The sequence below is a fragment of the Hakea prostrata genome, chromosome 1 (genome assembly GCF_041222555.1).
Source record: "Hakea prostrata isolate BN-2017 chromosome 1, UWA_Hpros_2, whole genome shotgun sequence".
Classification (NCBI taxonomy): Eukaryota; Viridiplantae; Streptophyta; class Magnoliopsida; order Proteales; family Proteaceae; genus Hakea; species Hakea prostrata.
This window is the reverse complement of record NC_142600.1, coordinates 73521103-73590802: the sequence shown is the minus strand read 5'-3', so window position 1 is coordinate 73590802 and position 69700 is coordinate 73521103. Positions and strand designations below refer to the sequence as shown.

The 69700-nt window shown below is 38.5% G+C and overlaps 7 protein-coding genes and 1 pseudogene across 11 annotated transcripts in view; all 8 read right to left on the bottom strand.

Annotated features, from left to right (window-relative positions):
• LOC149029956 (uncharacterized) overlaps positions 1-3236 on the bottom strand; it is a 3855-nt gene extending 619 nt beyond the window's left edge. Inside the window, exons 1-7 of the mRNA XM_089152040.1 lie at positions 2991-3236; positions 2489-2824; positions 1784-2338; positions 1219-1368; positions 873-950; positions 721-768; positions 108-556 (exon numbers count right to left, since the gene is read on the bottom strand). Of these exons, the coding sequence (XP_089008166.1) occupies positions 108-556; positions 721-768; positions 873-950; positions 1219-1368; positions 1784-2338; positions 2489-2813 (1605 nt within the window). The 5' untranslated portion in view covers positions 2814-2824; positions 2991-3236. The remainder of the gene's footprint in view (positions 1-107; positions 557-720; positions 769-872; positions 951-1218; positions 1369-1783; positions 2339-2488; positions 2825-2990) is intronic.
• Positions 3237-4632: 1396 nt separating this feature from the next.
• On the bottom strand, positions 4633-5513 carry LOC149029955 (uncharacterized; annotated as a pseudogene).
• A 5641-nt stretch (positions 5514-11154) lies between these two features.
• Positions 11155-15562, bottom strand: LOC149029954 (uncharacterized). The gene is made up of 7 exons (XM_089144123.1): positions 15437-15562; positions 14902-15255; positions 13799-14335; positions 13058-13207; positions 12760-12837; positions 12327-12374; positions 11155-12232 (listed from the first exon to the last, which is right to left on the bottom strand). Exons 2-7 carry the CDS (start codon positions 15236-15238, stop codon positions 11184-11186), a joined length of 2199 nt encoding a protein of 732 aa, XP_089000249.1. The 5' UTR covers positions 15239-15255; positions 15437-15562; the 3' UTR covers positions 11155-11183.
• Positions 15563-21107: 5545 nt separating this feature from the next.
• Positions 21108-25342, bottom strand: LOC149029953 (uncharacterized). Its single transcript, XM_089144111.1, has 8 exons — positions 25230-25342; positions 23871-24208; positions 23258-23758; positions 22858-23007; positions 22573-22647; positions 22364-22411; positions 21843-22276; positions 21108-21750 (listed from the first exon to the last, which is right to left on the bottom strand). Exons 2-8 carry the CDS (start codon positions 24199-24201, stop codon positions 21133-21135), a joined length of 2157 nt encoding a protein of 718 aa, XP_089000237.1. The 5' UTR covers positions 24202-24208; positions 25230-25342; the 3' UTR covers positions 21108-21132.
• Positions 25343-27060: 1718 nt separating this feature from the next.
• On the bottom strand, positions 27061-44793 carry ORC5 (origin recognition complex protein 5). Of its 3 annotated transcripts, none has more exons than XM_089142280.1 (7): positions 44232-44793; positions 44038-44108; positions 29946-30814; positions 29371-29784; positions 28722-29037; positions 28508-28570; positions 27061-27902 (listed from the first exon to the last, which is right to left on the bottom strand). In XM_089142280.1, the coding sequence occupies exons 3-6, from the start codon at positions 30779-30781 to the stop codon at positions 28520-28522; spliced, it is 1617 nt and encodes a 538-aa protein (XP_088998406.1). In that variant the 5' UTR covers positions 30782-30814; positions 44038-44108; positions 44232-44793; the 3' UTR covers positions 27061-27902; positions 28508-28519. The 3 variants fall into 3 exon arrangements, with proteins under 3 accessions (XP_088998406.1, XP_088998408.1, XP_088998407.1); XM_089142282.1 differs by having other exon boundaries at positions 29946-30811; XM_089142281.1 differs by having other exon boundaries at positions 44038-44793.
• An 842-nt stretch (positions 44794-45635) lies between these two features.
• On the bottom strand, positions 45636-51960 carry LOC149029951 (uncharacterized). The gene is made up of 2 exons (XM_089142279.1): positions 51621-51960; positions 45636-47661 (listed from the first exon to the last, which is right to left on the bottom strand). Exons 1-2 carry the CDS (start codon positions 51711-51713, stop codon positions 46357-46359), a joined length of 1398 nt encoding a protein of 465 aa, XP_088998405.1. The 5' UTR covers positions 51714-51960; the 3' UTR covers positions 45636-46356.
• A 3566-nt stretch (positions 51961-55526) lies between these two features.
• On the bottom strand, positions 55527-61746 carry EMB1691 (Methyltransferase MT-A70 family protein). Of its 2 annotated transcripts, none has more exons than XM_089142275.1 (7): positions 61564-61746; positions 57873-60827; positions 57560-57643; positions 56806-56910; positions 56609-56717; positions 56287-56438; positions 55527-56191 (listed from the first exon to the last, which is right to left on the bottom strand). In XM_089142275.1, exons 2-7 carry the CDS (start codon positions 60690-60692, stop codon positions 55751-55753), a joined length of 3711 nt encoding a protein of 1236 aa, XP_088998401.1. In that variant the 5' UTR covers positions 60693-60827; positions 61564-61746; the 3' UTR covers positions 55527-55750. The 2 variants fall into 2 exon arrangements, with proteins under 2 accessions (XP_088998401.1, XP_088998402.1); XM_089142276.1 differs by having other exon boundaries at positions 61568-61746.
• Positions 61747-64242: 2496 nt separating this feature from the next.
• On the bottom strand, positions 64243-69311 carry ATI1 (mesoderm induction early response protein). 2 transcript variants are annotated; one of them, XM_089142277.1, is made up of 3 exons: positions 69184-69311; positions 67242-68112; positions 64243-64847 (listed from the first exon to the last, which is right to left on the bottom strand). In XM_089142277.1, exons 2-3 carry the CDS (start codon positions 68091-68093, stop codon positions 64749-64751), a joined length of 951 nt encoding a protein of 316 aa, XP_088998403.1. In that variant the 5' UTR covers positions 68094-68112; positions 69184-69311; the 3' UTR covers positions 64243-64748. The 2 variants fall into 2 exon arrangements, with proteins under 2 accessions (XP_088998403.1, XP_088998404.1); XM_089142278.1 differs by having other exon boundaries at positions 67242-68086.
• Between the last annotated feature and the right edge of the window lie 389 nt (positions 69312-69700).

The following is a 69700-nucleotide window of genomic DNA, read 5'->3' as shown; positions in this document are numbered from 1 at the left end:
GCATACATGATGGATGCATGCAAAAGTTGATTAAATATATCTATCAACTCAACCATGCATGGATGAGATGGATAGAAATTAGAAAGCATTAAAGCATGGAAGCTTACCCGAAACCATTGAAGTTCCCGTTGCATTTGCAGAGCAGCACCTGCTGGCATATTAGTCTTACGCTGTTCAGAAGAGGAAGAAGGAGATTTTCCAGCTTGATGTAGTATGTTATTGCCGTTATTATCCGCATCGCGTGAAAGTATAGTAAGTGTTCCACCTATGCCACAAATGAGATTGAAGATTTTTTCTTGCCGAAACAGAATTGCAGCTGAAAGTATATTTAACTTTTGATTATCCTGCTTGAATAGTAAGTGGGCATCTATCTTTATAAGTTCTTTGACGATCTCAACAATCCCTAAGGAAACTGCACGGTCGAGGCTGTCGCCTAGCCCAAGTGCTACAAGTTTTGGTATATCCAACCTCGACATTTCAGAACAAACGCATTTGAGTACTCCAAGGGCTTGCACATGAATTCTCTTTCTACTGTGAATGCTTTTGATACAGGGGACTGCAATTTATATATACATTAAGCATTAAAAGCAGAAATAAATTACCCAAATATCTAAATGGCAAGAAGAAAATACTCAAATGTCGAGGGACTTAATGCTCTCAAAGGATAAATACGTCTCTGGAAGGAGAACTGTTGGTGCACACAAAAAAAAATCCCATTACCTAGCAGGTTTAGGGCTTTCCAAACTACTCCAACCAACCAGCGGCTAGCTGCAACAGAAAATATGAGGAATTGAGCTTGACAACTAAAACTAGTGATAATAATGATTAACTGTTAATTAATCATTATAAAATGATGAGAGAGAGAGAGAGACCTTGAGTGGTAATGTGATCCTTCTTTATACCACCCACATCAGCACTAGGTACATCTCTTTCATTATAAATGGGGGTACCTGCAGGGAGTCAAACAGAAAATAAAAAAATATATATTAAATGTCAATAATTGTATTTAAGAAAATCAGCACAGCACAGATTCGCAACTGGAAGGGGAGAAGATTCCTATTTATACAAGGGGCCGGGTGGGATTATCCACCATGTCTTAAATTTGGTAAACAATTTCTGTTAATAAATTGCATGGGGGAGGGTGGTAAGAACTAAGAAGGACCTTAATTCTTGTATGTACCTACTTGTATGAATATAAAAAAAATAAAGGGTATTTACATGTGTAAATCCACCGTTGCCAAGTACTGTATCGTCTCCCACTTGGAAAAGCATTTGGTTGTATTGCCAACGCACAAATGGTCGTCCGGCCAAAGATATCCTGAGCAATGGCTAATTCTGAGCAATGACCAAGTAGATCGAGAGCAATATCTGTGAATGTTGTGTAAGTATTATCACCGATACCACAGTATAGTATAGATCATACTCAAGAATACATCATCTAACAAGGGGGAAAAAATAGACTATGTTCCTAAGTTTCCTTCTGTTATAAAGGAGGCCTTGGTTTTAGGAACCGTACATTGCACAATAAGGTACGTATTACTTGCAAAGCTGGCCTGTAAATTGCTAAAGGATCCGACATCTAAATGCATATACTATCCCAGTTGCTCATTCTTGGAGGCACGGTTAGGCAGGTCACCTTCATGGAGAGTAGCTAGTGCAGTATTAGATGTGGAAAATTCAGGATGGGAGGAGTGTGAATATATGCAAGGATGTGTAGTGGCCGCAGTTGAAGGAGGTGGGTATGGAGGAAGGGGGAATGAGGAAGTGCTGTATAGACACATACCATACATCTCATGAACAATTGCAGAAACAAGAAGTGAAGCACCACTGTTGCGGCCATCTCCCTCAATCAATGCTTCCTTGCTAGTAACAGAGTAAAGATAGCTTGTTATTTCCTTATGTCCACTTGTGCTAGCAACAGCAACTGGGATAAGGCCATCCGCGCCTTGTATTTGCAAGGAATCTCTATTCTTTCTCACCAACACCTCTGCGATCTTGGTGGATCCTGTACGGGCGGCATAGTGAAGTGGGGTGTGCAAAGGCGGTTTTGTAGTCCTGGTTATAGCTTCTTCTGGGCTCATCAATTCCAATAGTTTCTCTACCAGGTGCAAACTCCCAGTTGTAACTGCAAGATGAAGAACCGTTCCCCCACCTGGTGTAAGACAGGCAGTAAATAAGGTGGAGGAAGAGGCGGCTGCAGCAGTGGCGGTGGCAGCCTCGCTGTCGAGTTGGTGTTGTTCGGCTTCCAGGAGACTTTTTGCTTTGTCCCAGTCACCCCAAAACACAGCCTGACTTAAGGGACGGTAGATTGTAGGAAGGATTACAAGATCGGCCTCCTCTGTTGCCATAGGACCAAATTATTAACAGTTAAACTGGATTAATTAAAATTAAAGACAGTAGTGCATGTTCAAAACATGGTAAGGAACCAGCAGAGGGGCAACCCCAAATCGGTCATAATCTTCGGGAGAAAGCTTATATAGCTACATACCTTCTCCAAATTGGCCAGTTTTTCCTTCGGAGATAAGGGCCAACTGATCCCAAGCATCTTTGGCTGAGTCTTTCTTAAGAATGAAAGATAAAAACTCCTCTTCACATGAAATCAGAATCGCGTGTAGAGCTCTTCCATTTTTCTCTGTCCAAGCTTTGAACTCAGGTGAATTAGGTTGATCAGGTTCACATTCTTTTCCCTCCACAATGTCCCACAGGCCTTGACCCATCAAATAGCTCTTCATATGCATCTTCCAATTCTCAAAATTATGCCCTCTTAGACCTTCTGGAACAATCATACTTGAAGCAGTCTTTCTTGACTTCATTCTTGCTAACTCTATCATAGAAGAAGAAGAAGAAGAAGAAGAAGAAGAAGAAGAAGAAGAAGAAGAGATCAGTAAATGCTAGCTAAAGCCACTTGAAAGTTGCAGAAAATAATTTACAAGGTTTTATCAACAAAATAAAAGCATGAAAAATGTGACTGGTGCAAAGCATAGACTTACTCTCCAACACTCCAAGATCTGGAAAAGAAACGAAATGAAATTTGTGATAATGGTGGAATACTGGTGAATTTCTGAAACTTGTGATAATGGTGGAGTACTGGTGAATTTCTTACATAGTTACTTTGCAAGACTAGCTAGACTTTTCCCAGTGAGACTCAAACACAGAACGTCTGCAACAGCACCATCAGTCACTCTAAAGATTTTCCATAGGAGAAGTTAATGTGGCTGGACTCTGGAGAAGGTGCAAATGCCCGTTAGTCAACATGTAAAAATTAACATCAAGGGGTTGGTTCAGTGGCAAAAGATCATTGCTTCATACTATAAAGTCAAGACTTCCCATTTACGCAGCCTCAACAGCTCAGATATTGTATGTGTGTACAGCTACCCATCTAGCCGTTGGCTGCAGGTGCAGCCGCTGCACCCAAGCAAACCCCTCAAATTTATTAAGGCTAGGGGTAAAGAGCCCCCACAATATGATTAAATTATGTATGAAAAACTAACTGACGATATAGTTGAGGTGTACGTAAGCCGGTCTGATCCACCCAACTGTGAAAACTGTAATTATACATCTATAATATATAAATGCACTCATCATTGCATTGGTGCACAAGGTTTCTCATTTACCCGAGTATTCATGGAAGCTGTTATCAAAAACTTGAAGCTCTGATGGTCCTTCCAAGGAAATAATGACCGATGGAATTTTTTTTTTTTTTATTAAAAATAGAATTAGGACGAACAACAACTTGCAAAATCCTTGTCCAAAAGTAAGCCAATAATAAGTTCTGTTGATTCTTTGAGTCCTTGAGACTTGAGAGAGACTTGAAAGGAAAAAGTTAAAATAGTTTTGAAGAAAAAGCGAAAGAAAAATTTGACAGACTTAAAGAGATTCCTTACTGATAGCTTTGTGCCTTTGTCCATCATGTTTCACATGGGTGCCTGCCCATTAGATTACTTGTGGGGGTGGGCCAGGAATTTTCTTCGACGTAACTTTTGGTTTTGTAATCTTTAAAGTTAAAGAAAATTATACATATATCCCTTGGATTTGCAAACTGTGTTTGTAATTCTTGAAATTAATTTTATTACAAATGTTTCCATTGTTTAATACGGTAGTTTTTAAATAAAAAAAAGGCATTTGTATCTTTATTGAATCTCCTTATAAGTGTTATATATATATATATATATAGATATATATATATATATATATATATATGACATGTGTTTAATTTTAATGGTAAGGTCATCCATATCCCAAACTCTTTATAAGTTGTTTAGTTTTTTCTCTCCTCACCACCACCTGCGTTCTCATCTTCATCTTGTCTCCCTTCGGTTCTAAACCCTTCCCCTATCTAAATCAAATTTTAACTATTTAATTTTTCATTAAAAAAAGGGTAATTTTCATCTGGACCCCCTGAGGTTTGGTCCAGGTCACTTTTAGCTCAGTGTAAGTTTTTTTGGCATATGACTCCCCTGTGGTTTCAAGAAATGATTAAATAAGGACAAACGTAATGGAAAATGTTAGTTTAATAAATTTTGTGACGAAAATACCCTTATGCCCTTTGAATTTTTTATTTTTTTTATTTTAGAGATCAAAAACATAAATGTTGATACTTTTTTGCTTCCTCCCACGAAGGCTTCTTCTTCATCATTGCCACCATCTCCAGTACAGCCACCGGGCGCCGGCACCACCACCACCTCCACCTCCTTCACTGCTGATCAAACCCAAAACAAGACAGACATTCCATTCAGTAGAGTGTAAGGAAAATGTTGAAAACCCATAAGAAGTTGTGTCGGAGGAAACTCAAAATTCAAGAAAGACAGTTTTATGGGATGCAGTTCATCATGAATATCCCTAATATTTTAACATATTCTGAAACTCAGAAAAATGTCTAAGGTAGAAAGAAGAAAAAAAAAGCTTACCGCTTCATGTCAATGTTGTAAACAAGGAGTTTTCGTCGCTGACAGAGACTGATCTGGTAGGCGAAAACAGTGTGAGCGATGGCCAAAACCCAGGAACAAATGAACAACTCCAATTCCATCACTTTGTTATAACCTTTTCCTCCTTTGCTTTCACCTTCGCTGGCGCCGGCGCTTGATGATCCCGATCCGTCGAAGAGTATATATGAGGCCTTGAACAAAACAAATACCAGAGAAAGCAGCGAACACAGGCTTGTAACCCCCAAGTATGGCCCTCGAGACAGCATCGGTCCATCACACAAATAATAAGCACCTATAGCAACATCCAACAACAATCAAAATCCCCAACTTTTTAAAAAATGATACCCACACAAAGCAGAATATAAGTAGAAATTGAAGTTTCCGCTTTAGTTCTTACATATGATCAGGGCTGATCTAACTATGGAGATGAGAGGTATATCAATCAAAGAGTATCTGAAATCATAGTTAGATAGAAGAGAGAGTCCCAAATGAAAGAGGAAGTGAAGTGGAGAGAATTGCAGAAGGAAGAAACGCGTCTGCTATGACAAGAAGAAGAGGAACAGAGAAAACCAGCAAAGAAATCAACATAGTCACCAAGAAAAAATAGGGTTTATAAGTTACGTCAACAGATCTGGACTAAATTGCAGCCTTGGGGGACAGTGAGCGGTGAAGCAAAGAGTTTCTGTGAGTGGAGAGTGGGAATATTGACAAGGGTTTTTGGCCTCTACGCAACAATTTAGCAAGTGTAGAGTGGAGGTGGAACGAGAAATCCAGCCTTAATGCTCCTCCGACGCAAGATTTTGATCTTCAAATGTCCCTCACTCTCAGATCCTTCTTGTCGACCGCGAACGTATTCCGACAGACTGATAATTGTTGAAGGCGAATCCAACGACTATTTATTATTTATTTATTTTATAATATCTATTTTAATAAATTAAAACTAAAATAAATAAAAATTCAAATGACACAATGGTATTTTTGTCACAAAAATTATTAAACTAACAGTTTCTGTTAAGCTTGTCCTTATTTAATCATTTTTGAAACCATAGGGGAGCCATATGCAAAAAAAAACTTAAACTGAACTAAGAGTGACCTGGACCAAACCTCAGGGGTCCAAATGAAAATTACCCTTAAAAAAATCACCACCACTAGTTACAGCCTTACAGGTGAAGGAGAAAAATGAATCATTGTGTCTACATGTTGGTAGTTCGATAGTTTGAAGGTCGTTGAGGGACATGGAGATGATGACGACAACACAACTTAATTGGTCTTGGTTTGGAGTCCAATAAAGGAGATGCAAATGTAAGAAATGGACACACTGTCGTGGGTTTCTGAATCTATTGCTTGGAGAGAAGGATAGAAGGTAATGAGAAGATTTTGGAAGAGATGCCCGTGTGAGGCCCCGATCTCATTATTATTGATTTGGGGCTGTTGCAATAGAGAACCACGAGATGTTGAAAGAGGCTGTAGCAGTAGGGAAGGAAGGTTTCAGGCGGTGGAGATGCGGGAACAAAGGGTGGTTGAGAGCAGGTAAGAGGAGATGAGGGGCTGAGGCCATCGGTTCTCAGATTAAAAGGCGGGAATGGGAAAATTGAATGAACAACTGCAAATTCTAACATGATAAGACCAAGAAATTTGGTAATTTCAATAGCAGGATTCGTAGGTGTCAATGGGCACCAAACCATGGTCCAATGATCATAATAGATCTAATTACCTCAAAATTCAGAATTTTGGGTTAACGTAGAAAGTGGATGAAGAAGAAGATGGCACTTGCATGGAAAGTTGGTGGATAGGGTTTGACAAGACAGAGGAAGAGATGGGGGATGAGTAGAGAAGTGAGAGGGCAACTAGCATTCTAACTGACCTGCGGCTGGGAGGCCCGCATGACGGGCTATTAGCTCAGTGGTAGAGCGGGCCCTGATAATTGCATTAGAAGATTGTTTGTCGATTTTAGCAAGTCAATGCCTTAAGGCCCATTCCAGTAGCTCGGTGATGGAGAGAAGATCACTTCCTCTGAAGCAAAAGAAGCTTTTGCTCCAATTTGCCCCAAAATCGGCTATCAGTCTGTTTTTGAAGGAGATCCTCCTAGAAGAGGTAAGCAAGGAAGCCACACCGTCAACTGTTTGATGAAAGAGGAGATGAGAGGCTACAAAATCATTGTTCTGTTATAGAGAGCAGAGAATCAATTTTTCGATGGAGGAGATGAAAAGGCTTGGGAGAGTAGGTTAGGCCGTTTGGGGGAGGAGAGAGGATGAAGCTTGGTTAAAGTGGGGAAAATTTTAACTGTGGGATTAAGATACGCTTACATGGCCATTATCTAATTGAGAACATGACCAAGCCGGTTTTGAGGGTAAAAGAAGGCAGCTTGAGAAATTTGAAAATATAATATAGTAGATGGTGAGTCAGCACTTAACCTGATTAATTGTAGGGGTATGTCTGACATATAATTTGAAACATGAAGAGTGTAAATGTAATAGACTAACTTCCAAGAGATGTAAATGTAACAGCTTGCAAACTCAAGGGGCCTTATGTAAATTGCTCGGCCTGAATAATGTTCGGAAAAAAAAGCTAGGTTGGCTCCTCACCCTATCGGCGGATGAGCGGCTTTGTTAGAGTTACTGCCTCCGTTTATTGGGGCTTCCATTCAAAGCTTATAACACTTTTCGTTCCGACCTTCCAGCGACCGGCAGGTGTCAGACTCTATACATCGTGTTACCACTTGGCAGAGTCCAATTAATTCTAGGCATTGGCTGGCTCCTGTTTGAACAATAAATTGGTTTTTGAGTGGTAGGGTTGGGTGAACCCTAGTTTTTCGATTGCCACTTTGGCAAGCTCTTTTTGGGTCAAGTGAGAAACAGTTTTGGACTCCATTTTGAAGCCGGCAATGTAAAATTCAATTGGTTTTCATGATATAGGCAGCAAAAATGTGAAATCCAGCCCTAACCTTGACCCGGAAACCCTGTTGTTTGTAGGTCCAACAACCCGAAGTAAAGGAAGAAGTCAACTATGGGCCATCTTAATGAAAGATTTGGTGTCTGGCTTAGAATCCATGGAAGTTGATGACAGTGTTCCATTTATGGAAACTTGTTCAGGACTGAAAAGGAAACTGCACCCTGATGAAGATAGGATTAGTTGATGGACTAGGACTATTATCTGACTTGGTTCGAAGGCATTTCTACATACTAGGTAAGCCACTTAGTGTGTGTGCAAAACCCCTTCAAGATTTGATTTGATATAGGCCTTCAATTCCCTACTTTGGCCTTGTTGTCCTGATTGGTCAACTGCTTGGTCGACTGGGCCAGTCGACCAATTAATCGACTGGGCCAGTCTACCAATTAATCGACCAATGAGATCTGTTTCGCTAAATTATGTCTTGGCTGCTCTATTTAAGCCCAACTTCGAATCTAATTCGTCTTTTGTGTCTCCAAACTCCTTGAAAGAACCAGAAGCTCTCCCAAGTCATCTCTTTTGCATCCTTGGTGGTTTTCTTGTTGGATCTTCGTCAATTCTCTTGCATTTACATCACAAGGTATGTGATCATCCTCCTCTCTTCTCCATCTTTAGTTTTTTGTAGTTTTTCTTTCAATTTTTGACTGAGAACAGTGGGGTTGATGTTGCATCTCTGTTCCAACCATCACTCTACTCATCTCTCTACCTTTTCCTAAAGATTTAAGGCTTGATGGATGATCTTAATCAAGATCATCACCTGCTTTTGAAGGAATCTATGTCTTCATCTTCTTTCCCTTTTTAGATTCAAAGTTCTTCAATCTTAGATTTGTTTTTCTAGAAGTTCTATACATGTTTTCCATGATTTCTTTATCAGATTAGTAATATTTCATTCTTTAGTTTTCCCTCCATGAGTTTGCTATGATTTCTCCAAGAACCCTGACTGACCTATTTATAGTAAGTTTTATTTCCTATTCTGTGACTTTAGGACTTGATGTTGTTAAGGTTTTTGAGTTTCTCTTTAAACCAATACACTGTCATAGCATTCCCTTCTTGTTTGGTGGCGATTCGAATCACAAAATTTGGATTTCGGATCAGAAATCTCTGATTTTGTCTGTCACTGACTCTGTTAGTCGACTGAGTCAAGAGACCAATCAATCGACCAATGAAGACAGTAGCCTCTGTTTTGGTTGATTTTTGGTTGATTTGATTCCTATCTTCTAGAGATCTTTCCTAATAAGGTATGTACATTGTCTAGGATCCCCTTCCAAGTTTAGAAAAGATCTTCCTTGATTCTCGGGATTCTTTACGAATTATTTAAGGTAAAGATAGTTATTTCTTTTACATAGATTGCATGATTGGGTTTCCATATTTGAATCTTTCTGATTTATTTCCATAAATAAATCTTATATCGATGTACTACTGATGAAACTACTCTGATTACAGTAGCATACTTGTTTATATTATTTAGTTTAAGTATGACTTTACTTGCCAATTATATATGAGTTGGATCATGTTCTTGATTACTTTCCATATGGGGAGTCACTATACTTGTGATGTGATTGATTGATGATTGAGATTGATTAGGTATGGTTTGGAAAGGGGAGGTGTCCTTTTGACACCTATCCTTGGACATCAAAGGGAATATTATGGGATGTTTCCGGAGATGCCTTTTGACACCTTCCTGAACTATTGGTTATCATACTTAGGACTGTCTAGCAGTGTTTGGCTAGGATGTCCCTGTTAGATCAGACCCTAGTCGGAGGGGTATTAAGACCGAACAACCCATGGTAGCAATGGGGATTCATGGGCGCTCAAGACCGGTAACCAACCCATGAGAGGACAGGAATCACATTGTGGGGGCCATTCATTGGTAGGGTTGCATATGGATAGACTTGGGCTCATGGGCGCTCAAGACAGGTAACCAACCCGTGAGAGGACATGAGAGCTTCCCGTTTATCATATGTGGATAACCAATAGGGTTGATGAGTCCGTAGTCAGGGACTATGAGGACTCTAGTGTGAAGGATAACGGAAAGGATCGCCAGGGGCGAGGAATGGACGTATCTGGATCTAAGTTGATGTAACTAAATAGAAGACTTGCATTTGGCTAGGCTTTAACCCTGACATGCGTCAGTACTTAGACCAATGGTGATGTGAGAAAGTGCTGACCTATACCACCAACTATGGATTGTCCCGAGGGATGAAGGACCCATTACCAACTGGCGTTGTGAGATGAGACCCTCCTAAAGAAGTATGGTGCTATGACTTAAAGCATGTTTGCCAATAGAGACCAGCATACATAGAGTTAGATTCATACATTCATTGTTTGTCTCATACCATATTGCATTCATGTTTTGCTTTGGAATCCTGCCATTTATGTTATTATGGATTTAACTACCTTATTGGGTTTCTTTTGAAAGTCACTCCTTTTGTGCTATGTCTTGTTAGATTTCTCTACAGGCTCAAAATATTATGACTGCTCGTATGAAGAAGCGTAGGGAGAGGAGACATATTTCCAAGAAGGTGATTGCGGTTACAACGATTACCTTGAAGATTCCTCGGGTGGTCATGCTGCGTACAATGCTTAGTCCATCGATTGAATGAAAGCGTCCATGTGCTATTTTTGAGATTTACACTTATAGAGATGTTTTCTATAAGATTGATAACGATTTAGTTACTCATTGCACTTGTTATTGGGATTAGTTTTAACCTCTTTTCTTTTTTCTTTCTGAACTACTATTCCGCTGCGATTGGTAGAGTGTGATTCCGCCTCAGTTTACTTTATGATTTTGACATTATTGTTACCTTTCGTACTCTGATGATATATGACTTTATTCCTTCCTTATTTTGATCTATCATTTATACTTTGCACATTGATTATTTATGTTCATGATTATGTTATTATTTATGTGAGAGGATGATTTCCTCAATACTTGATCTTCGGGGCTGTGGATTACACATTCGGGTATGCCAGGTAGGGTACCGGCTAGGTGGATGTGACAGAAAATGTCAACCACAGAAATGGATTGCACATACACATGGATGTGCTTCTAGCACAAAAGTAGCAACCTCCTATGTAGAGGTACTAAAATCAAGGAGGTCTTACATTTGAACCTCCATCCCTCTACACCCCCACTTTCCCCCTTCCCCATCACATGGGCCAACTTGCCCCCAGTCACTGTGACTAGTTTGACAAAATAACACATACATAAGGTGTGTGTGAAACTTAATTATATAGAAATTTTTAGGGTACATGTCTTGGTTACATGATAAACAATTAACAGAGGTGCAAAATGGTATGCCAAGAGTATTATTTTGAAGGGCTAGTAATTAAACCAGGAACATATGTGGAACAAACCATGTCAAGAAAGAGGGGAAATTGCAACAAAACAAACAACGAAACCGGCACACCAGCAAGGAAAGCGATGGGAATGGAAATCCAGTTGTGATGTTCACTGAGGATAAGAAACATGGTTGCACAAAAAGCCACCATCATTGTTGCAATGGAGAAGAAGAGGGTGGAGAGACCAATGATCAATCTCTTGGGCAATGACTTGAGAAAATCTTCTTCTTCATAACGCGATGTGTAGATGGACAAAAACATCAACAGTGAAGTAGAAGATGAGAAGAGTGATAGAGCATCAGATATTATAAAAACGAAGAATAACCTTTTCCTTAAGAAAATGGGAAAGCCTGACTCTTGGTCAAATCCTCCTGGAGCAGTGAAAGCTGCTGCAAATGTGAAGGTTGCAATCAGTGTTGCGACTACCATACATGATTTTGCAGTATCCTTCATCCATTTCTCCCCTTTTGATATTAAATCTTTGTGTTCTTCTTTAAACACCTCGTGAGGACTCAGGCCCTTTGAGTTGGGAACTTCTCTGCTTAAGGGTGCAATTTTCTCCACCTCTTGAAACCATTGCAGCTCACGTTGCATTTGCAAAGCAGCACCTGGCATAATCTTATTACCTTGTTCACGAGAGGAAGGAAGAGATCTTCCGGCTTGATGTAATATGGTGTTCCCATAAATATCCCTTGATTGTGCAAGCGCGGGCATTAATAGTCCTCTAATTCCACATATGAACTTGAAGATTTTTTCTTGTCGATACAGGATTGCAAGTGAAAAGATATTTTCACCTTCCTTATCATGCACCTGTAATAAGTTGGGATTTATATATAAAAGCTCCTGGACAATCTCAACAATCCCCAATGTGGTGGCAGTGAAGAGGCTTTGAAATAGTTCAACAGCTTGAAGTTGTGGCCTATCCAAACTTGAAATTTGTAAACAAACGCATTTCAGTACTCGAAGGGTTTGAACATGAATTCTCTTTTTATGGTGAACCCTTTTGACACCTGGGACTGCAATTCAAGTAATGCATAGAAGATCAAAATAAACAATAGAAAAAGAACTTCTAGAAAGAGAAAAACATTGATATTAGGCTCTTCCCCTTACCAAATAGGTTTAGAGCACTCCAAACTACTCCATACAACCAGTGGCTAGCTGCAAACATAAAAAGATGAAGGATTAAGGTTTATAAGAAAGCCCTAGATTGTCTTCTCTCACACATTGTGAGGTACTTGACATACGTATTAGATGATATATATTCTCACTCTAGGTCACTAAGCAGTAGGTAGATCTCTCCTAGGTAGTCTTTTTTGGAATTCAAACCTTTGACATGGTGCCAACTCTAATACTAAATGTTAGGTACTTGACGAGTCCGGCCACCAAAAACTCTATAGCTAATAGAACAAATTGAGTCAATCCCTTTAACTTATCACATACTAATCTGGCCAATCTAGTGCTCATACACCAGAGTCGGCTCATTAGACACATAACACGTGCTGAAAAAAAAAATTATACAAAGAAAAGAGGGATAAAAAGAGACCTTCAACCATAATGTGGTTCTTGCTTGTGTCCCCTACCTTAAGATTGGATTTCTTTCTTTCATTATGGATTGGAGCACCTGTAAGTCAAACAATGCTGGCTGTTACCTACTAGTTAACCACACAATGGATAAATTCCATCCATTAAATAGGAGGAGAAGATTTGAAACAGTAAGACTACCCCCATCATACTAAGGGGTGGTTATTATTTTATTCTGTCAATATGAAAATTAAGTACGCACGTTCATTATCCTTTTAATCATTAATCCAAAAAAAAAAAAAAAAAGACCGATACTTAACATGTATAGATCCACTGTTGCCATATGCTGGATAATCCTCCGCTTGGAAATGCATATGGTAGTGATGCCAAAACTCGAATAGTTGTCCACCCACAGACATCATCAACAATAGCTAACATTGGATCGTAGCCAAGTAAATCAAGAGCAATATCTGTTGATGTGATGCAAGAAATATCATCACTACTATATATATTGTATATAAAAAAAGTAACCAGAATTATAGCTTTGGAACTTTGTAGTGTATTCGTTTTTTTGATGCTTGTAGTTTCTAGTTTATATAAAGGCTGTCCTATGACATGGCAGATACCTCGGTTTAGGAGGGTTCAGTCCGTGATAGAAAAGATTGTTTGATCTAATTCCAATCCCAATTTCACAGTGAGATATTGAGATGTATTGATGAACATAGAAACTATATATCCATCTTTCTCAATAAATATCTGATGTACCAAAAGAAAACTTCACACTTCTGACACCAATTTATGATTAACCAATCTACTTTGTTAAATTTTTTATTTTGTTTATTGAAACCAAAGGTAAAAATGTTTAGCTTAGTCTATTTCTGATTTTCTTAAATATTTCTTGGATGATGTTCCAGAATGAAAGCATAGCTTAGACTAACATATCTCTGTATTCGTATCTCTCTTCCGGTTCATTTCATTGCATTCTTTCCTTTCATCAGTTGTGAAAAATTTTCTTTTTGGTTCATAAAAATTATATTTGGGAATCAAGGCAAGGCACATACCATACATCTCATAGGCAATTGAACTATTAAGAAGCGTGGCGCCACCACACTTGCGGCCTGCATCACTAAGTGCTTCCTTGCTTGTCAGTTTGTAAAGGTATCGTGTGGTGTCTTCGTTTCCTACTCGGCAAGCCTCAACAACTGGGATGATGCCGTTGCTGTCTAGCATTTGCAGCAACTTTGGATTCTTTTTCACTAGAACCTCTGCAATCTTGGTGTACCCACAATGTGCAGCATGGTGGAGGGGAGAACGAGCGCATTCCCCTGTAGTGGATAAGCTTTCTGGGTTTATCATCCCCACCATCTCCTCTACCAGCTTCAAATGCCCAGCTGCAACTGCAACATTAAGGGCCGTTCCAAAAATTGGTGAAATAATTGCAGTCAATAAGGGGGAAGAAGAGGAGGAGGAGGAGGAGGAGGAGGAGCTGTCCAGGATTCTCTTGGTTTTTTCCCATTCACCCCAGAAAACAGCCTGAAATAAGTCCTGGTACGTTCCTGCATTAGCTTCTGATCTGGCCATCTCTGCTGCCAAATTGCCTAATTTCATGAATGAAAAGCTTAGCTGTATATAAACATATATTAGAGAGATGAAAATGCTAAAAAATGTATCGGCATTCCATGTTTTTATTGGGATGAAGGCTAACTTTGAAGTGGAGATGAAAGCGGTAATTAGAGGCTTGGAAATGGGAAAGGATATGGCCACAAGGAAAATTTGGATGGACAGAGTCAGTGGAAGTAACTCCCGTGGTCTCAAAGAGAAAACCTCCATGGTTTATGCGGCAATGATGATGGGCATTACAACCATATCCTGCATTTGTGGACTGGAAGATTATAAACTGCTGTAGAGAAACAATTAGTGTTGCTGATTTTCTAGCAAAATCTGCAGAGAAGGAGCAAGTGTCTACTCCTGTACAAGCATAGCTGGGAGGGAAATATTGTTGAAGAACTAGAAATGGATGCAATGTGTCGACCCCGTTTCAGGTTTGTTCATTAAGGAGTCAATCAAACTCGGTGGTTAATGTGATCGAAGAAATGTAACATATGTATACCATTTTTTTCTTTCATTAATTAAAAAGAAAAACATATGAGTGAGAGAGAGAGACCTTCTCCAATTCCTTCTGCAACTGTGCTAACACTGCCTCCGAACACAACGGCTAACCGATCCCAAGCATCTTTGGCTGAATCTATCTGGCGAATGAAAGATAAGATGTTATCTTCACACGAAATTTGTATGGAATGAAGAGCCCTTCCATTTCTCTCTCTCCAACTCTTGTACTCGGGTGAGGTTTCTTCAGGTTGACCTTCAATTCCCTTCACAATGTCCCAAAGCCCTTCACCTATCGAGTACCTCTTCATAAAAATGCTCCACACATTATAATTGAATCCTCTGAGATCTTCTGGAACAATCATATTTGCAGTACTAGATTTTGTTGATTTCATCGCTGCTCGCTCTGTCACTACAAGAAAAGAAGAGTAAAAGAACACAACGAGACAGAGAATATAGCTAGCTGCGTAAAAGCCTATGTATCTGGCATGAGCAGCATCAGGTTTTATCTAGTTTGTAACAGAATCTACTAGTTATCCATTAAAATGAAAAAGAAATTTATGATGGTAATGAATTCAGTAATAAATTCTCACAAGATTGCTTGGCGAGGTTCTTAGATTTTCCCCTGAAACCAAACTAGCTGCAACGGCACCATTGATCACTCTGAAAATTGCCTAAGAGGGCTCTCACGATTCTCTGGATTTTATTTTGCTTCACTTTGATTTTTTGTTGTTATCTCCTTCATTTAACTTTTGGGCCATGAGATACTGGTTGTTTTTCTTCAACTGTTGATGTAATTATTTACATTCATTGCTAGCAGTAGCAAACAATAACAAACCCCGCCCGCTTTCAATATAAGAGACTGGGTTAAAGAAAAATGCAGACGATTGACAAACATGACTTTGACTTGTTTGCAATTCTGTCGGTCTTTATCTTTTGCTTTCTGACGTGTCTGGTGGTTGTCTTCATTCTCGCGTTTGGACGTCAGTACCGCCCTTGCATACCTACGGTACAGGGGTTTAAATCCTCTGCGGCGCTCATCCGAGCGGCCACCCAGCGGCTGCTCTGGATGAGCGCCACGTGTCATATAAAAAGATCTGAACCGTTTAGTGTTTTCTATTTGTTTTCCCTTTAAACCGTTCAATAAACCCGGTTTAAGACCAAACCGGGTTATCTATCAACTTTAACTTGCTTTAGACAATCGAAGAATCCTATGGGCTATCATCTCTACCCTCTCCCCACACTGATCAGACTTCCCAGCAGGACTCGATGAAGACAGGGAATATCAGAAAGTATCATCTTTGAAGCATCTGCAATTCTTCTAACTTTACCTTCCCAAAAAGCAAGTTTCTCATGAAATTTCTAAAACTTTAGATATAGCGAGAGTATTTCCACATAGTAATTTGCTTGGGTTTTCAATCGAGAAAAGCCATATCCCCAGATTTTGCAACATTCACAAACCTTTCTACAGCTACTTCAACCCCCTCTTTGGAGTAGTTATCCAAACTTGACATATTGAAACTAAATAAAATTTATCTTTACTACCATTTGAAGAACAATTCATAACCTTTTCGTCGGAAGCCATCAAATGTGAGCTTAAGGTTAATTTTCTCTTTACAATCACCTAAAGCCCCAACACCACTTGAATAGTTGTAACTCGATTTTGCTTCGGAGAATGATAAAGAATTTATTTTTCGATTATCTTCTTCTTTTCCAACGCCATGTGGATACTTTTTGACGTCTTTACCTGAATCCACCTTCCTCTCACATAGCCCTAGTGAATCTTCAACACTACAGTTGCCTGAACACATTCATCGTTTTTTTTTTAATTCAAGTATCCATCTATTGTCCTTCTTTCTTTGTTGAAACAGGGAACAACAATAAAATATTGATCAGAGATAAGAACACAGAACAGAGTAGATATCTCCTTCTGTCAAAAAGCAATGTCAAGCATACCCAACACCTCAAGATCGATTTAGGATGCCCTATCCTTTTACTACATTCTATTTAGAAGATGCATCCGTCGAGACAGATTTGGGAGAACACTACTGACCGATTTAAAAAGCCCTGTCATTTTCTCCACCGTCGTCATTAAATTGTCACCGTCGATCTTCACATTCATTCTTTGGAGTTTTTGGCTACTTCGGCCAGTGTGGGGAGAGGGTAGAGAGGAGAGCCCATAGGATTTGATTTGCCAAAAGTCACCTTCTTTCCCATATAAACACTTTCTTCATGTGCCCGCCATTCGAAAACCACCACAACTTCCAACTCCCAACAATTCAATTCTTTCTAGGGCTTCTTCTTGTTTCCCTTAAAACCGAAAGATTGCTTCGCTTCTCTTCGCTTCGCTTCAATTCTGTTCGTTAATGGAGAACAAAGAAGTTGAAATCGTCTCTTCTCGTCAGCCTTGTCTCTGGGTGATTGAGTTTCATCGGAGAATGTTCATTTAGAGCTGTTAGCCTTTCTTCCATGTCTCCGATGGAAGCATTTTGCAGTGTTCTAAACCGAGTTAAAGTTGATAGATAACCCGGTTTGGTCTTAAACTGGATTTATTGAACGGTTTAAAGGGAAAACAAATAGAAAATACTAAATGGTTCAGATCTTTTTATCTGACATGTGGCGCTCATCCAGAGCAGCCGCTGGGTGGCCGCTCAGATGAGCGCCGCCGAGGATTTAAACCCACGGTACAGACGTAAAGTCGTGGTCGAGGTTTGATCTCCACTGTTCCTTTTTTTTTTCTTTTTTCTCTTTTCTTTTGAGTTTTGGGTTTGAGGGGTGTAATTCAAAAAATTAAAATAAATAAATAAAACGAGTGGTCAAGATTTAATCTTGACCACTGGAAGTGATCCGGACCATAGGCAGCACAGTGCTGCACAATTACGTTGAAGCTCAATCCGTCTTTGTTGGTGCAATTATTTGCTTCTTAAACTCTCGATGAATCCCATAGACGTACTTTGTTCGGTGTAGAATGAAAGCCAATTGACTAGTATACCAAAAACTCCAAAAATAATGAAATTGGTTGAATCAAGCATTTTAATCTGTTCTATATTAAGTTGGCTCAATCTAACATGCATACACCAGAGTGGGCCCCTTAAGGATATAATATACCATGATGTTTATGTTGTTGGTTGTATTATATGGTTCTTACTCTAAGTAGCTCACACTTTAAGGGTGGGTAGTTCTTTTTTAGTGGCTGTGACATTTTTGGCGGCTTTCACTCTACTCCAAGTAGCCCTTCTTGAAATCAAATATCCTTCTCTCTCGTGAATCAAACATAATAAGATGCAAGGAAGGACCACCAGATATAAAGTCTCATTAGTATAATTGTATTGTGAATTTCACGATTACAATGATGTAGAACAAGATGCATGAACTTACCATGCTAACATAACCTGGGAATGCATTTTATTTTTTATTTTTTTTTGGTAGAAAACCTCGGAATGCAACTGTACAGGTGGAAGTGGGGACATACTTGAACCATTGAACCATTCATAGATATGATAAAAATTTAATAAAGAGAGTAAACCCAAGACCTCTAAAGGGCATGTGTTAGTTTTGCAAGCAAGAGGTTGGGTAATGCCTAATATTTTCCTTGGCTGATCTCCACCAATTTTTCGACTAATCAAAATCGAGTTATATTTTGATTCTTGATTTCTAAATATTTTGTGCAAATTACATATACATCCACAAATCTATCCTCAATTCTGCCACTTTGCAGATCCTCTTTATTATGACAATTTTTAGTCTTTCTCTTTTTGGGTTTTTCCAGGTCTCAGGCAAAAATCATATCTTCCTAAAATTGGAAGGCTTCAGCCTTGAGTTTCTTTTGAAGTAACTTTATGAATCTAAATAGGAAAAGAACCCAATTTATACGTTTGCGTTGTAGAAGACAAGACCCAATCCACGGAACCGGATGATTAAACAAATCACCCAAATAAACAAAATAAACCAAGAATCTTGTGCAATTGAAAAACAATCACAAAGCAAGTAAACAACAAACCACCACAAGAATGAGAAGGAAATGTAAACAACACACAAGAATTTTACGTGGTTCACTAACCCGAAATAATCGAGATTAGCTACATCCACGGGGAGGGATTTCACTATTTTAATCTTCAAAATAGTACAAGATTTGAGTGTGATACAATGTTACCTCAACCGGTCACATAACCTCTCAAACCTCCTTGAAAATACCCTTCCACCTTAAGCTCTCGAAGAAACCCTTCAATCCAAGCTCAAGCTTCAATGGAATTGCAATGGAGAAAATACAAGAGAGAAGAAAACCCTTTTCTTGCAAAACCACAAGAAGAAGAAAACTCCAAAAGTTCAATCCCGTTTTTGGACAAAAACCCCTTTAGAAGTCACTAGAAACTCACTTTTTCTCTCTCCATTTACCTCTCCCAATGCCATCTTAATGATACCAAACACCTACACATGTTTAACACTAAGTGGGACCCACCAAATTCAAATTTGAATTCAAACAAAAGATAAAGTGATTTTCATCACTAAACCCAACATGCTTATGTAAAATCCCTAGCTGGGAAACCTGAAACATGTCCACACGCAGTTACAATGAGGACTATAACAGTATAACCATCTCCTTTTTCTTCTCCTTCTCCATCAATGGTAAATACGGGAGGTTGAAGTTTTAAATTTACACTTTGTGGTTTGGCTTGGGTTAATCCGAGATTGGTTGGGTTTTTAACTGAGTTAATCGAATTTGGATTTCCTCTACCCATCTCTCAACTCCACCCAACTTTATGTTTTTACTATGATATGTGATCAATCTGACATTTTGATCTCTTTCGTGGTGGCATTAATATAGGAGATTGTTGTTCCATTGGCCTAAAATGAAGGTGTTGTCATTGTTGGCAACTTAAGTGGGCTTTGATATGGTACAGCAACACACAAAAAGGTTCCGAGAGAAATAATCCAATTCAAATAAAGAAAACTCAAGAATCCCATTTTTTAAGGTCTCTATCCAGTTTTGATCAACCTCTTCATTGGATGGTCATCCAGTGTTCGATTGAGCCGATTTTTGCAGGAGAGCTTCACGACTTCTTGATCTTCAAATCCAACGGTGGGATTGTTCATTGGATATCTCTGAGTTAGTCCGATTTGTACGTCAAAACACTCCTTGTTTAAGTCAGATAGGAACTCTAAATTTAATTAATCTATAAAAGGAGAGCAAACTTCAGCAGAAGAGGAAGGACGTTTTGAGGAGCTTGGGAAGAGCGTGGAGGTCGAACCAAAAGACGTTGGTTGGCTTTGGAGATCTGAAGCTTGGGAATAAGTTTTTCTTCATCTTCTTGAACTTCTCTCGTACACTTGCGTTGTACTTTTTCATAACATTGCGTTTTTGAACAATAAGAAGTTGCTGTTGAAGGAAGTCTTTTGTTTTGCTAAAGAAGAAAGAAAGTGAAAGAGAAGGAAGAAGAAACAGCAGAAGAAAAGAAGGGAACATGGTTGTATGGTTTTTTTAAAGAGAGAAAACTGAAAAAGATTGAAAAGAGAGAAAAAGAGTTGGAGAAAAAGAGAAACAAGTATTGTTACCATGCATCTTACACAAGTTGAGGTAACCCGTATTCACAAGTTATTGTCTATTATTTTCTAAGTTATGTTTAATGATGAAGAACCTAGATCATGAATGTAATTTGGGGAACTTGAATTATTGGTTTACATTGTGACCTAGCAAGTTGGAGCTTATCTAGGAGGTTGGGATTGGTGCCCTTGTCTGAATTGCATTTTAGACTATAGCAGGGATTGGTGTTCCTGGACTGTTGTAGCAATCAAAATATCTAGAAGTGTATTGAGTAATATACAAAACCCTAAGTAGGGTATTACTCCGTGGATGTAGGCAATTTGGCCGAACCACGTAAACTCTGGTGCATTGCGTTTTTTGTTTATTTTTCTTTGTTGCACATATTGGAGTGCCTTGATTGCAGAGTAGTGGTACATTGTCTGGTAGACCCAGCCACATAGTGGTGTGTGGTGGACGTGTCCTTGTGCGGTTGATAGCTACGAGAATGTTCTAATTAATCTTGTTTCGAGATTAAAGAAGCTTCACATTGAAGTGAATTTTTGAAAACACTGATTCACCCCCCCCCCTCTCAGTGACAATCTGGGAATAACAGAGGTAACTCAATAGGTGGTACTCATAATTTCCCTTAACAGAATCTCACATAATAGAATGCAAGGAAGAAAGGACCGCTAGATATATAGCCTCAATAATGTAATTGTATTGTGAATTTCAGGATTATTACAATGATATAACCAAGATCGCATGAACTCACCATGCCAAGGTCTTAGTTTTTGGCCTACTGAATATTCCACAACCATATGTGGAACAAACCATATCAAGAAAGAGAGGAAATTGCAACAAAAGGTACAACGTAACTGGAACACTAGCAAGGAAAGTGATGGGGATGGAAACCCAGTTATGTTGATTATTGAGGATCAGAAATAGAGTTGCACAGAAGGCCACCATCATTGTTACTATTGAGAAGAAGAGGGTCGAAAGACCGATGATCAATCGTTTCGGCAGCAGCTCAAGAAAATCTTCTTCTGCATAACGTGAAGTGTAGATGGACAGAAACATCAACACTGAAGTGGAAGATGAGAAGAGTGTTAAAGCATCTGATATTATGAAAAGATAGAATAACTTGTGTCTTAGTAAAATGGGAAAGCCTGAATCTTGATTAAATCCTCCTGGAGCAGTAAAAGCTGCTGCAAATGTGATAGTTGCAATTAGTGTCGCAACAACCATACATGAACCTGCAGTGTCCTTCATCCATTTCTCCCCTTCTTTCACTATTTTTGTGTGCTCTTCTGTAAACAGCTCTCGAGGTGTTAATCCCTTTGAGTTGGGAAATTCTCTAGCAAATGTGGGTACTATTTTCTCTACCTCCTGTGATGGATTAATCCAAAGATTAAAAACAGAGAAGAAGAAGAAGGAAAAAAGAAAAAAAAACTCAATGTTGTTGAAATGAATTCAATTACCTGAAACCATTGTAGCTCTCGTTGCATTTGCAAAGCAGCACCTGGCACCTTACCTTGTTCAGGAGGTGATTTCCCAGCTAGATGTAATATGTTGTTCTGTAAATTATTATCCATTGAAGGTGAAAGCCTTGTCAAGATTCCACTTATTCCACAGATGAGATTGAAGATTCTTTCTTGTCGATACTGAATTGCAACCGAAAATATGTCTTGATTTTGTTTATCCGGAATGAATAATAAGTTGGGATTTATCTTTATAAGCTCATTAACAATCTCAACAATCCCAAACTTTGTAGCAATGAAAAGGCTATCATAAACTCCAATTGCTTGAAGTTCTTGTTTATCCAGAGTTGAAATTTGGGAACAAATGCATTTCAGTACTTTAAGAGCTTGTACATGAATTTTCCTCTTACTGTGAATGCTTTTGATACCTGGGACTTCAAGATAGAACCATGAAAAAGAGAATTAAGACCTACAGAATTAAAGTCAGAAGCTAGAAAACAAATGAGATAGGATCCTCTTACTTAATATGTTGAGTGCACTCCAGAATGCTTCATTCAACCAGCGATTAGCTACAAAATAGATGGGAGGTGTTAAAGAAAACCCTGATAATATGATTGCATTAAAAAGATTTTATTCTGATTTGAGTCTATGTTGTATCATCTTATATGAACTTGTAAAGAAAGTTACAAACACCACTCTAGCTAAATAAAAATCTACATGAGAGAGAGACCTTCAATGCTAATGTGATCCTTGTTTGTGTCACCGATGTCAAGACTTGATATACCTCTTTCGCAGATTGGGGCACCTGTGACTCAAACATGGATTATGCATAAGATTCCAAACTCTTTCTCTTAAGATTGATCGAACTTATAGAATGAGGTGTCTTTTAATTGAAGATCATTTTCTCTGACTTCCAATTAGGAAAAATTTTGGTGACAAGATAAACTTTTTTTTTCTTTTTTCCCTATCATTAAAATTAGTTTTATTTGAGAATAGAAAAAGAGATGATACTAACACGAGTAGATTAATCGTTGCCAAGTACTGTATAGTCCTCCACTTGGAAATGCATTTGGCATCGATGCCAAGACTCGAATAGTCGTCCAACCACCATAATCATAAGCAATAGCTAACTTTGGGAAATGACGAAGAAGATCAAGAACAATATCTGTCGATGCATGGGATATACAAGATATAGTCAATATATCAATTAACATTGTGTAAAGCTTTCAAAATCTGGCCGACCCCATTTAGTTGGGATTAGATTTCTTGTTGTAAAGCTTTGGAAATCAACACTACTAATTTACTAAGTTTAAGCCTAATAATTCAAAATTGCTGAAGTAAAGAGAAAAAAAATTATTGAACATCTAAGACTCTGGAAAAAAAGAGATGCAAGAACATGTAAGATAGTCACATACCATACATCTCATAAGCAATTGCATTGTTAAGAAGTGTAGCACCACACTTGCCGTCTCCCTGAATCAATGTTTCCTTGATGGTCATTGCATAAAGGTAGCGTGTGGTGTCTCTATGTCCACTCCGGCAAGCCGTAGCAACTGGGATGAGCCCATACTTGACATCCGCGACTTCCAAGGAATATATATTGTTTCTCACCAGCAACTCTGCAATCTTGGTGAATCCACCGCGTGCGGCGACATTAAGGGCACTTATAGGACAAATCTTTGTAATTGTAGAGATGATATCTGGGGTCATCAAATCCACCAACTTCTCTACAAGGTTCAAATGCCCAGCTGAAACTGCAACATGAAGAACCGTTCCCCAGTCTGGTAATAAAATTGCAGTCATCAACGAGACATCGTCGTCTAGGAGATTCTTGGTTGTTTTCCAGTCACCCCAAAATGCCGCCTGATATAAAGCCCGGTACCTTGTATCTGGGATCACATCTTCAGCCATCTTTGCTGCAAAATTGGCAAGTTAAGAAGCCATTAAGGAAAGGATGATAGATAGCTCCACTACTACTACTACTACTACTGCAACAATTATTGCTTTTAGTACTACATATATGTATACCTTCCCCCATAGGGCTGTCTCTTCCTTGGGACATAAGGGCCAAATGATCCCAAGCATCTTTGGCTAAGTCTATCTTCTGAATGGAAGACAACATTTCCTCTTCACATGAAATCAAAATTGCATGAAAAGCCTTTGCATTTTTCACCCTCCAAATCTTTAACTCAGGTGAGGTAGGATCTATGGGTTTACTTTCAACTCCTTTCACAATGTCCCAAAGCCCTTCACCTAACAAATAGCTCTTCATATAAATCTTCCACTCTCCATAATTGTATTTTGTAAGAACTTCAGGAACGATCACATTTGAAGTACTAGACCTTGTGGATGAATTCATTGTTGCACTGTCACAGGAAAATAAGAGTAATGTTAGAAAACACAAAGAGAGATATATGTGGATTCTTCCCCCCGCTCTTCCCTTGTAGTTTGTCCAAAAGGCATCTACTAACTTTTGTGTTTCTTTACGTAGAGAAACTGATAATCACCACCCTCTTTTAACTGTCACTTACAACTCTAAGCCATAAATCCTTGAACATCTTCTCTCTCGTCCACGCCATACACTTTGTATTATCTCTTTTCATTATCATCCAGTGATTTTTCTTTTCAAAGATGCTAAAGTTGAAAGAGACTACATTACATTCATCCAATAATCTTTTTCCTACTTTCTGTTGTATGCGGTCGTGTCATTACTTGGTTCCATGGCGACTGTTATTTTTATTCGGGAAGGAGGGCGTGTTACAGAGAATATGTGAACTAAAAAAAAAAATTTGTTATGAAATTCCAAAACAAACGTCTTATATTGACAAACAGTGCTACCTAGTCATCAGGCTGACATGGCTTCTGTACTTAGACATTGAAACACGGAAGAACAACATAGACACATTACCAATATACAAAGAAAAAAGAAAAATTTTCCATCCAAAACAATGCTTGTATATGCATTCTCATTCATCAGTATGAGCTTATACGTTCACAGTGCTTTCTCTCCCTATACATAAACTTATAATATTTACTAAATAACTGTTAATAAACAAGAAAAACCCTCTTTCAATGAAACAATTTTTTTATCCTGACAAAGTAAAAGTGAGAAAAATTCGTTTATGACTTAACAAGGGTGGTGCCAAACACAACCTTGTTCTACAAGATATTGAAGAGATTTGAAGTCTGAGATATCAAAAATTGAACTAGATTTGAGTTTATAAATGCATAAAATAGCGTGCATTGTATCATTCTATCCAAAAGAATACAGCATTAATTATATCTTGCATTGGCTCTATAGTTTTCTATCATTTCTACCTGAGAAACAACGTATTAAAGAAAAACCATAGGATACTAGAAGAAGTAAATTTTTACATGGTTACGCACCTCGGCACCAACAGTATAGGTTTGATAGAAAGGGGTGAAGCTGAGAGACAAGTAGGCTACAGCGGCACCTTCAATCACAGCCAAGAAATGGTTGAAATGTGGTGACAAATGTGGATGGTGGATAGAGTGCACATTTGAATTTATCAACTTGAAAATATATAGAGAGACTGGTGAGAGATGAGGGCTACAAAGATGAAAAAATATCCCTAGTCTTCCTCCACAAGTTTTTAGAACAAATACCAACTGATGCTTTTTTTAAGTGCATGAGAAAATATTAATTTGAAAAATCTCAAACACTATGAATCAAGTGGCTTATTCTGATTACCCAAAAAAAGAAGAAAAAAAAAGTGGGTTAAGCTTAGTTTAAGCTTTTAAGATTATTTTGATCAATCTAGATTGGTATCGAATTGGTATCAAACCAAACCAATCCTGAGATTAGGAATTTGACAAGGGCAACAATGACTGGCTATCTATGAGGTCTCATCATTCAAACCTTCCTCTCTAACCATCTTACCAGAATGGTAACAAGTAATGATTCTTCAAATTTCAGTCATTTTTTAAAGGCAAATTCTGAGGTTGGAGCCTTTGTGTTTTGTCACTTCTTGAAAAATTCTGAGAATTAGATCCAGTCCCCAGAATTAAGTGGGTAAACCTTGACCTCTCTTTATGTCTCTACATGAACATTCTCATAAAGTGTGGTGCATATTGTCTCATACATGTTGGAAAGTTCAGAGTATAGGTTCCAAGTCAAGTGGGTTTTTTCATTTATTAGAGATCATCATCGTTAAGGCTTTGAATATCAAAACATTTTCTAGACGAAAAGAAAATGGGTTATTTTACTGTAACCTTCTTTGTGCTTTTTAGATGAAAACTGCTTTTTAGAAGAAAACTACTTCTTTTATCCTTCATTGTAGTTTTCTTTGTTCCTTTCAAAGTGTGACATGAAAGAATAATTGTTTCTTATTAAAAACTGTTATCCACCCCCAAGGAAAATATACTCTCTTGCACGCCACTGACTGCGGGCAATGCACATTGGATGGCTGGAACCATCCTTAGGGCTGTGTCTCTAGCCATCCAATGCGTGCTGCATTTGCTAGCATATTAGAGAGGATCTGAACTCCTTATCTATTTCATATTCTCTTAGGGAAAGCATGACATGACAAGAAAGAAACATTCAATTTAGTGGTCAAGGTAGGCATTTTTTGGACTAAAGTTTTATGTTGGCAGTTGAAGGCCAATAGAAATTTACTATCAAGAATCAATTTTGAAGATTTGGTTAGGTGGCAAATGCCTTCTATGCCAGCATCTCCTTTTGGTTATGTTTTTCAATTTTCACCCAAAGATTGCACCCTTTTCCTAATGAGTAGCACTGGTAAGATCCCAGTTACAAAGGTGTACTGTTCTTCTTGAAATAATGAAGAACAAATCCACTGTCTGGCAAACTTCTAAACATGGTTTTTGGCATCAATATCGACATGCCTACAGTAAAGCTCATCCATCCATTGGGTAGGACATGGTTCCAATTTACATTTCCATACCATAAGGCTAGGAAACAGTTCCCTATATAGATATTCTTATATTACTGCATCAGTGTTTTCCCCTTTGCCAAGAAAAGCAAAACTTCCTTATATAGATATCCTTATTATTACAGCATCAGTGTGCTTCCCCTCTGCCAAGAAAAGCAAAACAAATGGAATGTAAAAGAATGCTATTTTGAGATCAGAGCCCCCAAAAAAATGAAGGACAAATCAGAGACACTTGGCCTTTTCTTTTTCTTTTTTTTTTTTTCTTTTTTGGGGGTGGGGGGGGGGGGGGGAGCTGCCCGGTTTTGAGTTTGGCTCTAGAATGGGGATTCTGGGGTTGGGTAGAGAGCACCCCACTTTGCATGTGTAGTTCATCTTCTGGGACCTCTAAATACAACTGCCCTATTAATTTAGTAATACAATTAGAAGTGTAAACAAAAAGACAAATATGTGAAACAACATCAGACAATTGGCTGTAAGGAAGATAGGACTGATACAGTGCCTCAGTAATAGAACAAGGTGCACAAACTAGTTCGTAAATGCCTTTACATTTTTGGCCTTCCTAACATCCAGGGAGGGCAATATATGGAATGAACCATGTCACAAATATGGGAAACTGCAACAAAATGAACAATGTAACTGGTAGACCAGCAAGGGAAGCATGGGAATGAACAACCCAATCATAATGTCTGCCGAGGATAAGAAATACAGTTACACAAAAGTCAAACATCAATGTTGCCATACAGAAGAAGGGGGTTGACAGACCTATGACCAATCGCTTCAGCAACAACTCAAGAAATTCTTCTGCTGTGTAATGCAATGGGTAGATAGACAGAAACATCAAGAGTGAAGTGGAAGATGAGAGAGTGCCAAAGCATCTGATATAATAAAATGGATGAAAAACTTCTTTTAAGGAAACCGGGATAGCCTGAGTCTGGATGAAATCCTCTCGGAGCAGTAAAAGCTGCTGCAAATGTAAAACTAGCTATTAGTGCGGCAACAACCATACATGAGCCTCTGCAGTTTCTTTCATCCATTTCTCACAATCTTCTACTAATTTCTTGTTCTCTTCTGTAGACACCTCTCTAGGATTCAAGCCCTTCAAGTTGGGAAATCCTCTAACAAACAATGGCACTATTTTCTCCACCTCCTGTGATGGCTCAAAGGATTGAAACATAAAATTTGAGGTCAAAATCAACCTTAATCTAGTAAAGGAAGAATGGAGAATTTTACAAGTTCAGATTATCCATCCACATGGGTTGGGGTGGGAGCATTTTGATTTCAATGCAAGGACCACTTAACTTATCAACTGGCTTCAGTCTAAGCCAACATGTACATTAGCCTGATTGAAACTGACAGTGACCGACCAATTGACACCCTATGACTACTAGGCGTTGGACTAGGAATGGACAAGAAAATGTCTTGGTTGGTCAGATTTGACCAGCTACCTGTGACTTCCCCGTATATCAGAATAAAAAATGACTATTAATTTGGTCAAGTATCCAGGGGAAGATTACTCACAAAACCAAACCACCACCCAGTTCCATATCATTTTCATGCAGATCACATCCCAATTGACTGGGATAATCAGTCAATGGTCCTATTTGCTCTTAATCAATCTATGAGTTTCACGGTTCAATGCACCACCAAAGGTGGTGGATATTTGACAGCAACCATTGATGCAAAATGTGGTCAATTGTTTATAGCTCGCCAAGAGTAGGTCTGGAAACAATAAATTGTTTAGAAGTGTCATACCTGCCTCATAAGTTATCTTCTATATAAATACTTGGATAGGGGGAATTTCAAGCTCCTTGCAACCTATCAAGAATTTCAAGAAAGGACATTAAAGCAGGCTTTTCTGAAGGTGATAAATAAGGAAAATCAATGAAAATCATTATTTCAATGAACTAATAGGCCATTTCTGACAAGGGTGTTCATAAATGGCAAATGTAAGAGTGTTGGAAGATACCTTTAAAGCCATTTCTTCAGCAATATTGCATCGATACCTAGTGGATCCTTCCAAAGGGCAGCTTCCTCCTCTGGTGATAAAATTCGCATTGCAGAGTGTGGAGAGCTGCAATAGAACATCAGACATGAGCCCCCTCTCACCATCATCTGACTCCAAGTGACCAGCATCTTGCTGCTCTTCCTCAAGAGAACTTTCTGCAACTGATATAAGACACTGAAATATTGCTAACAACCTTTCCAGTGGGAAAGATCCTGGTCCTTTCATTAGCAACTCCTTCTCTTTGGTTTCTTTATGTTCCATTGCAGTTCCAGAACTCCTTCAAAGAAAAATCAAATTGCAGATGATATTGGTTAGGCTATAACCATATATATCATATATAAGACATTGAGTCATCCCTACACCCAGAAGAAAGAAGGTTTCTCAGACAAGAGATATGAGAAAGAATCCAAGGACAAGCACCACCAATTATGCAAGATTGGCCATTCCCCAGACATCGAACAGTCATTATTGTCTACCTATTGGATCCTTTCCACACTGCCCCTCTCTAAGAACCTTGTTCCCCAAAAATTTTTGGTGAGGCCAGTCCCCAAACAATGCAATGCTTTATTACACGTAAACTGTAAACTACATCCGGTGACACAATACTTACTTTCTCCTGCGCTTTCTACCATCCAAACCCCCTGTTGAATCAAATAGGGCAGCATCAAGGGTAGCAGGGTTTCTTGAAGCAAGAAAAGCAGAAATAAGTAGATACTTGGCTGAGGTAGACAAATGGAGATCTAAATCATCAGAAGCTTCTCCACTTCCAAACTTCATGATACTGCCTTTTTTCCGGGCTTTATCTTTGCTGGCTTCAACTCTAACAGAAGAAACTTTAAAATCCTCATTAAGAGCAGAAGCTAAGTGTGGTCGAAGATGACTGAACAGCCTTCTCTTCATTTCTTCATTTGGAACAATCCCCACATCACTTAAAGGTTCACAATATTTTTCAAACAATGGCTGAAGAGCAGTAGATAACTCATCGACCCGTTTTGTAATTCTACAGAAAGGCCTTAGAACCACACTGCTTTACACAAAACATAAACAGATAGACTAATTAAATCAAATAAAAGAAAAAAAGACCTTAGAACCACACTGCTTTACACAAAACATAAACAGATAGACTAATTAAATCAAATAAAAGAAACTCATGCACACAGAATAAAGGAAACAAATTTTGCTTACTCAAGAAAAGCAGCATAGAGCTTTTGATTCTTCTGGTTTCTTACAAAGATCTCAGAAAGATCCTCCTCTTTGAAATCTGGAAAATGGACAGGAATAGGCTCCACGTAGCCAGTAACTGAATGATAGGTGTCTAGTGATGCATTGCTGATGAAAATCAAACCCACATCAGGCAACTTCAGGATATCATGGAGCTTGAACAGCAATGAAATTACACCAGAATTCTTGTCCCACTCCCGAATAAGCTCCACGTTGTCAAATATCAAGTAAACCATCCTTCCACATCCTTGATCTACTGGCCCTTTCGAACTTGATTTTCTCACACAACCCTTACGATCATTTATGAAATCAGTCAAGGCTTCACGGAGACAATTAACAAAATCAGCAAGCCTTTCGCAGCGTTTCGCACTCGAATAACTATTTTCCATATTTCTCCTATGAAGCAATAACTGATTTAGTATGGATTCAAATAGGATACGTGGACTGTAGCAAGTACGACAGCTTGTATAAACAAATGGGCGCCTCAGATGTCTGAAAATCTGAACAATGATACTTGTTTTCCCAGTAGAAGCACCACCATAAAGAAAAAGAGGAAGCATGGGGCAGTTCAGAGGACCAATCAAGTGCAGAAGCTCTCGAATCTGAAGTTCTCTACCAGGAAAACAAGACAGCAGAGTATCCAAGTCTATGGGTTTTTCACCAATTACTGGATAACCGCTGCTTGATAGTGGGTGGGGATTGCTCTTTTTTGTGGTTCCAGTGGTACTATTTGAATGTGCAGCAGAAGAGGAGTATCTGGTTGTCCTTTTGGTAATTTGTGGGGTTTCTTTGTCACCCATCTCTTTGGAAAAAGTATTGGCCAATACAACCTTCTGGATAAAAAAAACTAAACATAAGCTCAAAGCAAACACAATGAAATACTCCAAAATCTGGAATCAGTAACATAAAAGAGAAATATGCAAGTAGGAAAAAATGTAATTACACCATTTAGTTAATCAACTTAAATTGTATGTCAGTACATGTTAGAATACATGCATCATGGATTGACAGGTCCATTTAAAATCAGACAGCACTTATGCTTACTTATGGGTTTTCTTTTGTACTATGTTGCTTGGTTTGATTGTATTCTTTGTAATTCTACATCTTAAAGAGGTTCTGTGATGTGTAGACCTAAAATTTCAGGTTTCGTTTGAGTGAAATTTTGAAACAAAACTCATGAAAAGTTTGTTTCCGGATCAGCTCTTGTGTTCACCATTTCGTTCCTGTTGCATCACCAGTTTACTTAGCTAGTCCCACTAAATACATGTGTGGAAACTTCTTTAGGCCTGTCCATGCAATGTTCAATGCCAAAGTTCACTAGAGGAATGTATGAATATATATATATGGTGGAGAGCTTCTGAGTAAAGACCATGAACGCAGAAACATCATTTAAGCATAAGGTGGACAAAGTACAGGATCAAATCAAACGAAAATGTGGGCTTTGTCTCCTTAAGACCGTGATCAAATTCTGGTTTCTTTGTCTCTTTAATTTGCTGTAACTAACCAAACATTGAAAAGCCCTCCCCTGGGTTCTCACCCGTTGATTTCATAGTGTGCGCTCATCTGAAATCATTCAAAATGACAACTTTCAAGGCTCAATTTCAGTGTCTTAAGTCTTAACAACCTGTTTGTCCTTTGAACATGTTAAGTGATGATAGGCAATTAAGGAGTGGGACATGGGTAAGTCCTGGTGAAAGGACATGGGTAAGTCCTGGTGAAAGGACAAGAGAAGAAAAGGATCCTCATCCAAACATGACCTTAAGAAATTTAGAGAAGTGACAATATCCACAACCTACCTTCATGTGCACCATAGTCTTAGATATCCTAATCTAAAGGAACCCACTATTACCTGAAGTTTAAGAGTTTTATGTAGTGTTCAAGTACAGATAAATATCAGTTGTAGTTGCCTAAAATATTCTAAATTAGGTTCCCACACTGTTGGACAATCTTTCTGTGGACCCCACTCACCACTTCATGTATCCTTATCGTATGTATCTATCTACTTGATTGCCCTAGGAAATGGAGGCTACCAACCTACAATAGCAACATCTGGGGCAGACCAGTTTGATGAAGAGGACAAGAAGGACAGGCACTCCAACATAATACTTCTGTCACTGAAAAAGTGTAAAGATTGTCAGCTTGGATAAACAGTGCTGATGCGTTTGGTTTACATTCTTTAATTCATGGAGTACCCAATAAATACCTTTGTTCAGTTGAATTCTTGAAGTACTACCCATAGAATAGTCTCCTAAAACAAGATGGGTTTCAGTGTGTAATTTGAACGAGAATTGGTCAAAGCTAGCTTAAGGAGATCTAATAGATGGAAGCATGGGTAATGCTGTGATGACCTTCCACATAAGTGTTTCAAACCGGTAAATAAATAAATAAAGAAAACAAAACAAAACAAAACAAAAGGAAACCGAGTTGATGAAAAATTATCATGGTCACGTAATCCTTCTAGTGTAGATACACAAAATGACAGATGATGCACTATGTGAAGGAAGTACCCATCAAGATGACTAATGTGGTTCATAAATTATACAACATCCACAAAATAGTTCAGTGAACTGGGAAACTTCTATTCAAGTGGTTCAGTTGCAACCAGTGAAACAGGTATGCCAACACACGTACACAAAGTTGATTTCTTAATTATTTTGCCTTCAGAAATATAGTGACATTCCCAATACAAGGATACATTTCTGATGATCAGAAAAAAAAAAATTAAGTAAACTTATATAACACCGATAATATAGGTTCTATTCCTCCCATTAAAACACCCAGGGGTTATGTTAGAGAGAAGTTAGTTGTAATCCTTTTGTTGGCTTCAAAATTGGAGACCTGATGTATGCAAATTCTGTCTAGCAGTAGTAAGGTCACCCAGAATCCTGTGGCTCCTTTGATTATGATTTATGCAGTTCACTATCATCTACAACTTACTGCTTTCATTTTTCGCTATTAAAGCTTTCAATTTTTCAGAGAAAATATTCAAAGTTTTCTTGAAACCCCATTTGAATGTTAACACCCACGAGGGGAAAAAATGATTAAGGCGTTTCTGTTCTCTTTCCTATTATAATCACTAGGGAATTCTTATTTCTTTTTCAATTGTTGAGAAGACCCTGATTTTTTTAAGCCCAGATCCTATTTTGATTTTCATTTATTCTGGTGGTTGAAATTGCTATTTCATGTGTAGTTTCTGCTCACATGAACTTCTCACTCAGCATCCCATAAATGTGATGTAGAACTTTTTTTGGATGAATAAAAAATTCATTACCAAAAGGAAAGAAGGGGAGGGGAGAGAATTACAAAGACAAAGGGCAAGGCCCAAACAAAGCTAACAACGATCTAAACAAAGCAAACAAGCCAAAGGCCCAAAGCATAGAGAGAAAAATTGGACATAATTGAGACTAGAAAGCCAAACAAATTATTTTTTCTTATTTTTTCTCTTGTGCTTCCTAGAGGTGTTGAACTCAAAGACAAAAGCGTCTTCGAGGTGATGTCGGCCTCTTGTGGAGTGATTGCTCCACCTACTTGCCCTAAGCTAAGGGGAGGCATTTGGTGTCGGAGGAACCCCGAGCCTGCCTACAATCCCAGACAACAGCCAGCAGCGAAGGAGGGTAGTGAGGCAAGGGGTGCAAGGAGGGGGAAGGGGGGAAGGGGAGGGGGAGCCCAAGATGGAAGAGGGAGCATAGGAAATGGGGAGAAAGAGGAGGAAAGCTGGGGGTGAAGTAGGAAAGGGAGAGGGAATTAGGCTCAGGGAGGGAGGGTTGAGAGAGAAACGAGGGGCTGGCCCAAAGGGAGGCCCACGTGAATTTGAAGACGGGCCAGGAGCGGAAATGGAAGTGGGGTGGGCGCTAGGAATGAAGGGGCGAGAGAAGGGAAGGGGAAGGCCCGATGGACCGAGCCAAAAAGGGCAGAATAGGAGGGGGGGCCAAGAGATGGGGGGAGAGAGAACAAGAAGCCCTCAAAAGGGGAGATCGAGACGAAGGGGCTCGGGTTGCAACGAGACAAGCTAAAGGGGATACCAAAATGGGGAAGGATTATGGGGAAGGGGCAAAGAGTAGGAAGCAGAAACTAAAAGAGAGGGGGCGGCAGGAGGATTAGAGAAGATAGAGGGAACTGCTAGGGCCAAGACCTTAACAACAGGGCCAAAAGTTGTTGAGTCAGTGGTGGTGCCAGCAATGTCATTAGAGGCAAGGGGTCAGTAGAGGCCGAGATCGCAAACTGATTCTTGCTAGCGGAGGAGGATGTTGGAACAGCTGGTCGAAGGGAGAAATGTCGGCGGTAGGTTCGCAAAGACCTAGAGGTGGCGACGGTAGCGTGAGGGATGACAGCTGCGGGAAAGGGGGCTACTAGAACAGCGGCAGTAGAAGAGGAAGCTAGAAGCATAGCAAACGGGGGAGGAGGGTCTAAAGTGGCTTGGAAGACACACAAAGGGGATACCTAAAAGCGCCACAGGCCAAATAGTGAGGAGGCAACCAGTCAAATTTCACCTCCTGCTTGAAGGAGTGCCCATTCTCCTCCATAAGAACAATTGAGGAAGGAAGTAGTGAACTAGAAGAGACTTCAACACATAGACGCGCAACTGAAAGACAGTCCTTCAACTTAGTTCTAGCGTCAAAGAAGAGACAGATCCCAAAGTGGATCCAACAATGCTCAATGCTTCTTCACACCAGTGGTGAAGGGATAACCTTAAAAAGAAACCCAGAGAGAGAGGGTACGGTGATTCTTATGGTTAGGTTGGAGCAGAAGGCACTTGCCAACCATATAAGGTCCTTCTTCCATCACCTTGCACGTCTTCTTCAACATAGAACTTAAAAAGGCAAAAACCTCAATCAATTAGAACATTTCCAAGGTTCCAGAAATCTTCCATTGCTTATTCGAGGAGGAGTAGACAATGTGGAAAGGGGGCGAGAGCCGAGGAAGTGTCCTACAAGACACATGCTCTAGCTGGAGACTTGCTCATCAAGCACCCCATCAGGGCAATAGGCAGTGATTTGGCCTTCAACCATAGAAGGCGGGAAAAGGCACACATAGAAGCCATGATTAGAAGACTAAGCAGAAGAGCAGAAAGAGAGGATGTTGAAAAATGATTAAAATTTATGTATATTATTTTCATATACATATATGTTTTATTTATTTCATTTTATCTTATAAATTTTGTGACGAGAACTTTAGTCCCACATCGGACAGTAAGGAGTTGGTTATTTGGTTTATATATAGTAAGGATCTATGTTATATATCTTTGGGATTAAGGATCGCACTCACGTAGTACAATGCGAACCGTGTGCAACGCAAACCAAGCATGAACCCTAGTATGACCCAACCATGGTTATATAGCTATATATTAATTAATATTAATATTTCTATATGACTTTGGGGCTTAGGGACTTAAGATTTGGTCATGGGTCATAGGCCTTGATCCGAAAAGCCCATTTTGTCATGGCCTCATGGGTATTTATTCGGAAAGCCAACTGCTAGGTAGAAATGTGGAGATGCCATTAGAAAGGTACCTTTAGCTGAATAGGTGTCTTCCTTTAGGAAAGTGAGCTGAATAGGTACCATCACAAAGAGAGGAGACCTTACCCTTTCACCCATAACCTCTGGGGGCTCTATATAAACCCATTTCCAAGCTCATTTTTGAATAAGAATTTCGTCCTCCTCTCTCCCTATTGTCTTTCTGTCAAGCAATGAATACAACTAGAAGTAACCTTTCTGGGGTACAACCTTAAAGGTTTGGGCTGACTGATCTTAGGGATGAAGACACATGGTACCCATGTTGCACTAATCCGGGGTGTCTAAATACCTTAAAGAGAGTACTTCTTGTACGTTTCAGCTCTGTCAAAGTTCGTGATTATAGCAGTCTTATGAGTGTTCATGCAGATTCCTCAACAAGTTCTCAATAGAGGAAGAGGATGGGGGGGGAGAATGGGTGGTTCGAGGGGGAGGAGGTGGAGAAGAAGGGGTCAATCATGGCATCGCTCCCTCTCATTGTGGCACCTTGCAAAGACTCATGTTGTTGGTAATGATTCTAGTTTCCATCAGTTGATGTAGAACTTAGCTCAGAAGAGAAAGAAAAACAAAGAACAAATTGATTGCAGTTACCTCATTAAAGCAATTGCATATATTCAACTACGAAAATATCATTTAAGCATAAAGCAACAAAGAACACAATCAAATAAAATGAGAATGATAGTTCAACAACACATTCTTAATCAAAATCACAATTATCTTAGTCCACGACTGTTGGGATTAGGGTTTAAGCACAAGGTTGCTTAAAGCATTACACCCTAGTATCTAGATTGGAATACCCAGACCGTTGCTTCCAACAGTATTTATAGACCAACACGAGGTTCTACGGTTAGTTGGACTCTCCCATAAATGCCTATTACACCATTGGATTGTAACTGATCCAATGGCCTATATTATAACATACATTGGGTATAACTCAAATACCTCAACCATATTTGAGTATGACTCAGATACCTCAACAATCTCCTCCTATGTTCTACATATGGCTCTAGCGTTAGTCCCAGAAATGTAATGTTTAAACTCAATACAGAATCATTCATAACTTTCCAAAAGAGAATAGTATTCAATAAAATCCAAAAAGAACACTTTGAATCAAAACATGAGTTTTAGAACAAATCTAAACCCAATCTATTTAGAAGTTCTTCTTGGGATTGAATTACTTATTCTCACAAAGAACAATACAATTGTTCCTTGCATCCTTGAACAATTAACTCATAAAGTGAATCATCCTTGTCGAGATCCATCCCGACAACTTTGAGTGATTTTACTTGTCAAGCAAATCTTTCCATCAAGCCAGAGGATTGGATTCGCTCCTCCATTTTCGCCATCCAAATTTACCGAAGTATGAATTTCATAATATATGAATTCAATCATTTGCATAAGTATCCAGTTCAATCAAAAGAACTTAGTACAACCCACATGATGACTGAAAATCATTTGCATTCTCATCAAGTTTCTATACAAGAACAAGATCTAAATGGTTTCTTTTACAAAGAACCATTCCATGTTTCTATTTGGAATGTTAGAGTTATCATGTCCAACATAGTTTGCATTCTCATCAAGTTTCTATACAAGAACAAGATCTAAATGATTTCTTTTACAAAGAACCATTCCATGTTTCTATTTGGAATGTTAGAGTTATCATGTCCAACATAGTTATTAGTTATATCATCAAATTTGGAATGATAAACCTTTCTGTGGAAGACATATCATCAGATGTGGAATGATATAAAGATAACAATAACATCATTGAAACATATCAACAATTTTCATATTCCTTGTTTGGAATAATAAAGTAATCAAGCTTCATACAAAGGTTGATATATCATCAATGTGGAATGATTTCACAAACCTCTATACTCCACAATCCTGCCAAATTATCTGAAATATGTAAATTGTCATGAATGCTAACTATGACTAGATGAAATTCGAACAATTCAAAATAACATAGAGTTGGATTAAGACATATCTATCTATATGGTCTTTAATCCCATCTCCCCCACAATTTTAAATATTTGATTTGTATTTCAATCCATTTGTAAGGGCATCTACTATGTTCTATCTTGAACACACATCAACTAAAGTGATCACTTCTTATTCTATTAGATAATTCAACACAACCTGCATTAGCCTAATTTGTCTCCTCTTACCATTAAAGAGTGAGGTATTAGCTATCATTGTTGTTGCTTGATTATCACAAAAACAAACTTTAAGTTAATCATAGGAATATCCAGGATCAGATCTTTTATCCACTCTCTACCTTATCTCCTCCTAAGGCTAGAGAATATAATTCTGATTCCATGAAAAATAGAACTCAAAACAATACAAGTTCATCTCTTGGATTTCCTTTCAACAACAACTTCACTTAGTGTAAAAATAATCACTAGTTGATTTGTTGTTCTTATTTCTGAGCAATAAGATGCATAAGAATTATCCTTCCAAAATTTGAGGATGTCTAATTTAGAGAAGAGCATAGTTTAAAGCATAGTTGTCACGCGCCTTGCGTCCTAGTTTCTAGGCCCAGGCAATGGTAGCCTCAGCCATTCATAGCCGCCTCGAATGCATCTCGAGTCGTCGCCTCAACGCTCGGACACCGTATTGCGGCGATCGCCTTTTGGGTTTTAAATCGTAATTTTTGATTCCAAATCAAAGGTGAAATTTATTTGAACGTGATTTGATCGGAGATCTTGGGTAGTTGTTATATGTGTTTATTTTCTATTATCATTTGTAACATTAAATTAATTTATTTATTTTTTAAAAAAAAAGGAAAAACGAGATTATTGAAATCGATCGAAACTCAACGTCTCAAGACTCTCAACCCTAACCTCTCGCTCTCTGCTACTCTCCCTCTGCAACTCTCTTCATCTCCGACTCCGACAGCGACCACTGGCAACACCAATGACACCAACAACTAGCGTCATCACCGGCGACAACCGCGTCACCGGCGACCTTTGAAGGATTTGGACTCTTGGACTCGTGCAACTCTGTTTCTTCTTCTTTCTTCCAACTCCACCGTATCTCGGCCTTCTTCTTTCTTCTGCAACTCCTCCAGTGTTGCGGGCTTGCACTCGCTCACTCGTCTCCATCTCGAAACGGTAAGTCGCCAATACTTTTTTTTCTTACTTCGGTCACTCTACTCTTACTCTCTTCTTTCCCCCCCCCCTCATAGGCTCATACAAAGGCCACTGTAGTTGCAACGATCAAATTGCAGCGGCGTCGGTCACCATCTCAGGCGACGGCATGTCGCCGGATTTTTATTTTTTTTCCTACGATTGTAAGATTGTTACAACTTGCTTTTTCTTCTTTTTTTGGTTTGGTTGTTGCATATTGCTTGGTGTATAACTGATTGATCGTATTATCACCGTATGATGCTTCTTTTTTCCCGCGATTTGCTCCCAAGCATGAATTTTTCGAAGCTTGGTTGATGCACCATGTGCAAACCATTTGTTTTCAGCATCAAACAGTTGAGAATTTAAGATTGATGCTTTGTTTCCATCAACTTTGCTTCGATCAAGAAACCTTCTTCTTTACGGCTCCTGGTTCACCCTTGCATGATTGCTTCGCTTTACCGAAACCCAAAACAAAAACACAAATTAACTTCCGATTAATTCATACCAACATTTCTAAACATTTATAATTTGATGATCACAATAGAAACTAACCTCTCAACGGCTCCCTGGTTCACTCAATATCCTGTTCTGTTTCTGAATTTCGATTTGCTTGTGATGGATCCTCTATTAACAACTGCATCGGCTGATCAGCTTCATCACCATGTCGGTATTTTTTAGTCATCATCTTCATCTTATATTTTCTACTTTTTCGGAATAGAAGCTTGGTATCATTATCAATTTCATTATTGTTTTAATTTTGGCTAATTATATGTGTATCATGTTTATTTGTTGTAGATTTTACTAGTTATTTAAAATGACCTCAAGGCCCTCAAGTGATAATCAAGCGGCTGCTCCTAGTCAACCTATTCCTAGTGGGGGTGAAGCCTATGATCCCTCGAAAGACCCAAAGAGAAAGGCCAAGTCAAATGACCCGGGGTGGAAATATGGGTATTGGCCGATGTTGCCGACAGGAATACAATCAGATGTAGTTTGTGCAACAAAAACTTTAAAGGAGGAATTAAAAGATTGAAGCAACATCTAGTGAGTGGATATGGGGATGTTGTGAAGTGCACCAAGACCACTGCAGCAATTGCCCAAGAGATGAATGCTGTTGGTGAAAAATAAAGAGGGCTGTTTTCTGATTTGGATAATGAGGAGTATGATGACATTCAATTGGAGAAGAACATCCTATTCCCCCTTTAGGCCCTCTAGTGGAGGAACTACATTACCTAGTGTGGGGTCCGAGGTTGAGGTGTGCTCCAGATACCAAGCTCGGGACTGCATCAAAGAGACCGAAAGTGCCCTTAATAAAACACCAAAGGGGTCCCTGGATATGCATGTTACACACTCAAGAACTTGTTGAAGGAGGGCTAAAGGTCTACTCAAACAACCACCTTGAATAGATGAGATCTCCTCGAAAGAGCAGTGGATACCACATTCTGATTGGATGTATCATGTGGCATTCCATTCATGCTTAGCTAAAGCTTTGAGGTGTGGTTGAGTCTATTGCCTATGGTTCCGGTATAGCCCCGTTCCATTAAGTCGGTGCCTTTGTTAAGAGTGCAAAAGAAGAACAATGGAGATAAGGAAAAGTATGAGTATTGGAGGAAGTATGGATGCACCTCTGTCCGATGGGTGGCCCAGGGTAGGCATCTCATCAATTTTCTTGTCAATTGTCCGAGAACATTCTTCCTTGGTTCGTGGATGCATCAGCCGTGCAAGATGCAAACATGCTCTTTTAGTTATTGGATAGCAGTTAGATTGGGGAAGACCATGTACTTCAGTGGTGACCGATAATGCCTCAAATTACAAAGCAGGGCTTATTAATGGAGAAGAGGACTAGATTATATTGGACTCCTTGTGCGCCCATTGTCTTGATTTGATGCTGAGGACATTATTTGAAACAATATAAGTGATAATTCGGGGAAGAGAATTACCACTTTCATTTATAGCACACAGATTGCTAGGCCTAACATGGCAGATCTTTAGCTCTTCGTTTCCACTTCATTCTTGCATTGCAAGCTTGTTAAACATAAGGATGATTTAAGGCACTTATTCATTTCAGAGTGGACAAATTCCAATTTGTCCAAGACAGCAGGAAGCAGTGCTAACAACTTTTCTACCTTTTGGCTGGTGTGGAGGATTGTATTAAACATCACAACCTCTTATGATCGTTTGAGGTTGTGATGCTAATGAAAGACCCCATTGCCCAGTGTTTGTAGCCATGCAAGAGGCCAAGAAAAAATAGGATAATTTTGGAGGCAAAACACTGGAAGAAAGTCATACAAATCATTGATAGCGATGGGAGTGCCATGGAGAGACCTCATATGTGCAACCTATTTCTTAATCTGAAGTTCTACAACTTGATGTGTAAATGATTATGAGTTGATCACTTCATCCCGTGCACATCAATAAGATAAGATATTGTCCCGGTAAATGACCACAAGGAGCTAGGTCCTTTCTCCATGCTTGCTATCCGCACTTGTCCTCGTGTTTTTACTTGTATATTTTATTTTTAGTTATACTTATTTGGTTTGTAACTCACTTATTATGTTAATCTTTTTTTTTTTATACTATAGTTCTGTGGGATACACTGGAGGATTGTTTTTGAGCTTACATTGCACAGATACTGCCTTTGTTGTTCTTCCTCCGTTGTGACATTGGAGCACATTTGGTTTGTGTATTAGTGATTCAGTATTTAAAACACTTTTAAATTTAAATTTGAGAATGACTTAGGATTCTTTTCAATTGCTTATGAATTCGATTCACACCAGAGGAATAGGCTACATAGGTTGAATATCAGCTTTTGTTCGCGCCCGTCTTCGAGGTTCGTGCGTTAAATATTAAATTATAAACCACTACTCCTGATGAGCTTGCGCGTGGATGGTTAATCCGATGAGTTAGTCCATCCCGAGGGTGATCTTACTGAGCCCTTGTCCTCATCTTCATCACTGAGGGCCAATGCCAGGAGATGTCAACCGTGGATCAACATCGTGGAGTTATATATGCTACTCACGTCCGGTCTTTGGAGGGGTGGTTGAGGAGAGGACTGACTCGTCTGGAGCATGGAAGAAGAGGAAATTTGCTTGATAAAACATTCAATATTTTGGTTTGGGTCTCCTCTTTGAGCACAAGTTCAGAAGATCTCCCACTTGCTACCATTTAATTGATGATGATTATACTAGTTGACTTATACTTTTCTATTGAATTTTGGATGTGATTTTTATTGGAAATTTTGGATATGGTGTGTTGGTATATTTGGGATTTGGATTTTAGATTTTAGATATAGTGGCTTTTGCTTAAATATTTAAAATATTTATTTAGATATAATATGCTTTGTTTCATTTTCTTCTTTTACTTGTGAGGATATTTGGCTACAGCTCAACAATGTATGGGTGGAGTTGTGGTGATGGTGAGGTGGGCCTGGTTGTGTGTCTAGTGTTGGTGACATTTTGAGGTATGTTGTCTATTTGTCTAGTGTTTATTTGTTTTGCTCATGCATCATGTGTTTACTATTTAGTTACATTTTATCGTATCTGATTCTTGTTAATGATAGTATGATACTTGAAATTTATTTGGACCTACTATGTGTGGTTTGTAGTTGTTGGATGACTGAGGTGGCTATGCTAACATTAGTTTTTTATTATATATAAGATATGTTTATAATGAATTAGTGTATGGTGTACACTAACGCCTCCCCCTCGGCGCCTCGGGCGCCTCTCGCTCTCGCCCCCTGCTCCGCCTCGCCGCCTCGTCCCGTGCCTTGGTTTAAAGTACTCTTAAGGTATCTCATTAGCCTTGTAAAGGCAAACCAATGTTTTCTACTAGAATTACTATTGAATCAACTCAGCATGCCTTACTATATAGGCTATATCCGACTTAATGCAACTTATTGCATATAAGAGACTAATAATCAATTTAGAATGATATAACTAATTCACAGCTTTACTATCATTCGGTACAAGTTTTTGTTATAATCATATGATATCTCTACTAGTTTGCATCCACTGTATCCCCATCTAGAAAATAGTTTTTCAATATAACTAGATTGCCTAAGGGTAATTCATTGCCTAGAAAAACTTACTTTAAAATCAAGAATGGAGTCTACAACACCAAGATCCATCATGTCAAATTCTTTAGCTAAGGTTTTTTTAATGTCACTCACTACAGAATGATCAGAACCAAGAATAAGCATGTTGTCTAAATATAAGCAAATAATTATGACCTTATTCGACACAGACTTATAGTAAAGGCATTTATCAGAGTTACTTGTTTGAAACCCAAAGCTCTTTACTTATTTTTGTCAAATTTTTTTGTGCCATAATTTAGGTGCATATTTAAGATCATAAAAAGATTAGTTATTTTGTAGTCTTTATGTTAAAAACCTTTTATGACATACCCTTCAAGTTTGTTCATGTAGATTTTATAATTAATATACTCTTTGTCCATATCATTCATTCTATCAGAATCCACAAAATTTAAAACCGATATGAATCACTTGATATGAAACAAAAACTTAGAGACATTTCCTTTTTTTTTACAAGACCAAGAATCAATGATACAAAAATCATGAGATTGAATCAAAAACACATTAGTGTTCTATAAAACAAATTTAGACTCTTTCATCCAAATTTTGTTCTCTCTTTCTTTTATTAATTTTAGACCTAAAGAAGGTCTTTAACTTGGTCAAGTTAATTGGACGCATATCTCCATTCAGGTGTTCTCTTTCTTTCCCTCCCTTTTTTTTTTTTTTCAAAAAAATTCTTGACAAAAGAGAGTAAATAGCAGTTTCTTTCTGGATTTCAATAGTGATAAAGCCATCACTTTGTTCACTTTAATCGAATCCTTTCTTTTTGTATACTAACAATAGAAACGTACAATAAATAGCAACCCAGACAAGATGGGTGTCGTATTTCAAATTTCATGGCTCAAGGGTTCAATTTGAGGTTTTTCAATCAAATGTTATCCAACTAATATACCATGCATATAAACCATAAGAAGGGGCTTTGATCAGCTAACAATTCCAACCACTTAAGAGATATCATATTCTAGATATCATAACAAAATTTCTTTATATAAAAAATATAAAAGAAATCAAAGAGAAAAGAGAGAGGGACAAATCCCATCTCATCATATTTCTCCTCTACAAGAAAACTCTTTTAGATCCGATTAAATCAAACAAAGGAGGAATAATCAACAACCATTTAATGCACTTTGGTTTTCCTTTTTCTTCCTTCCATGTTTAATTTATCAAAGTTCCATTATCAATTTTGTCATGATGTGACAAAATTGATTCACTGTTTTGTTAAAACTCAATACTTTAAAACAAAAAGCAGTAATCATGGCACTGTACCTCTGGGCATTATTCAAAAAAGAAGAAGCCTTTCTGGTAATAGTAATATAATAAGAAAACTCACCCTGGTGGTCACTTGTCCAGTTCCGTCCAAGGACTTCCTCTGCTCTGTAACCAGTAGCTAGCTGGAACCCACTATTAACATATATAACCGGATGGTCAGGCTCGAAAGCATCCGTAATCACGGATCCACCGTTACAGCAATGCTACGAACTTCAAGAACCCTAACTTGAAATTCTTAGTAAATCCTATTCTCACCTCTAGCAGTAACAGGAAGACCACCTTTTGAAGGACAAAGTCCAGATTCGGTGCCTCAATCGTGCGCCTTCAGTACACCACATACTGCCGTGGTTGAAGGACGCCCCATGCTCGAAATCAGAGGACTCTTGGCGGCAGGTGCTAAGAGAGATATCCAATGCTTTGTAGATCGAGAGTTAGGGGTTCCCGGATGTGAGCAGCCAGCGATTGACCACCACTTAAAGAAGGCACGAACGCGAAATCCTGAGAGATCGAGGGAAACAGACAAGAGGAAGAGCAAGCGAGCAAGCAAGACAGAGAGAGCGAGACCGTGTGAGACAGACAGAGTGGACAGAGTTTTTGGAAATTCGTGTTCTGAGAAAGAAAATGGCGCGTTAATTTGAGATTAAAAGGAATGGAGACGTACGCGCGGTTTTTTTTTTCTTTTCTTTTCTTTTCTTTTTTCTTTTTTTAATGAATGAAGGGATCTTCTTGAGTTCTTTCCTTATTTTTTTAGTTTTCATTATTATTTTTTGGTAAATAAGTATTACAATTTACAACCCTCAGGGAAAAAAAATTCAAATTATAAGTTAGGGGTGTCTTAAAAAACCCTGCTGGTTGGTGTCAATTAAGGGTGTAAATGGATAACTGAAATCTGTATTTAAATTCGCATGTGCATCCATTTAGGGGTATCAGAATCTGTCCCATTACTAATAGGATGCCAATATCATATGCCCCTTTTTAACCGATTATTATCCATCCAATAAAATTATCCAATTAAGTTACTTATTTGGATTTATTTTTCTTATTTTTATATGTTATTTACTTGAGATATGTTAATATTTTTTTCGATTTTATACTAAAGTGACTACCAAAGTTGCTAAATTCTTAAATTTTCAAATGTAACCCTCACAAATAAAGTGGCAATGATGTCACTAAGTAGATAAAAACTTGTATTCAATTCATATTCATTTCTATTTAAAATAATCTATTCAATAAAATAACTATCCGATTATCATCCAAATCCGATTGAATCCGATTAAATCCATCCGAGTATAATAGGATGCGGATATGATATTACTACTATCGAATCCGAATCTGATCCGCTTACACTCCTAGTGTCGATCAGGCTTAATCAAATTCATCGGTATAAAAAGGCTGGACCTTCCACAACAAATTTAACATCTGCTTCCATTCAGTCGCAGGCTTCATCATGGCTTGGAAAACAATAATAATCTTTATAATTTAACCTGGATTGTTTAGTGGCTTCTCAAGTTTATTATAGTAATTTTTAACTTTTCTTTTTTTTGGCTAATAGAGCCTCAATGGGTTAGCTCTACATGCTCTGGATTAACCATTGCAAAATTTAAGCCTTTAAGGTTGAAGTTCCCTCATCAGTGCTCGCCTCAACCTGGTGACCACAATGGAAGCCTACATATCTTTTATGGTCAATCCCAACATATCCATTCCCATCACCTCCAGTGACAATCGGTTATCCTGTCTAAGCCTGCACTAGATTATCCATGTGTTCCTAAATTTGACACTAACCCTCATGAAACTTTACTCGGCACAAGCAATGACAACCTCTTCTTCCACAACCAGTCGGATGGATATAATCCAATCTCCCATTATTTGAGCAGGTCACGGCTGACATAGAAAAGGAAAACTTTTTCAATCGGCTTCTCGGACAATGTGAATTTTTAGTTTCAGGTTTGAAATGCAGAAAATAAAATTTATATGTTAATCTCCATGCTACGTATACATAGAATTCACGGTTCTGTCTGTTTGATCTGTTAATGATGCCCAAATCAAAACAACTCATCAACTTAGGAACCTCAGGCAAGATGCTACATATAGTTAGTTATCAGCAGACCAAGTTACTCCTCCCTAACAACTCATCAACTTAGGAACCTCTTACCTTAAGCAAGATGCTACATATAGTTAGTTATCAGCAGACCAAGTTACTCCTCCCGTCACTCTTCTGATGAGTCTCTCTCTGTTGCAATTGCTTGGTGCATATAACCTTTTAACTTCAAGTGTGTTCAGACTTCACAAGGCAGTTTTCAATCTTTTTTGTTCATGCTGGAGAATTTCTTTCCCATGCCATAAGAGTTAGAATTAATGTCTCAGAGATCTAAATATAAGACTAGCTGACTCCTGGCTGCATCATAGGGAAAAAGGCCCACCTTGTACAGGAACCAGATTCCTTCCCCACAACCTTCTCATTAGTCCACCAGTCTGATCCAATTGTGGGCTTATCAGCCACTGCACCATCTGCATTGTCAAACTTGAATTCTTTCACAGACCCTTGCCTGAGAGAAGGTTGCGTCTGCTTCTCCAACTGCCCCATACCCCCATCGTCCCCTGAAGCTCTCCCAGGCATTTCATTTGATGTTTCCCCCAGACGGCAATCATAAGAATTCCCACCATTAAAAACGCTGTCCTTTTGAGTAGCAGATGTTTCTGTCGTTGTATCAGGAATTTCTGTGGCAGATTCAATTAATGTTGAAGGCATCTTTTCCCCAGAGCTTGCAAAGTCTGCAACATCAAAATCTTCAGTGGCTAACTCAAATGAAACTCTCTGATTAACCGCCATCACAGCATCGTCATTTTGAGATCCATTATCTGAATTTGCAAGAGACGCAACCTCTGACACATGACTCTCCAGGACAAAACTGTCTTGCAAGGTTGGTCCAGCAGCATCCGGCGTCAAAGAGCCAGAGCCTCGTCCTGGCCTCCAGTAGCGGCTAGAGAGTCTATCAATGCTCAACATCTTGGGGGGCTCCCCAGCACCAAAATGAAGAAAAGGATGCCCTCCAGTGATGAACTCCCGGTCAGGGTATGGAGATGAGGTTCCAGAGCCTGAGATCACAGAGCCAGGTGAGATGAGTTGCCCTGCTGGGCTTCCAGGATACAGCTGATATGATTGAAACTCATAGTTGGAGATGGTAAATTTCTGGGACATCCCACTTTTTCTGTGGTTGGGGTCTAACGATGATATTAGTAGCTGGGCAAAAGGCACCTCTGGTGATGAAGGTGTAGTAAGCTGAACAGGTTCAGGAGGAGTCAAAGGAGCAGTTGATGGTTCCGTGGTGAAAGTTGAGAAGACTGGTGGCGATACTAACTGAGTCTCATGTGCATAAGGCCCAATGGCAAAGATAGAGGCAGGCCCATTTGGAGAGTAAACACTGGCTGAAAGCGCAGTGAGAGATAGCAAACCACTTGGTGACTGGGTAACAGAAGGAGGTTCTGATTGAAGGAAAGAAGCAGGAGATGATGGTGGAGCAACAAAAGGTACTCTACCGGGTGGGTGCATTGAATTCTCTGTGGCAGGAGCAGCAGATCCTGGAACTATTGGTTCAGGAACAAGGACAGAAGGGCCAAATCTCTTGTCCTGTCTGTGAGATCCAAAACACCAGTACAGTCTCCAGAAACTGCTCCACCTTCTCTTCTGCATAAGTAAAAATATGAAAGATGTTTTAAGAAAGTTAAAATTCATAGCAGGAAACATGTACTCACTCTGCAAATGTAAAAACATGTGAGAAGTTTTAGGAAAAGGTAAAATTCGTAGTGAAAACAGAAAGTTTCTCTACACTTAAACCGATAATAATAGAATTCAGAAAGGTAGATGAACATGAATTTTTTTTCTTGGAGATGATATTGAAGGGGATAAATTTAATTACGCTTTAGTTCAGGAACAAGACCAATGGGATGAAAATTGAAACAATTCAAGAAAATTAGACCAAGGAAAGGAAAGTTCACCATGCCTTGCAACAGCTCAAATGAGAATGTCAGAAAGTCTGAATGACATAAATTAACTAGACCCTTAACCAAACAAACCCAATGGCAAAGGTAGCAAGGGAATATATCCCAATATTTTGTTACCCAAATAAGAAATCAAACTATCACATGTATCCCTGCCACTAAAGAATGGCTAAACAAATTGATTGACTTACAACATCATAAATACATTGTTATATCATTTATTTGCAACTGAAAGGAAGGAGAGAAAAAAAGGGTTGTCATCTTTTACACATGCCATATGTATAACATAGGAAATATGTAAATAAGAAATCAAATTGTGACGTATATCCCTCCTGTTCAACAATGACTAAACAAATTGAGTAACATACAACTTCATAAGTACATTGTAATATCACTTAATCCCAACTGAAAAGGGGAAAAAAGTCCTCATCTTTTTTCGCATGCCATATGTATAGCATGGAAAATATATAAATGGACTAAATACATGCAGACCCAAAAAATGAACTTATCTTGTCTTTGAGATGGAACAAGTGGGGCAGACCAAATTGTAGCTCCAAGTTTAACATAGAAAAAGAAATACAAGCAGATAAAATTGGAGAAGTGCATTGCTAGATTCTGAGTACCACAACTCTTCCTTCCAACATCAAGTGCTGCTTCACCGAGCTTTATCCATTCCCGGCATGGATGCTGACTTGGAAAACAGAACAAGAATCTCTAGACATTTCCTAAATGCCTCTATGATACTTACGGACAACTGAGAGAAGAGTAAATGTGAAGTTTCATCCACCATTAAGAATAGTTTCAATGCCCGTCAATAAGATTTCTCTATCTTCATTTTTTTTTTCCCAAGGAAAATCATTATAACAAAAAATGAACAGAATGGGGAAAAAAAAAAATCCCAATCCAACCAAACAAACTCCTCTTGGGAAAACATGAATTAGACTCCCCCTTTCATCTATTCAATAACATAATCACAACCAATCAGTCACATCAGCAATTTTAGATTGGTAGCGCAGCTTTGAAATGTTCCCATTCCATGTTACTTCACTGAAAAACCTAAGGTATTGATCAAATTTTCAATTCATGAAAGGTGCCGAATTTAGCTCAAACTCGACCTATTTAAAGATTTTCAATCCCTCCAACTCATTTTCTGTACTGCTTAGTTCTGAGGAGAGTTTCAGATACATAGAAAGTAAAGTTGTGTACAATGTAAATGCTGTTCCTCAGTCATGAGTTCTTAACCCCAACCTTAATTTTTTTTTTTTTTTTTTAAATGCAGATGAAAAGAGGGGGTTGCTGGTAAATGCATGACTAGAAAAAGATGCAAACACTTACCACCATTTTCATGTAGAAAGGCAACTAGACTAGACTAAAACATCACCATATCCTTCTGAATTGTTTCTCATGAGGTTTCAATTTGCTAAATGCAGCCATTACTCTTGAACTGTTACTATAGTACATCACAAGTACTGCCAAAGATGAATTTACCTTACTCTAGATATAAATTGAAGGTATAACTGGTTTAGAACTTCAATGGTAATTTCATGTCCATTCACAGAGTGTGTCATTATTCCCATTAAGATGGCTCTTTTTACCCTTTAGTTTTGAATGTTCAATGTCCTGAAGTTTGAAACTGGGGATTATTAATTTAGAAAAATAAAAAAGAGTGTATATGATGTAAATGATGTCAATATCCCTCTTACCATCCATGAATTTTAACCATGGTTGGATCCTAATACAACCGATGCTAGTCAGGACCAATTATAAGGAAATGAAATTGCATATTCTAAGACAATAGCAGGACTGGAATTCGCCCATCAAATTTCAACTCTCAAAAACCCTGAACTTCTCGCCCTCTTGGACATTGTCTTAGGTTAACAAATGTACAGATGCACTAAAAGATTATACGCATGTCTGCAAGAATAGTGTGCAGACCTGAAGATAAGTGGAAGTATAAAAAATTCACCAAGATGAGATTTGATTGACAATATTATCTGCTAACCTGTAGATATGTAATTCCTAAAAAAAAATTATCAGTTCATATGTCAAACTGAGACCTTTAAACTTCCAAAACAGATTCCAAAATTCCTTTCGGGTTTCAAATTTACTTGATGCAGTTCTTCAACAAAAGAAAAGTTAAATTGGATACAGAACAACATCCATCAGAATGAAACAAAGATGCATGCGGGGTTGAGTTCAATCATATGATTTAGAAAATGAACCTAAATTAATAGTCATCATCCAAATTATACAGTCCTATATATTCATCCCCACCCCTCACCAAAAGGGGAGAGAACAAAGATCCTTCCAATAAAACCGTTACTTCACAGCCCAAAAAATGGAAGAATTTTCAATTCCTATCAGAAACCATGACCTTTGACATTGCATATCAGTTTCTAATTCAAAATTCAGAATCTACACATGCTTTGTTCTTTCTACCAGAAATATGGTTTAGGGGGAAAAGGGACGTATAAAGACGCATGTGAAAAAGTCTCTTCTCAAAACTCTCCACCTTTGGAGAATGAGAAAGCGCTCAAATTTTCTATTTTCCAAGTTAAAACATATTTGAACTGTGAAGACAAATAAGACTGATATTCACTACATTAGGTAGAATACACCCAGCCATATATATGTAGGTTGCATAAACATCTACTTAAGAGGTCACCTGTCTCTTTATCCTCAACATACACAGCCGTAGAAAGCAGTAGAGAAAAACTTATCCTGCGTTCCTGGTTCTGTTTTTATTCTATGGTTTTATTGCAATTCTCACCGTATCCATTTTACGAAAGAAGTGATGTACATGTACTAAAGAGAAGAAAATATTCCATCAACATACATATTGAATATGGTAATGGGCACAATTTGAAAGGATCCGCTATTTCTCATCGAAGAAAGGGAGTAACAAGCAAAATATCTCCCAGGAGTCCTTCCCTGGTGTAAGTATGAAAAAATTGATATCAAATCCTTTCAATAATGATCCAGATTACCTTTTCCATCATCATGGCCAACAGCTGTATTCCAATCCTTTCAATAATGATCTAGACTACCTTTTCCATCATCATGGCCAACAGAACTACAGCCGGTACTAGCCGGTAAACATCCCAAGACAAACCAAATTAGAAAAGGAAGACCAGGAGGAGCAGGGGAGCACCAAACAGGTATGCAGCAAAGCCAGCGACCCAACAAAAACTGCCCTTTCTAGACACCAAGATTTCATTTGAGATTCTAAAGCAAAGTAACTACTTCTATAACCCAGGAATTAGAACACGTAATTGCAAAACTGCTGAAAACTCCAAATCTACTGCATCCTGTAGGTGTCTCATTCCTTGAAAGATAAGTCAACTCTCAAACATCAAAGAGAGAAAAGAGGAAAAATTATCAACACAACCGTCAAAAACGATATAAGACAATCCAAACCGAGCAAGCTCCAAATAACAGCAGCTAGATATATGATCACAATTCACACAAAGGCAAAGCAGAACTAGAATCAGAAGAAGAAAAAACACTCCAATAAAGAGCATAAACTAAAATTCACCAGATCCTAAATTCATAAACTGATCACAACACAACCACAACTGAAATTGGAGTAGATAAAACAAAAATAGAAGAAGAACTAAAGCAAATGAATGAAAGAAGTGATTATACCTGAACTGTGGTCTGCTGAACTCGACTCTGTGCAGAGGCGATCGCACTGGCGGCAGCATTTACAGTTTCAACACTATCATTCACACCTCTCATCGCACCTTTTCACGATCCTACGGACCTAATCTTTCGTCCAGAACCAGTAGTTTCTTCAATCTCCACCGAATTCTCCGGCGCAACTTCGCCGGAAAAGTATATGACAACAAGTAAGATACAGAAAGAATCAAGAAACCTTAAAGAGGAGCAAAGCAAAAGCTGAGAACATGGTCATAAACAGTGAACCAAAAAATCAAAAGTCGTTTCTCTTTTTCTATGACTCAGAAAGTCTCTGTTATTTGGTAATGATCGGTCACTGGGGTCAAACAAAAACGCAAATATGTAGAAACTTTCGAGGTTTTTAAATAATTATTATTAACTTTAAACCCCATTCTAAAGATATGGTCTTTTCTAGGAAATGGGGCCTTAATTCCTTTATAATTAAATTACCGATTTACCATTTAGTCATGTGGTCTGTTTGGGCTTTAGCACGCATCAGAGACGTGGGCTTGCGGGCCCAAACTGGAAAACGGGCGGCGCTCTCGGCATGTCGTGTTGTCCCCTTCGAGGGTAATCTAGGGATTACAAATATTTTATTTATTTTTTAATTAAGATTAAGACTTAATTAAGAACATTAAAGTAATTAATTATGAAAGTGAGAGAGATAGAGAGAAAGCGAGGTCTTCCTTTTTAAACGTCAGAGAAAAGAAAATGAGTGCACGTGTGGCTTTGAAGCGTCAACCTCGTGCGTAAGATAGAGAAGTGGGCCCACTTTTCATCTGAAAATTCTTCACTTATAATTTTCTTTTAACTAACTTATCTGTCGGTTTTTTTTGAGTGTTTGACAAGGATGTCAACCCACCTTTGCATCATTTTCAGTTTTCTTTCCTTGAAAGTTTTCACACCATTTACTAAGGGGACAAACTCCATCTCTCTCTCTCACCGAGTTTCACTTCAATGCTGGCGCAACACTATACTGCGAACGGTCAAGATAGGTAAGGTTGAAATCTTGACCTGAATTTTGATCTCGACAGTGCATTTCTCAAAAGTATTAAAATATACTTTTTGCAAATGGACGGGATCGATATCAAAATCTAGATTAAGACCTTGATTTTGACCATTCGCTGCAGTTACTGCACATTAATTACACAGCACCCAAGCAATTTTAATTTCCTTTCCATTATTTTTAGTTTTCCTTTCTTGCAAGTTTTTTTCACCATTAGACAAACACTCTCTCTGTCTCTCGTATGCCCATGCCATAGAAGGAAAAGAAAGAAAAGGTGTCCAAAGTAGTCCTTTTCATCCTTTTCATAAACTTTCGTTCTAGGTTTTGGGAATAGCTTTTCACCTTCTAATCATAAAAAGACTTTTCACCTTATAACTTTTGCAGGTGCTTTCAGGGTCTCTCAATTAAGCATCTCCCCTCTTCTCATCTCTCTTCACCATTTCTAAAAGTCCATTCTTAGATTTCATCATAGTTTCCAACTTTGATAACAACCCCACACGTGGCAAAAAAAAGTTTGTCTTAGTTCGAAGTCTACCCCAAAGCTTTTGTCTATTTGTGAAGTGAAGAATTCACAAGCCAAAAACAATTGGGATGGTCCACAGGTGTAAATTAGGTGGGAAGTGGTTGTTCAGAAAAATAAATCAAACTATTGAAATGCACGGGAATACACATTAGCATTTACTATTTACTTCACAATGCCGTGATAAAGTTTCCAATGAATAACATTCACGAGGTTGGTTGTGTCATGTGACTTTGTCAATTCTATTCTCAATTCAATTTCACGTGTGGAATCTGTGGATAAGGTTATAAATGAAGAATTGAAATCGATCACTTGAATTTAGAAATTTGAAATAAATTTCTGACGGAATATGACTTCACCACTTTTCCCCTATTTTCCGTCTTGGTTTCTTCAAAAATTAAGATTTTGTATTATTTATTTTTTAATAATTAATTTTCCAACACTTTTCCCCCTATTTTCCGTGACTTACCAAAGGGTCCACATCATGGGATAGAATAGAAGCTTCAGAATATGGATAATGGATGTAGCTTGGAGAAGAAGAAAGTTTAATTTAGACTTTAAGAATTTGGACCTAACCAGCAATGGAAACATGAAGGCATCCATCCATTACCTTACCTTTAGTGCCTTCATTATAATTTATTTTTTTGCATTTACTACTACTATTCATGGCTTTTGTTGTGATTGAGATATGAAAAATAATCAATCTTCATGGATGTTACAAATTTACAATACTGTGGGTCCCTTTTGCCCAAATAAAAATATAATGGTGTGGGGCCCATTTTTGTTATAGTGGGCTGGAGAGTAATTACAGAGAGAGTTACAGCCAGCCAACTAGGGGGCTCATTAATCTAGAAGGGGTTGTCCATGTCAAGGACAGTGGTTCACCTTTGTGGCCTTGTTCAACTTCAACCTTGATTTAATTCAATTTTCTAGTTATTCTTTGAGTGTTGGGTATCTTTGGGTCATCCACTCTACTGAGCCCACCTTTATAGTTTATTGTGGTCTATCAACATCAACCAGTTCGGATCAGAGACACCCAGATGTAAATGGGCCTCTTGGGCCTTGTGGGTATGCAGAGGTTCATGTGTTGTGATCCCTGTTTGGGCATTCCTTTGTTTGGCCTGGCAAGGAACTTGGCCCCTTTTGCGAAAAAAAGTGAGGGAAAAAGCGAAAACATTCGGGGCGGCCGGGTCAACCCTCCGGCCCTGGCTGGGGGGGGGGTGTGCCCTTTGGGCTCTTTGTCTGTGCCTGCATAACAAGGAATCTCTAAGGCCCCGTTTATTTGCTGAAATAAAAGTAGGGTGGGAAAAAAGAGGTAGAAAAATCCATGAAATTTCAAAATATGGCTTGTTTGGTTCACTAAGGTGAAAAAATTGACAGATAATAGATTAAGGAAGCTTGATTATTGATGTGGCATGCTAACTTTCTCACCCATGCCTTTTCAAAACCCCACAAAGTAGGTAAAATTTTGTGAAATTCACATTTAATATTTTTCTACAAATTTCTACATTTTTTCCACCCTACCTTTGCAACACAAATGGTGGCTAAGGGATTGTATGATGACATTCATGTTTTGTTTCTTGTGTTCTTTTTACATTTTTTGAAACAAAAATAGGGCAATCTGTTCCTTGTATGTCTTTTTCCATTTTCACAATGAACTAATACTTTGACACACTTTTGGAGTTCAAATCCTCTCCATCTAACATAATCATCAGATCATCTTCCCACGCTTACATGAGATAGTGGGGCACACTCATAGAATCTGCCCATCACAAGTAGGACAATGTGGGAGGATTGTCTCATGAAGGCAAGCCAGGAAGAGAGGACCTACACTAACATTTTTGAGCCCACTTTGTAAAACACCAATTTGGGTATTTCTCACCAATATTCTTGTTTTTTTTACATCAAAACATACCCATCTATTTTAAAATACTAAAAACTCAGAATTTCTTTCAAAAAGGAAAAATCATATACATTGGCACAAGGTTTTACTTTTAGGTATCAGTATTGAATATTGTATCGGTCAGGTGAATTTAAGACACGTATCGTCTTATATTGAATATTGTCTCACTCAACTATGGATGTATTTCACCTAATAGGCTAATATCATATGGAAAGATGTATCGTGGATATACCTTAAACCTTGCATTAAATATGGATACATACCACCTAATATCACATTTTATTTGGAACATACCTCTTAAACTTAGCATTTATTTGCGGACAATCCCTAATTGTTAATTTTTTTTCTTTTTTTTTTTTTTTTTTTTGGTAAGACCCCAAGTGGTAGTTCCGTCATTTAATGGTAAACTGATTTCATTCTGGTCAACAAAAATATTTGTGCAGTAAACCATACAAGAAAGTAGACAACGCCGATCACATTTCAGAATTTAACTGCGCCCCTCGCGAATAGACGTGATATTTTACAGATTTGATCTGCATGCAAAGAACTGAGTGATTGATCACACTGAGAATGAGAAACATGAGATCAAAAATCATCTCTTTCCTCATTTATGTAATAGATAAAAAGAATTACATGCCGTCCACAGCATATTTGATGCTGGAATTTCATTACATCATATTAAGAGGGCGATGAGGTTCAAACTCTTGATGGTCTCCACTGGCTTGCCCCAACAAGGGATTGTAGCCATACACATCAAAATACTTGTCATCCGGGGTCATATTCGCAGCATCTGGTCCTTTCATGATCCCCATTGTTGAAGCCCAAGGAGCAGATGTTTGAGTGTTAGAGCTGCAAGTTTCTTGATTAGGACCAAGAGCAGCTGAATTTTGTGGTGAATTTCCAGTTGGTCTTTTATTCGTTGAATTGACTGTTGTCTGAGAAAGGGATGCTGACTGTTGCTGTTGATTCTTTTGCGGTGGTGATTTGGGTCGAAGGCTCTCAATATCAGGAGTTGTCACCACCAGATGTGGTGTATCAGGTGGGGGATTCCGTCCTCCCCCTCCTTGCCAAACTTTTCCATCCTTATCAGCAAAGTTCCTGACGTATCCCTGCAAAAATGCCCAGCATTTAGAATCCATGGGACCTGTAATAAAAAAACAAAATTAAAAGAAAAAAGGAGAGAGAGGGAGACCGAATTCAGTACCTCAGCATTAAAATTTGAGGATGATAAGTCTTTGCCCACAGTAAGCCAACCAGACCTAATGTTATGATCTTCGCCAAAGAGCTCGATCCTCCTACGTCCAAGGGCAAAGTGCTCAATTATTCGATACAGGTCTTCTGGCTTTGTTGTTGAACCTGTTTGCCCGTTTGACAGGGAGCAGTTGAAATTTGATCAGTATATTAAATCTAATAATGTAATGCCCACAATATCCAACCATTTTCACAAATATACACACAACACAACCATAGAAATGGCATATTGAACACAAGATTGCAAAATCTGAACATAAATCACGGATACAAACCATATGGAGGTTCTTCTGCAATAATTATATCTGTGTCGATATTAGCATGGATGATATGACCATCGGTGCTACGGCGAACAGTCCCCTTTATGCCCATCAAGCAGTGTTCCTTCATCATAGGAAGAGGGAAAAGAAGTAAGATAAAAATAGCACTAAGATCCAAAACAGGGGCACAGTGGAAAAGGAACTTTACCAACCTTTGAATGTTGAAACAAAGTATGAGAATCATGCCGCAAGCCTGGTGTAGCATTGGTCTTGTTTGTCTTCACCCAGCATATATCCTCACATCTTCGGAATCCCCACTGCACGAATGGAACAATTGAAACAAATAAGGTATATTCTGATAAGAACTACAACTTACTCATTGTAGCAAGTTTGAATATTCTGAAAAATCTTTCAGTTGGTACATTAGTAAAAGAGGGAAGTTTTCTTTCCTTTCTTTCTCTCTTTTTTTTTTTTTTTTTTGGGGGGGGGGGGGGGGGGGGGGGGTGTTGGTTCATAAAACATGATCATAAGATCCTAGAAATGCAATTAAGGAAAAGGCTGGGCAAGCCACTGGTGCACTGTAAAGTGAAAAAGCAGAAAGTTTTATCAGGCTTCTTGGCTTACTGCTATACAGTTAAAAGAGTGTTGTGCGTTTTTTGTGTGCATATACCCGAAACAACAAAAAGGTAGGTCCTTTTCCAGCTGAAAGCACCATGGTTATCACAGCGTATAGCTGATTCAGGGCAGTCAAGGGAGGGAAAAAGTGAGGCAACACCAACAAAGCAGAAGGCAATGCCTAGCCGACCTAGGCAACCAGGAGGACCAACAAAGTGCCTCAACATCCAGGCACTGCCTAGGTGACACCTTGACAACAAATGAAAACATACATAAAACACTTCTGAGGAATGATGCCAAAATATAGCAAAGGTGTTAGCTGCAGTATCAGACTTCAACTAGTATGAATACCTTCTTTAGACATTGACGCCCCTGCTCAAGACCAACACCATCACCAACCCAAAGGAAGATAAATGAAGGAGTATCTGCTATTGCCTGTAAATATGAAGAGACGAAGGTTTAGACTTTAAATCTGCATACACGATAAAAGGTGAAAAAACAGAACAGCAACCTAATTTTGACCAAAATCCTTGATCTTCATGCATTAACTGATGTTATGGATAAAATGAAGATGAAATCTAAGACAGACATCTGTAATAGTTTTTTACTGATATCCTTAACATAGCAACCTCAATGCAAGTGAAGGTATGTGCATAAAGTTTACCTCAATTTTAAGGTTTAGTATCTCCTCAAATGTCCAATACTCCAAATGGTCAGCAACGCCAGGTGCTCGATGAACATACTCCTCCCAAGGAGGATCGATTAGGATGACATCAAATTTGGTTCCAAAAAAGTCATGGGACAATGCAAAGTCACGCAGGTCACACTTGTAATACATAGGAGGGGAAGCTGACTTTGATACAATTTCATCCTTCTTCTGAATAAGTTCACGCAGCTTCGGGTAGTCTTCCACGACACTGGTGAGCTCCAGCTCCCTTATGAAATTCTGGGGTCGCATACCAGTATCAACAAAATTTTGGGAGTAATCATTTTGTTCTCCTCTAGAAGGTGCTTTGCCAGGAGGTCCACTACTTCTAGGAGGAACCCAGCTCCCAGGAGTTTTATCATGAGGCACTCCTCGTCCGATTGGTCCCACAGCATTAAAACCAGGGCCAGGTAGACTTGGGGGTGCCACTCCTCTTGCAGGACCAGGTTGATTAAAATACATGACGGGATTTGGACCGGGCCCCATACTGGGGGCAAATCTAGGTCCTGATGCACCCGAAGGGACTGGAGACAGACCAGCAGTAACAGCTAACATGTTCATATCAACACCTCGAGGTCCTGGCCAAACAATGGGTCCTGGAAATGGAGGAATAAAGACACCGGGGGCAATGGGTGTACCTGGACCTGGGGACATACTAGGGCCCATTGGCTGCAGGGGTGATTGCGGCAACCCCAGAGGTCCAAAGGGATTTCCCATCATGGGAAGTGGCATTCCAACCCGCTGCCCATCCCTCCCTGTCAGCCTTCCCCTCCCTCCTCTTCCAAATCTGTTCCCTTTTGCTCCTTGCACAACCACTCTATTAAAAGAACCGGAACCCTGGTTATTACCAAATGGAGGTTGTGAACCACTACCAGAACTCTGGACACTACCACTACGATTAATACCCATAGCACTCTTCTGTACTCTTCCTCTCCCTCCCTGCATGTCAAACCTCCCCAAACTTTGATCCAACATAGGGGATCCCTCATCTGGATATCTCTCTTGTTGATCATCTCCTGGGCCATAAATATCAGCAATTCTTCCTCTACCATCAGGCAGATACCCCCACTCTTCATCACTTGTGGCTGAAGTAAAATCAGGATGACGTCCAGAATCACTTCTTCTCCCATTATATGAAGATCCCGGTTCTTCTCTCCCATAATCAATGGACTTAGTTCGGATCTCTATCATTTCAGAATTCTCATTTGGAGTTCCAAAGCTTGATGAACTTTTTGCACCTTCAGTCCTACTTCTATCTTTCCTAAAACCAGGCCGACCAAGATGCATTTCATTATCAACCCTGTCACGCTCATGCCTCTGAGTTTCCCAGTCCTTGTCATGACTGAAATCGCCGTCTCCATCCCTGGTCCCTTTGTCATTGCCACTGTAATGCCTCTTTTTCCAATTATCTTTGGAACTTTCCCACTCCCTGTTCCTCTCACTCCAGTTACCATCTCGGGCTTTAACCCTGTCATCCTTGTACCCATCTTTTTCACGTTCTTTATCCTTTAGGTTAACACTTCTTTCATTATCTGAACCAGAGTCGTCGGATTCAATGAATCGCCTCCCATTCCTATCAGGACTACAGGACCTTTTAGAGTGCCTCACTTCCCTTCCACTTCTGTCTTTTGCCCGAGCATGTCCATCCTCATCTGCATTAACAGATCTCTCCCGACTTTCGACTATTTCACGGCTGCTATGAGGAGGATCACGCTGCTGTCTGTGCTTCTCATTTTTCTCCAAATGACCCCTAGAGCTAGATCTGTGGGTGCTAAATTCCATATCCTCTGTCAAACCAATCGACTTTTCCGCACCTCTCCGCTGTTTATCATCCCTTACATTGCCAGATCTTTCTTCACGAGCAGTAGAGCTTGGCCTGGTATCTTCATCTTGGGTCTCTGTGCGGCCTCTGCTCTTGCTCCTCTCCCCATCAACCCTTTTCTCCTCCCTGCCACTGGCTTTAGTGACCTTATCGATGCTGGAATCCAGAACCTTGCCTTTACGCTCACTGAGTTCATCCCTTGCATCTATTGATCTGTCTCTCGTACTCTCAAGCTTAAGATCAGAATTCCTTCCACTCTTTGAATCAGATTTATCCTTATAACTGCTTTCATCAGTTTTTCTGGTAGAGTCAGATTCATCCCATCTTCTCCTTGGATTCCTCTCCTGTTCACGAGAGCCATGGCTTCTCTCCCTGCTATTTTCTTTCCTGTCCGAATATCTGGAATCTCTATCCTGCATCTTTTCAACCTTGCTATCATGGGGACTTTCCACCTTGCTTTTACTTTTTCCCTGGGAACCCTCGTGAACTGAGGGTTTTGAACTTGCTTTCCTTGATGAGCTCCTGTCACTTTCATCTGCCAGAAGATGGCTTTTAGCCTCTGAAGCATCTCTACCCTTTCGACTGCTTTCTGATTCTCTATCTGGATATCCACTGCTTGATTTCTTCTCAGTCCTATCATCTTGAGTTTTCCTGATCTGCTTCGGGCGCTGTTCCTTTTTTATATCATAATCATCTTCATCCCCACTACCTTCCCTGCTGGAGCCACCGGACCTCTTTCGACTTTCATTTCTGTCCCCCAAGCTCTTTCTTTTACCACCACTATCCCATTCATCAGTTTCTTCTGGATTGCTATGCTTTCTGGACTTACTTGATCGGTGCTTCCTCCTATCACTGCCCTCCCAGTCTTCCTCGTCTCCAACTCTATCAACCTTCAATTCTGAATTATCCACAATATCCCATTTTGTGTAATTCCTACTGGGTTCAGGCATATCCATTGCACACACTGGCCCCACACAGATTTCTAAGCCCTATGCTTAGATACAATACAGACTAGATGAACACAGAAGGAATTATTCCTGAATCTTTGAATGAGAAGATGCAATGTAGGAAACATCAGTCATACAATCATCCTGAAAACGAAAAGAGTCAGAGTCAGAGAAGGGACTTCAACATCTCTTTATTAACAATCAACTGGATAAATACATTCACACCAGAATTTCATCGATTACATTTTTGGGGAAAGCACTTAAAGTCTATTTATTCATGGAGTGCTTACCAGTGAAGATATGCCATTAACTCAGAGAAGTTACTATGGACTCAATATGAGAGCACAGACACATCATTTACACTGTCACAGTAATTTCAGAGAACCTATTCCTTTTCTACTCATAAGACAAACAAAAAGTAACAGCCTCTGAAACTACTGGTTGTCTCGAAAGCACTCTGGGATTCCGTTTAAGTTAAGAGATTTTAAATAAAGTAAATAGTTTTACGGTATATACATTCTCCAGAGACTCGAAATTTAAACCATAAAGCTCAATCCAAGTACATAAGTAGATGCAAACACACAGCGCTCGCAGGGACCAAAACTGAAACTACCCAAATCCACCTTCTGCACATATAAACTCGGCAAATCGAAAGAAACAATACGAATCAAAATTAAAAAGTCCACGATCAAAACCTATTCCCGCACAAGGCCAAGAGTAATACTAGGCAAACCTATGAAAACCAGAGCATTCATAAAATACATGAACAGAAAACCCATAATTTCCGATTATCCAACAGACCTAAAAGGCAAAAGCAGAAGGAAACCGACATATCATGGAGACTCAATTAGAGAACATAAAACAAGTTAAACGAACATACCCACCGCGTCGTGTGGGAGATGAATGACAGAGACAAGGAGAGTTGAAGATGCCCTAGAAAACCCTAGAAACAGGGTTTCCGGGTTTGAGCCTTCAACGAAAACGAAGAGACGACCACTGGAGCCTCGGTACAGCAGAAAAGAGATGCCAGGAATGCTACTCTTCCAGTCTCTCTCTCACGTTTTTTATTTTATTAAAAAAATATGATTGAAAAACAAAAGAAACTCACAGATCCACGCATGAAGAGTGGCAGGACAAGGACCCTTACAATTTATGTGCCTTCACTGTCAATACAGGGTTGGTTGAGTGGCAAAGATCCAGACTTCTCAGTGGAAAGTTCTTTGGGTTCGACCCTTGCGTAAGACATTACATTTCCAGTATTAAAAAAGCACCACTACAAAAAAAATATAATAATAATAATAATGTACCTGCACCAATAACTAATTTTGATGGATTTAGACTTTTTTTTTTTTCTTTCTTTCTTTCTTTCTTTTGTGGTAAAATTCACACTAGGATTCGTATTGCAATTTTAAGTGGATGTGCTATTGGTAGCACCTACTACGAAGACTACGGTTCTTTTTGGTATTAATTCTCATTCTCTATTATGCCTATTTAAAAGAAATAAGTACAAGAATTCATTATTGGTTAAGAATGAAAAATGGTTTGGTGAATTTTATAGAAAATAAATTATGATATGAAAAATAAGTTTGGTGTCAAAATAAAAAATTGGTAGTAAATAATAGTGAACAAGTGATAAAAGAGGGAAAACTATGATTTTTATTTAAAAAAATATGTATTTACTATTTTACCCTCATCTTAATCATAAAATTTTAAGTAAACTTGTGCATAAATGAAAAGAATGAAATTCTCACCATAATTCATAATAGACAAAAAATTCATTATGAATTTTTGAAGTTTTTCTATTATTTTAAATAAAAATAAAACTGATAATAGATGCCAAACAACTTAAAATAATGAAAAAACCTCATAATAGAAAATGAGAATTGATACCAAAAAGAGCCTACGATGAAGCAACAAGACAAAAGAGGTCTTGGATTTATTAAATTCTAATTTTACAATAACCTTCAACATAAAACAATAAAGATGTAAATGATATGTATGTGGGCCCAATTCTACGTGACTGAGGGGAGTGGTAGTGGGCGACAACCCCCTCAGGGAATAATGCGAGTGAAGGCGAGTTTACAAGACATTCACTTGTTTTGTGCCGAAAATGATTTTTGTGTAGCTGATTTATATGAAAATTCTTCATTCGACAACCCAAATTCCCCTTTGATATGAATGGTATTGATGATATCTCGGTTTAGGTTTTTCTGATATAAATATGTAATTCTTATCATTTGTAATTGGTTCCTTAGTTTGTTGAAATTAGTGAATTGTTTTGGCAGCCGTGGGTTTCCTTTCCCTCGAGGGTTTCTAACTAAAAATTATGTGTTTTGTGTTTTTTTCTTTTGCTTGGGAGGGATTTTTCTTTAGTTTCGATCTTAACAGTAAAGGGTAGTTACTTTAGTCTTGGATTCATTAAATTCTAATTATCATGTTGACCTTCATTTTTTTTGGGTAATCAATCTATTTATTTAAAAAAAACCAGACTAGCCAAAGGAGCGAGAGAACATAACTCACACAACCAAGAAAAAGAAATAAGCCAATATTGACCATCAATAATTAGTCCGAATACAACTAGATGTGGATTTGGTAATGTTATTAAGGCATCGATTGTGAGAAGGGGAAAGGAATCCCCCTCGATCTGACATTAACAAGTTCAAGCAACTGGTTTAGGTTTAATTTTTATTTTAAATCATATGAGAGGAAAAAAGAGAGTAACAATTTGGTCCATCGAATTCCCAACTATTTTCAAAGTTTGAGTAAAATAAAGTTTCAAGAATTTCAAAAGTATACAACTACGACTTACTTGCAAGTACTTTTTTCCCTCTTTTCATAGAGGAGGAGATGCTATAGTAACGACTTTACGTCCTCGTCACGCAATGTTCGGATTTGAATTTGACCCATGCAAGCATTAGCCCAACGAACTACTAGCTCAAAAGATAAGAGATCGTGAACTTCGAAACTATACAAAAGCTATGAAAAACACCAGTTGATATTTTGATTGGGTAAGAATGTAAGATCACGAGCTGATTTGAAGGACAGTCTCTTTGCAATAGATTTTCTGAAGTCGTTAGTTATGGGCTTTGTAGAACCGAGAGGGATCGAATTTATAGTTTAAAATCTGAGGCAATCCAAGTCCGAGTAAGAAAAGAAATACGAGAATGAGAATAAATAGGAACGTCCATTCAAGAGAGGAAATACCTCTCCGGGCCTCTAAACCAAAATTTAACTGAATAATACTCGATTTACAGTTACAGTTAAAATATTTCTGTTTGATCCACTCTGGTGATATTTATATTATATTTTTTAGAGATCAATGTTAGATTTATTGTATTCTATAAGTCCATATAATTATAATTGAATTGTATTTATAATTAAAACAAGATTTGAGTCAATTATTAATATTGAGTTAAAATTATAATTATATTAAAATTAAAATTTTAAATATTCCTGTAAATAGTCTCTATGGATAATTTAGATGAAGCAATTCTTTTAAAAAATTTGATTCATCCTGAAAATATGAATTGGGAACAAACAAAAGATATTGGGTGTGAAAGTAATATTAAATTTTTTGAAAAAAATAGTAGAATCTTTTTTCTCTCTAGTAGACATAAGTAAAATTTTGCCGAACCACATTAAATTCTTCATGTGTTTTGCTAATGTTCTTTTTCGTTCTTGGTTGTATATCCGTATCCCAACAATCAAAGTAAAAGTGTGATTATATTTTCAGTCAACATAATATGAGATCACTATATCGAACCCTTGTGATGATTCTTCATATGCTGGTCCCAGCATCGAGCATCCATACAGAGATAGGAACAGCCCTACCATGGGGTGTGCTTCGATGGTCCCCCAATTTAGTTTCAACATCAAAGGACTGCAAGAAGAATTCACAAAACCTCATTAAACACTGGAATAAACAATCAAAGTCAACCAGGTTTTATCTTAGCGCCCCAAACTCAAAACATGCAAATAATAGACCATCTCTTCTGTGACATCAATAAAAATATACAGTCCCTTAGACTCACTCCTCCATACTCTACAATTTTTCGTCATCATCTTCTAATGCTTGGCACCATCTCTAATGGCAAAACCCCGGCGGTGGCTGCCAACAACCACGTCTTTGAGTCGAGTAATTTGACCAAGTATCCGGCTAATCTTCTGCAAATAAAAATAATTGAAGAGGAAGAGGTAGTTAGCTTCAGCAGGAAAACAAGAACCCTGACTATACATTGGTAAGAGATATATCATATACAGCACCAAAACTGTTGCCGCGGCTCAGATATAACATATATTCAGTAGACACTAACAATCATCCCAAATGTATAACTATCCCAATGCTAAATATGATCATCAGCAGTCAATGTCTGCTCTGAATAAGTTCTTCCTTATTGTCTGTTAAGTCCGTAAGACTTCCAACAGAGGTCTTAATTGTCGATTTAGACAAAACTTCGGCATGGAAAGCTCATTATTTCCCAGACTTACATAAGTATACATGATCTCCAGAATTGACTTGCTGGGGAAGAACCAGCCAATACAGGAAACATCATCCCTAAGTAATTAATAAATGAATAAAACCTATGAAACAAATAATATATACCAGAGAGGTAATTTCATTGGATCAAGAGTTCTGAAGTGAGAAAACACAGTATCTTTAATTAAGTTCATCTCTAATTCCTTTCGGTTTTTGTGGGAGGCTACTGGATTCATCTTTTTTCTTCCTTCTCCAGGCTTTTCTGTCTAATTAGTAAATTATTAATTCCAAAAGAAAACATCACAAAGTTTACAGTTTCTATGTTTCTTTCTTGTCAATAATTCTCATCGATTTTCAGTGTCGACAACACTACAAAATCAAAGTCAAGAAGGATATCCACCAAAGGCCACACTTCATAAAATATGGCAACCCCGATGCCATATGCTTCAGCACAAGCAGAGTCTGGGTGGCAGTTTTCCTATGCAGCCTTACCCCAACAATCATTGCTGAGGATATCTCGATGCCTTGACCTCAGCCTACAAGTGGTGGTCCACCGACCACTACACCAAGGACCGCCCCTCTTTAATTCCAGAATGCCAAACTCAAGATATACTCATGCCAAGTTACAGTCATAGAACTATCAATATGTGAAAACATCATGCTGCAAAGAATCAACTTTTGGACCTAGAATCATTCTGCTGGTCTCAACCATTAGTTTTCAAGCAAAGACCAAAATAAACAAAAAACCAAAAAGCCTCCTATTTCTGACTAGCTACTCCTAGCTATCAACATCAATGTTCTTTCTAATCTCATCAATCCAATTCTTGCCACTCAACCATCTAAGCATCCTTCTTAGATCAATTTCTCTCAATAGAGTGGGATTTGTCAAATAGCAGAGCTAGGCGCAGTCCAGATCGTCATGTGAGATGACCCAACTGATTTCATTATCACCATCCATCACCAATCACATTTCACATCCCACTTCCTCTAGTTGCCTTGGGTTGGCAATCATTCAAGCTTTGAGGCAGGTGAGCCAGGTCAGGAAGGAATAAGCAACAGTGTCAATGATACTATAAAAATTCAATTAGCTTTATTTTTCCATCAGCTCAATGATCTATACAAAAATTACAAAATCATGACCTAGAGTCACCATGTTCAGCCTTTTCCTAAATAGATCTTGAATCAGTTCTTGCATCAGGATGCAATAACCTCTTGACAAGTGCAAGCATCTATCTCTAGAGGAATGAATGGTATGGGAACTGAAGCTAAGGGTACATGTCTTGGGGATCAAGTGCACCATAGTTGAACAAGGCAGGCAATTTCACATCATTCTCAATGACACTGAGAAGATATTCTTCTCTCAGTTTACTTTCAATCAATTCAGTAATAACAAATTGAAAACAGGAAGATAGCAAATACATTTTGATGAGCACAATCTCCAATCATTGTACTCCAAAAAACTCTTAAAAGAAGATCTTGGAGACTATTTGTTTGACAAAATTCTTTAATTCATCCAATTAAGGTTACCTTCTTCTACTAAATTTCTCACTTTAACTCTGCCCACAGCATATCGCTGCAGCACTGATACATTAAATTGAACCCTGCATGACTTCCACAGCAGAAAAAGGTTATACACAACCAAGTGCTAAACCAGTTTCAAGGCATATGCAGGGTTCATTCCTTCAGCAGATGAACTTATCTGTGGGGTTTCAATCTACAGTGATAACATGGTGTTAATGCAATAACAGATACAAGGATCAATTTTCAAACTGGCTTATAACAAGTTCCATAAATCTTCAGGTACTACCCATAAGCTGGGTTGAACAAGAATTGGACAATTGTCTAGTCTCCTAACTCATGACAACCAAGAAGCAGGATTTCACAAGACAAAAATATAAAACCTAGATAGATCAATTGTTTAATGGAGGGTCATTATAACAATTAAGTCAAAGCTTTTAAATCACCTCATATAAACAATTACCACTGACACAAATCAAAGTTTCATAGCCTATTACAAGGCAAAGGAAGTGTTTCACTCAGATATTAATTCAATTTTCAAGTATTATGGCATCAATGCATACCTCGTCATTGATGCTGAATTGCAAATTCAGTTGCTGAACCTGCCACCTTTCTTGCTGCCAACGCTGCCCAATAATTACAAGGCCCATCAGTGTAGCAGCAACAAAGATAGACCAAAACGTATTTGCCTCCTTTGCATGAGCATAAAAAGAAGCAGTTGTTCTCTTCCACCAGGCTTCGCAGGGAGGGCCACACCCATTGTACTCGTCTCCTTTTTTTTGACCTCTTGACCTTGACAAGTCAGATGGAGAAGTTAAGCTTTCCTGAGGAGGATCAGTGGGTTCAACAAGCACCTTGTGGTCATCATAATCATTGGATCCACTAATATTTGCTTCAGCTTGAAAAGAACTGGATTTAGAAGCACTATGAATACTCTGCTCTTCATCCACCATATTTGGCCCTTGCAAACCTGTACCTTCAAACTCAGCACCATGAATAGATAATCTATTACCCTTTTCATCAAAGAACAGTATTCCAGGCAAATCCTCTGGCATTGTCACTCTTTCAATAAACAAATTTTCATTGTTTTTCTTGTCAGATCTGTCCCCTTCCTCCATATCCAATTCAGGAACCTTGTTTGAACCCAATGGAGTGTCCCTGGTTTGATTATCTCTCTCTCTGTTTTCCACATCCAGAGGTAAATTCTCATGCTGGCTTGGTGGAAACACAAAGTGATCAGACATGAACATTGCACGAGAGGTTTCCTCATCCTCAACAAACTCATGGTTCCTATCATCATATGGTTCATATCTTTCTTGACTAGGAGCAGCAGCATATGTTGAGGCCGTCAGTGGCACAAATTCCCACTCATTTCCACGGATAGAAATTCCCTCCCCCTCATTATTATCTGCCATTTTCCAAAATTCAGATCCCCTACATAATCAACAACAATGATCTAAATTGGCAGTCATACAAAAAAGACTACAAATGCATATTCACACATTGAAACAGGGAGGCATAAAAGAAAATTCAATCATCAGACATACTGTCAAATCAAAAACCTAAATCTCAATAAATAAGATTGAACCTTCTTCATAAAGTAAAAACCCAGAAGTGTCAATAATTTTTTTTTACCAACTATGGAACCACCAGACAAGTTGAATTGCAAAATTCTAATAATTAAACAGGAATTCTGAGTTCACATGAGTAGGAATGAAAATATTATAAAAACAAATAACAAGGAAAATGAAACATGGCAAATCATGCTTTCTGGGGAAGGGGTGTCAAAGAAGGAAGGATTTCATTCATCTCAAACAAAATAACATAAGTCAGCAATGGGGCTAGTTCAATACATTCATGCCATGAATCTACCTGGTCCTCCACTACAAAGCCTCCGAAGCATATTTAGCTCGGCTAAAACACCAATTCAGCACTAACTAAGACTTAGCTTTATCGATATTAAAGAAATAATTTATTGAAGTATCACAAACAACGACTTCACAGAAATTATGATTAAGATAAATTCAAACATACAAACAAATACTATCTGAAAGAATGTTACTCAAGAGGTTGAAAGGGCTGAACTACTCACCAACGTGGTAATGACTCTTATCACTATCAGGGAATTCGTAAGTTTGAAGAGAAAACAATTAGTTTTTTTTTTTTCTTCCGAAAAATGATATGAATGGACTTGGGATTCTCGAAACTCCTTCAATGTGAGAAAAATGAGCAATTCAAGGAGACCTAAACATGTCAAATCAAACTCTACTCAATCGACGACACACCGTATCCATTCATGGCAAAAGACCTAGCTTTTTTGCACCAACGGAGGAACAAACAGGTTCAAATATCTTCAAATGCCTTGAAAGAAAGAGAAATAAGGCCATTTCAATTGGAAGGGACAACCAATACATGCAAATGAACAACATCAACAACTATAATAGATCTGATCTGCTAAAAAAGAAAAAGAAGAGAGATAAAGACGACTTTTTCCAACTAAACTACCTAATTATGTGTGCGGCCGACAAAATTTCCGGCGAGATATAGATCAAAGCTCCAGCTCCGTGAGCAAAACTTCAGCCTCGAGGGCAATCGAAGTCCATGGAAAATGGCGTTTAGGCACAGACGTCGTTTTATTACAGTGATGTACAAGACAAGAGAGAGAGAGAAGAAACCGGCTTCGCCTGTGACTTCGCCGTCTGCACGATGGTTTTCACCTGCTGTAGTAAGTCAAAGGTTCTCTGACCCCCGTGGACAAATAATGGGACTTGAGGGGTGTCAGGTGTGACCGTGTTACGGGAGATAGGATCTGGTGCTGCGTGACCCATTATCTTTCAGTGGTCCGCGAGGTTTTCGTGAAGCTTAAGTCCATCACCAAATAAATAGACGATGTTTGATTGTTTGAATCTCACAAGTCACAAGGCTTGTTTCAGAATCAGAGACATTGGGCTTGGGCTTGGGCTTGGGAGAAATACTTTTTTGCACTGGCAGCAACTAGTGATCCAACCAACTCGAGAAAGGA

Excerpts from the sequence above, each read along its gene's own strand:
- LOC149029954 (XM_089144123.1), bottom strand. The coding sequence starts at position 15,238 with ATGAAATCAACAAAATCTAGTACTGCAAATATGATTGTTCCAGAAGAT. Across the intron at positions 12,838-13,057 it reads GCAACAGTGGATCTATACAT|GTGCTCCAATCCATAATGAA; the intron begins GTTAAGTATCGG and ends TTTGACTTACAG. Across the intron at positions 12,233-12,326 it reads GAGTGCTCTAAACCTATTTG|TCCCAGGTGTCAAAAGGGTT; the intron begins GTAAGGGGAAGA and ends CTTGAATTGCAG.
- LOC149029953 (XM_089144111.1), bottom strand. The coding sequence starts at position 24,201 with ATGAATTCATCCACAAGGTCTAGTACTTCAAATGTGATCGTTCCTGAA. Across the intron at positions 23,759-23,870 it reads AGACAGCCCTATGGGGGAAG|CAAAGATGGCTGAAGATGTG; the intron begins GTATACATATAT and ends CCAATTTTGCAG. Across the intron at positions 21,751-21,842 it reads GAGAGCTACAATGGTTTCAG|GAGGTAGAGAAAATAGTACC; the intron begins GTAATTGAATTC and ends AATCCATCACAG.
- ORC5 (XM_089142281.1), bottom strand. The coding sequence starts at position 30,781 with ATGGGTGACAAAGAAACCCCACAAATTACCAAAAGGACAACCAGATAC. Across the intron at positions 29,038-29,370 it reads GGTAGAAAGCGCAGGAGAAA|GAGTTCTGGAACTGCAATGG; the intron begins GTAAGTATTGTG and ends TTTTCTTTGAAG. Across the intron at positions 28,571-28,721 it reads CTGAAGAAATGGCTTTAAAG|GTTGCAAGGAGCTTGAAATT; the intron begins GTATCTTCCAAC and ends AATTCTTGATAG.
- LOC149029951 (XM_089142279.1), bottom strand. The coding sequence starts at position 51,713 with ATGAGAGGTGTGAATGATAGTGTTGAAACTGTAAATGCTGCCGCCAGT. Across the intron at positions 47,662-51,620 it reads TTCAGCAGACCACAGTTCAG|AAGAGAAGGTGGAGCAGTTT; the intron begins GTATAATCACTT and ends TTACTTATGCAG.
- EMB1691 (XM_089142275.1), bottom strand. The coding sequence starts at position 60,692 with ATGGATATGCCTGAACCCAGTAGGAATTACACAAAATGGGATATTGTG. Across the intron at positions 57,644-57,872 it reads TACTAAACCTTAAAATTGAG|GCAATAGCAGATACTCCTTC; the intron begins GTAAACTTTATG and ends TCATATTTACAG. Across the intron at positions 56,911-57,559 it reads GGCGTCAATGTCTAAAGAAG|TGGGGATTCCGAAGATGTGA; the intron begins GTATTCATACTA and ends CCATTCGTGCAG.
- ATI1 (XM_089142277.1), bottom strand. The coding sequence starts at position 68,093 with ATGGCAGATAATAATGAGGGGGAGGGAATTTCTATCCGTGGAAATGAG. Across the intron at positions 64,848-67,241 it reads AATTCAGCATCAATGACGAG|AAGATTAGCCGGATACTTGG; the intron begins GTATGCATTGAT and ends TTTTATTTGCAG.